The sequence below is a fragment of the Schistosoma mansoni genome, chromosome W (assembly GCF_000237925.1).
Source record: "Schistosoma mansoni strain Puerto Rico chromosome W, complete genome".
NCBI classification, from domain to species: domain Eukaryota; kingdom Metazoa; phylum Platyhelminthes; class Trematoda; order Strigeidida; family Schistosomatidae; genus Schistosoma; species Schistosoma mansoni.
The window spans coordinates 31,667,043-31,739,131 of record NC_031502.1 but is presented as its reverse complement, the minus strand read 5'-3'; the positions used below and the strand labels follow the sequence as shown (position 1 = coordinate 31,739,131).

At 34.0% G+C, this 72,089-nt stretch overlaps 4 protein-coding genes across 4 annotated transcripts; 1 reads left to right on the top strand and 3 right to left on the bottom strand.

Moving 5' to 3' along the window:
• Window positions 1–15,002: 15,002 nt before the first annotated feature.
• Smp_192570 (hypothetical protein) lies at window positions 15,003–15,330 on the top strand (the record flags this gene model as incomplete). Its single annotated transcript, XM_018789387.1, has 1 exon — window positions 15,003–15,330. A coding segment is annotated over one exon (328 nt), but the record flags the coding sequence as incomplete, so codon positions are not given.
• A 3,949-nt stretch (window positions 15,331–19,279) lies between these two features.
• Smp_169010 (putative adenylate cyclase) lies at window positions 19,280–32,721 on the bottom strand (the record flags this gene model as incomplete). Its single annotated transcript, XM_018789385.1, has 8 exons — window positions 19,280–19,560; window positions 21,655–21,811; window positions 22,130–22,213; window positions 27,810–28,055; window positions 28,725–28,985; window positions 30,213–30,406; window positions 31,422–31,484; window positions 32,654–32,721. The coding sequence occupies 8 exons, from the start codon at window positions 32,719–32,721 to the stop codon at window positions 19,416–19,418; spliced, it is 1,218 nt and encodes a 405-aa protein (XP_018654834.1). The 3' UTR covers window positions 19,280–19,415.
• A 207-nt stretch (window positions 32,722–32,928) lies between these two features.
• Smp_169000 (hypothetical protein) lies at window positions 32,929–45,062 on the bottom strand (the record flags this gene model as incomplete). The annotated part of the gene is made up of 2 exons (XM_018789384.1): window positions 32,929–33,016; window positions 44,986–45,062. 2 exons carry the CDS (start codon window positions 45,060–45,062, stop codon window positions 32,929–32,931), a joined length of 165 nt encoding a protein of 54 aa, XP_018654833.1.
• Window positions 45,063–53,256: 8,194 nt separating this feature from the next.
• Smp_168990 (hypothetical protein) lies at window positions 53,257–69,285 on the bottom strand (the record flags this gene model as incomplete). Its single annotated transcript, XM_018789383.1, has 7 exons — window positions 69,025–69,285; window positions 67,285–67,347; window positions 65,456–65,649; window positions 61,748–62,090; window positions 55,359–55,642; window positions 54,335–54,418; window positions 53,257–53,417 (listed from the first exon to the last, which is right to left on the bottom strand). Exons 1-7 carry the CDS (start codon window positions 69,159–69,161, stop codon window positions 53,257–53,259), a joined length of 1,266 nt encoding a protein of 421 aa, XP_018654832.1. The 5' UTR covers window positions 69,162–69,285.
• Between the last annotated feature and the right edge of the window lie 2,804 nt (window positions 69,286–72,089).

Here is a 72,089-nt window from a genome sequence, read left to right as displayed (position 1 = left end):
CATAGACAGAGAGGCCGTTATCTAGGGCTGCTGTCCAATCCTCTCTCGCAATAAGTTAGTCAAGCATGAACGCTTGTTATGAGACCCATGTTGCTCGGGAGTTAACAGATTGTACGAATCTATGTGACTTAGTAACTTAACCCGAATCATCTTTTCAAGTAACTTAACGACTATGCTGGTTAGGCTGACAGGCCAGTAGTTAGATATGATCCATCTCTGACTATCCTTGAATATAGGACTGACTATAGCGTCTTTCCAGTCTCTGGGGGGTTGAGCGAGTGAAAGGGACATGTTGAAGAGCGTCGTGAGCGGTCTTGAAATAATGTCCGCAAGCGATGACAGCAAACATGGATGTAACCCATCGGGGCCCGGTATCTTGTAAGGTTAGAGGTTAGTTATCAACGGAAGAACAATATCCTCGGTCACGTGTATAGGTCCTATGGCTGGTATCTCGTTGTCAATGGGACAAATAGTTGTAACACTACACGTAGAGTAGACTTGACTAAAATAGTTTGTAAATGTCTCAGCTTTCGCTAGATCAGATTGAGCTAGTAAATCTAAATTCTCGTTTAGCAGTAACGGGGGGGATACCATCACTACGTTTTGTCCGCCTTTTAACGTACGAAAACAGTCACTTCGGACAGGTACGGCTGTCGTATGCCAACTGTCGTTCGTAAGCGGTACGGGATTTAGCTATGGTCTTTTTACACATATTCCGGGTTTTTTATATTCGCAGTTAAGTAATGCTTGACCTGTTGACAAGAATAATTTCGAAGTAAGCAGGTGTGAACAAAATAATTTTTTCTTGACTCCTCTTGACGTAACAGTGCTGTCAGGCACTGATAGTCTTTTCACTGAAGTTTAGAACTTTCAGTTTATTTAAGTCATCGTGAGGTTATTGTGACTTGAGTGAAAACGAATTCATTTGCTGTAGGATATTGGAATTATCGGAATCGAAGTTACCCATTACCGTGCAAAATAGTTAGCAAGTTGTAATGTATTGGACTGTCAAGAAACTTATTGGTCACTCATTAGTCTCTCAGACAGTGTATTGGATATAGACTCTATTTGATGTAGAATGTACTCATTGGCACCGGAACTAACAACAGAAACCAGAACAAACGCACCCAATTTCTTGAAATTGTATTTCATCGACATGTCGGTTGTGTTAACCTAACTCACTGGTACTTAAAATTCAAATTATACATTTTTCAACAATCTTCACAATAATCTCCTTGATAGTCAGAGATCATCCACTCTTTGATAATTACCCCCAGCAGGTTCCAGACACCTATTATTATTATGAAGCACCCTTCCTTTTAATAACATTGGTGAGTGTCATTCGTTGTAGAATGTTTATCATTTTTACATCGCAGTAGAAATGTATCTACTCCCGTCTCCAATTATCAAATGTTGAAGCAGAAAATGAGTAATAACAGTACTTGATGTCCTGACAAAATTTTCTGCCTGATCATTAGAACCAAGCTTTCTGAGGATTGTGGAGATATGTTTACACCTCTTAATATTCAGCTGCGTCGTACCTGCGTGAACCTGCACGAAATGAAGGTTATAAGAAGTTACTAATACCACCGAAACCCCTTCCAGACCGAAAACGTTTCTTATTGCTTGGGTTGTGAAGTTACAATTCGGTGAATCCAGGGCGATTAGTATTTCCAATATCTTTGTCACAAGTTTATGAATAGTGACTGACTTCTTCATGCTCTTGTAGAAATATGGTCTTGTAGCTGTAAATAATTCCCCAAAATCAATAGCTCATAAAGTGTTCGACATTGGATGTTGACCACGTTGTCTAAGTGGACTTGTTTAACTGAAGGCTTTCGGTCATGCATCCGTACCAGATCACGTTTCGACCCAGCGTGGGACACTGCTCCTACGTTCACTAGCCAGCTTAGAATAAACGCTTCGAGATATATTGACAACGTATCAAATATATCTTTCCTGCCTCTTCTCGTCTGACTTCTGATTTCCATTGATCGGGGGAAAGCTTCGTATACAGAAGGTGCTACTGGTAGCAGGTTGTGAAATCAGAATACTAGTCGTATCTTCAGTCTACTTCGTTATTAGTACTGCTCTAATAATAGACCTAATCCTAAATTTGTGGATTTCTCATGATGTAACTGCCTAGTCTATAAGATCTTACGTGGAATTCACATCATTGTCTACACTGACTCATTGTATAGTAACAGTCACCATTATATGATGGAGAACACATTTAGGTTGAAGATATAACAATATACGTAATATAAAAATGGTGATATATGAGAATTACCATGCCTGCAAAGCCGAGCCTTGTCATTCGATGAATTGTATCATTGTTTCAGCGTTCTCCATTGTTAACCTTTACTGAATACAAACCATATCAGTAAATATATGCCCAGCTTCAAAGGTCGTGTGGTTAGGGTTCAATGCCACTATAGACTCTTCTTGCTGTCCCAGTAAGGCTCTAAGGAAATAGATGACAGGATTCTGCATTAATCCTCTGTCAGGTCTCAGACTGTACTGAATATAAAGTCCATCTCGAAAGATGACTTTCGACTTATCATGCTCTTCTCAGTTAACTGTCATGCAAGGTATCTCTGCATTTATCTCTCGTCGCCAAAATTCGAGCCTCCACAACGATTTTATATTTTGAACACCCGAATATCCTCAATGTGATGAAGGTATGATAATAAAATCATTTACACACAAAATACTATCAGAGCTAGTGAATAATTCATCTCGCTTTCTAAAATAGAAAGGAAACGTACGCTTAGGACATGAATTTCAACTTGATCAAAGTTTCTTTACAACTCTACACTTTGGAAGGCCATTAATTCTTGCACCCGATGTATGAAACTGACAAATCTCCAAGGGTATTACGTTGTCGTAATGAAACTAATGAGTAGCTTGACACTTGGAAGTAGCACTGAAACAAATAACCTCCCATCTATTTTGATTAAGGGCATATGAAGATGAAACGATATTCCATTTCTTATCCAAAACGACACAACCTATAATTACCTTACGAATATGTCCGAAAAATTTTATTATTCTTTCACTAACATTTTGGAAGGGAAACTTACCGAACTCAAAAATATGAAACTTACATCCTGTGGGTGTGTAAATGTTTATTTCAGTGCTCAAAGTACATCTGAAGCTGTAAAAGGTTTTAAGGGCACAACAAATATAGGGGCTGAAAGTATCCTTACTATATTCCTCAAAAGGTGTGGTGGTAACATGCCACCATTTCATTTTATACAGGCGTATATATTAACAACTTTAGGACCAGCTACATTACCCCGTAATATAATTATAATTACTTCACAAATCACCAAGAAATTTGCGAAACCTTTCATCTCACACTGCATACTAACTCAAAATCTAGTACATACGTCACAACATGGTTCGCAACAGGCAGTTCATGCACGCCTTGCCTCTTTTAGTTCGATGACCACATGATATAATGCTGTCAATAATAAACTAGCCATAACCCATTATTTTGACATATAATAATAATATATTCTGAAAATAATATTTACAGAATTCACACCAGTTTACAGGCATGATCAGATTGATATAAAAATCAACATTTAATGTAGAGAGCAAACATGAAATATAAGAAAGTTTTATGTTTGCTGGTTCAGTAATTGTTAAGTAGTTTATTTATGACATGTATCACGGCAAGCCAATGCAATACCAGGGAACTTGTCATTTTTTCTTAAGTGGATAGCCTGATGATTAGTCAACGTTGTTCTGTAAGGTTATTTCCAGTGCCAGAGCGAGTTATTGATAATTATCTACAACTAGAGAAAGTAAGATTAAAGCAAAGAGCACGGAACAACAAAACAATGATAGCAAGTAAGAGGTTAAACACTTAAAGTTCCGATAATCTCACTTGTGGAGTAAGATACACTTGCAGGCGCTAGAGCATTTAATGCATTTTCAGAGGAGCAAAAGGCATTAATTGAGCGAACAAACAATGGGAGAGAGTTTAACATACGGATAGTTTGAGGTAGATTATTCCAGAGCCTAGAAAACTTACAGGTAAAGTAATTCATATAGAGAGAAGATCTAGAATATGTTTGTTTCGCTAAAGACAAGGAGTTACGAATGTCGTAATGTGAGGCTTTAGCATATTGAATCGCCTGGTTGGATGTGAAGGAGAGTTTGTTAAGTATTTTGAAAAAGAAGATAAGGTTAAGTTTGAGTCTCCTCTTCCATAAAGGGTCAAGCCCTAGTTTACTACACCTCGAATTATATGTCAAGACACTATCAGTTCCAAGAGTACGAAGTGTAAATCGTCTCTGAACTGATTCCAGTCTTAATTTATCCTTTATGCGCGTGCTACTAAGGAGAAACGCGCAGTATTCGAGGAGTGGTCGAACACAGACTTTGTACATTAGAATACGAGACTCGCTGTTATGAAAATTTCGAGTTATGTAACCTATAAGGCGTTGAGACTTGGAAGTTTGTTTCATTATCTGTTCAGTAAACGACAAGTCGTCGGAGTACCTAAGTCCTAGATCTACTACTGTGTGTAACCTAGATAACACTTCACCATTTATGGTAAGATCGAGGTTGAGTGATGTATCACCGAAGCATAACCATCCACATTTAGCTGTATTAAGCTCCAGTTGCCATTTCGAGCACCACTGAGCTACCTTGTTAAGCTCCGTGCTGATACAATTTTGAATATTGCTCAACTCATGTGGAGAAAATGAGTACACCATCTTAAGATCGTCTGCATACAAAAGGGACTTACCCTCGCTAAAACACTCATAAATATCATTAATGAAAACTAAAAAGAGCAAAGGACCTAAGACACTACCCTGAATTACCCCACTTCTAACAGGGACGGCATTCGACAATGAAGAGTTCATTTTAACTATTTGATGTCGATTGCTGAGGAAGGAATCAAACCAGGCTAGTAACGGGTTTTGGACCCCATAAGATGCGAGTTTACCTATGAGAAGTTGGTGGTTGACCATGTCAAAGGCCTTAGAAATGTCCAGGTATAGTACTAATACTAGATATCCTTGGCTACGAAGAGAATAGACTAAATTAAAGTCAAAATGACATGTCATACAGGATCGATTTTTAAGAAATCCATGTTGCGAATCATCAATAAATTGTTCAGTCAATAAATAGTTGGATAGTTCGTCACTAATAATTTTTTCCATAATCCTAGAGATAACTGGAGTAATATTTATTGGCCGATAGTTGTTCATGTCAGTCTTATCTCCGGATTTGTAACGTGGTATGATGTACGCGGTTTTCCAACGGTCAGGATAAGAGCCTGATTCCACAGAGTAAACAGCTTAAGGAGAAGAAGTGGAATATCTGGACCACCATATTTGTAGAGAAATGATGAAATCCCGTCTGCTCCGTGACCTTTCGAAACCTTGAGGTTATTTATAACCTTACTAATTTTCAGACATGTGAAGGAGATAGATTTAATTGAGTTACTAGTCATACATATAAATCTAGAAACAGAGCCATTTATGGATTCTTTGCCATTTGCAAAATTACCACTGAAAAGGTCTGCTATAGTTTTTCGGTCATATATAAAACTATTATTATGCACGATGCGTGGTATATCAACCTTTTGAGTTGATTTAGCACGTTTATTGTAAAGGTGGATTAGGTTTTGCATTTTTGAGCTAGTACTTAGTGCTAATAGCTCTTCATTGATGGCTTTTAACCTATGTTTCTCTTTAATTTGGTTAAAAATTACTGTTATTTGTGTGACTGCCGTGAAGTCGTTGGGTTTCAAATAACGTTTCTTTAGGCGTCTAAGTTTATTACGATATTTAGCTGGTATATATAATTCGTAATGTTTACTAATCCTGTAAGTCTTAATTGGTGCACAGGAGTCTAGACAAGAGTTAACAATCAAATAGAATATGTTGATGGCATCTGTCAGACTATTACACGAGAAGAATTCATAACAGTCTGAGAGTTTGATCAGTGAGCGCAAGAGGTCCCAGTCTGCATGCTTATAATCTCTATAATTGCAGGTTCTTTGAATTGGTCGGTTGTAGGAGGGATAGATGGGGAGAGCACAAGCTACTATCTTATGATCACTGCTTTCAAACTCGTTGTATACTTGTACAGATAGGGGAATGATATCTCTACTAAATATTAGATCAAGTGTATTATCACCCCTTGTTGGGGTACGAACCCACTGTGACCAACAGTACAGATTAAGGATTGATAAAAATTCATCATTGCTTGACTGACAACTACCGGTACTCCAGTTAATCCCAGGATAATTGAAATCGCCAGTGATAATCTTAGCACTGAAGTTTAGAGTAGATGCGTGTATAAATGCATTGATAATAAGATCATTCAAATTATCAGTACTATCAGGAGCTCTATATATACAACCTAGGAGTAGATTATGATTTAGGGTATTGATTGATATCCAGATCGATTCTGGTAAACTATTCAAGATACTATCTTCAACTTTGTTAGTTGTTAAGGTATCCAAAGCAAATATAAGACAACCGCCTCCTCGCTTAGTTTCTCTGTCACAGCGATAGAGTCGATAGTTTTGGATATTTAATTCGGAATCGGCCACTGCTGAATAACACCACGTTTCAGTGATAAGTATAAAAGAAGGCTTGGCTAGAAAGGCTAAGGTTCTCAAGGCTGAAATTTTGTTCAGAAGTGAACGTGCGTTAATAAGTAATAAGTTTAAAAAAAGGAGTGTGTAGTGTAAAAAAACCGAGAGCATCCTTATCGATGGTATGAGTTCTAGCTATGCCTGGACTATGGTTTAATGTGTTTGCCGGATCGCATGGGCTATAGCATAAGCGAATTGTAGTGCTAGTGGAACAAGGGATCTCCGGAGGCCGAAAAAAAATCCTTATTTTGGTAAGGTTGAATAATTTGTTGTACTTGTTTTGGTGGACAATTAAGACAGGTGCCTGCATGTTGGGGTTGCGTTGATGGTGCATAACCTAGTATACCATCTTCCCCACTACGAGAGTGATGAAAAGAGTTACATCTTGCAGGTTTATTATTTATAACATTTGGGGGAAACCATGGGGCACGTTGGTTCATTGCTGTCTGTCTAATAGTAGGCCTGCTAACATGATGGTTGTAGTGGCCGTCTCGTGTAACGTTTGAACGAAATGTGTCCTTATAACCTCCCTTACGATGAGTAGGGTTAAGCATGGTTTCATAAATTATACTTTTGTTTGGTAAGGCCGTTGAAATATTTTTGGTATTCGGTCTAGAACCAGGTTTTTTATTTTCTTTCTTCTTAGTTGGTATATTCTTTTTAGGTTAAGCAGTGTTTTTGTGAGCCTTCACAATAGAATCAGGTGTTTGATTGTGGGCTTCCGATATTACACTGGAAAGAATGACATTAGTGTCTCCATCAGATATGTCCTGGTTATCTAGGGCCACTAGGGGTATGAGAGGCAAACTAGCACACTGTATTGGTATATCAGTACACTGACTAACATGAGATAGATTAGCTGCACCAGTGGGTTCAGCTGCTGGCGCGATCACATTTGTTGTGACCTCAACAATGTTATTTTCGTTCATGGTACGCTTTTGCGTTAGTCTTTGATTGGTGGTTTTGTCTGAGACTGTACGAGCGTTTTTAAACTTCATATGCGCACAGACTAGCTGTTCAGATTCTTTCAAACGTTCCGCTAATAAATGGGAATCGAATCTAAACAGGATAGGGCACGAGTATTTTTGATGCTTTTTGTTAAGTCGGATACATTGGCATGGACTGTCCTGGAGATTAGCTGCCTTTAGTATCGAGTTTCTTACAGTTTTAATGGCAACTTTGTCAGGTATATTACATATAATCACATTATTTCGAGAGATTATTCGCTTGGTGACTTCACTAGCTATCAAGTCGATAACGGATTCTACTTTGATCCTGTCTTCGAGTTCAGAAGTAACTATATCCTTTGACAATAGCAGTCGAAGGGGTGACAGTGTCTTTAGTTCTAGTTTAAGATCATCATGCTTTAATAAAGAGCCCGCAAGTGACTCCACTTTAGAACGCATTTCACTTAATTGCTTATAGACAGCGGCTAATTCGCTCTTAATAAGATCGATACCATCTGTTCGTGAGTTAGAACTCATTATTAAGTTAGACATAGAGTCATCCAGCAACATGTGTGGAATAAGTTCACTCCCACTATTATCTGGTGCAACAGGAGTTTCAGAGCATGGGGTATAGGTAAGACCAAAGTTGTTGACATCTAAAGAAATAAGACTTTTTCGAGCTCGTTTTTGTGTCAGTCGAATCATTTTTTTTCAAGGGTTAATTGAATGTTATTATTGATTTATAAACTAGGGTTTAACGATATATAAGCACTTTGTAATAAATACCGTGTCAGCGTAACGCAAACTTCAAACTTACCGCAAAATTAAATATCTAAGGTAATGCAAAAAATATTTCACAATATAGTGTGAATTAAACTAAATTCTATTGGAATCTGCCACCTTTCACGCATCTGGCTTAAATTTCTTTTGAATGATTGATAGCAAATCATCAGTCTTAAAAATCAATAGTTCTGTAAGTCTTCGGCAATGGATACTGACCGCATTACTTTTAACGGACTCACCTAGCTGACATAAGAAAAAAGCGCGACAAAAATTCTTCCTATTTGAGTTTTCCGTCATTTGGAATAGGCTACCAGTTAGATTACTTGAGGAAAACAAAACAGCACTTATTCACAAGTTAAATAGACTTACAAATGACTCCAAAATCCTTAGTGAACTGGTAGTGTACTGGAATCCTGGAGCTTCTAAAAACATATTTAGCCTAATCACGTTAACAAAATCCTCTTACAAAATTGACTCGTACGTTGCCCATAAACTATCTGAACAAACACAATATATAACTTAGATTATTAGTTGAATAATATTGGAATGGCAGACCAGGTAAATAAGTAATTACTTTATAGGCAAATGAATCAGAAGAGTGCGATAAAACTTTGTTGTATTTCATGGGACATATTCGAACCTATTTGGCCACCTGTTCTGTCTGTTTTGTTTTTTTGCTGTAAAAGATAAATGTTATGAAAAATAGACTTTAAAATACAACGCATTATTCGCATTACCACTCTAGGGTATTCATAGTACAGTATTGTAGATCATCAACGATGATGATTTCTGTGGAGTAATTGTAGGCCTACCAGAGTTAGACAGGAATGGTGTGATGAACCAACTAACGTCGAAGCCACACCTCACAGTCATCACCTCACGTGGATTGCCCCATCGACGGATCAAGAGACTATGGCTGCTCTGAAGACTGTGCAACACTGTTAGGTCGGCTTACAATAAACTCTAGAGAGGCTCATAAAGAGCCCAACCAATCAGCGATTAGTTAGAAGCTATGCTACTAAAATGCTACTAAAATAACAAGGTCCTGATTGGCTGTTAACATACTGTTACTATGGAATCTCAAGGTCTTTTAGTTACTATAAAACCCCTGTTTTTCTGTACATAAATGAACCTTGTAGTAAAGTGCTTCTCTGATACTCGTGTCTTCTCTCTGGTCTTTCAAGTCGCTGAGTAGTGCTAGCCTGGGGTTATCCGAATAGCTAGGATCTGAATAAAGCGTCCACCCTACAAGACATATCAAACACAAAGGACGTTATTATAGAAATATATTAGCTGAAGTAGATACAAGCGAAAGTCATGTGTCCCAACATGCATAAAGCATCTGCCATGACGAAAGACACACGAGTTATACAAGTGAAATTTACCACAGAACATTTATCGAAGCCGTGCACACCTCTGTGACCTGCTCTGCGATTCTTTGTTGAATCACTTTACATTTTCCACGAGAATAAGAACAGTTATTAAACAAACGCGAGCTTGAGCGACCCTGGAAGTGTAGTTCATCACGACGACTAAGCAAAGTATTAGAAGCTTTCACTGACTGGAAATCAAGCTCATTCACTGCCTCACAGGCAATAAATGCTGTTTTAGTTTCTCGGAATGAACTCTTGTGTTTCTGAAATAATCCTCTTCCTAAACTCGGAATATTTATCCCAGCAATCAAACGATCACCAAATTCAGTTTCCAATTGGTCCCTAAAATTGCACTTCCTGGCCTGCCTCTGTAATTCAAATGTGAAGTATTTGACTTGCTGATCATTTTGTCACATCACTTTACGAAATTTTGATTTTTCCCTGCATTCAAAGCTGGCTCACTGCAAATGACTAAATAGTAATTCATTGAAATTAAATTACAAATAATTTCAAATGAAAGTTATGCCAATGGCTAAAAGAATAAACAAAACCTCTTGATTAACAGAATGAGACTGTCACATAAATCAAATGTCAGGAACTTAAGATTATGAATTGACTGAACTAATTATCCCTAAAAATTGACTCTCATAATTCGTAATTTCTTCATCTATATTCTTCTTCTCATCACCAAACATTTCAGAAACTAACTCCCCATTAATTTATATTCAGTTCTTACGCAATAATAATTCAAATACATAATTGAAATGACCTACTAAATAGAGTTCATTCAGTTTATTCATAAAACATATTATCCATGTCTCAGAGTATATAACGTGATCACACAAATCACACGTGAATAACTGATAAGCTTGTAGATGGCATCGAGTCGCGATTGACTATGATCACCACTACATGAAGATTACGTGCCAGGTATCGAATTGGATCCCTCGGTAAGCCCAGAACCGGAAGGCTGTTGACGATTGAAATAAGATATATTTGTTGACGATCTCGTGGTATCGAAAAAATACCCAGACGTGCCAAAGTTTACAGGCGGGACTGCCGAGCGTGAGCGAGTTCGTGCAGGGTCAAAGGCATGGAAGGAAAAGTGTCTTTTGTACATTTAAACAAACAAGTACAGTAGAACAATCAATGGTACAATCGGTCATAATAATAATTGCTTCCATTATACCAATCGCGTACTCGTCACAAATGTAGGTCACGACAAGCTATTTGTTTTGATAAACTTGGTACTCCTCAAGAACTAGCATAGACTGCTCACCAGGATTCTACAATTAGCTCTCATAGTCAAGAAAGGTGACGTATATGACGAGTTACATTCAGTTGATTATTCAACGATGATCCATGGCATCACGATTAGGTCTGTGACAGACGGATCCTCATGGAATCCAACCTATTGATCTCGAAGCTGAAAGTCTACTGAATCTTTCATCCCATTAAGCAACATTCTGTTGAAAACGTTCCTTAATATTCAGTGCTCAGTGAGTTCAGTGGGACTGGTCTCTTCATGAGTTCCTGAAAGTGTTCTACCCACCTGTTCCTCTATTCTTGAAACTCAGTGATTATCCAGCTTTGTTTATCCTTGACATTTCATTCTGGTTCATTACATTTCAACTCTAGTTTCTTCGTGATATAATATAGCTGTTTCATATTTCCTCTTGTTGCAGCTTTTTCCTACGACTTTATATACTATTAGTGAAATTTATTTGTGCACAGACTAGAAACTAATGTAATCCTAAAATATGCGATCCATCTAAATTTTGATCAAGACATTTAGGGGACATTTATGTTATTATTAGGTGTTATGGATTAGATGTATCTGAATAGGTAGGTAACATAAAGGTCTGAATTAGAGTGATCAATGAAACCGAATATACTGACCATAAACTATCAAGTTACTATTGTTTGTTTCAAAGAAGACAATAATAATACGAAAAATTTCAATTTCCAGGAAATCAGTATATTCTGAGTGACATTCATTTTCCGAGTCTACATATACTCGTTCTCTGGAGTTTATTGTTGATAGAAATTTTTTCTTGACAGGTATAATACTAATACTATAGAGATAGAATATAAACAGACTGAACTAAATTTAATCTTGCCTACACCTTCTATGAAAAGTCAACATATAGAGTTTTTGAAGAAGGATCAAATCAACAAAAGATTCTTACTATCACTCAATACACGGAACCTGGGACTATGATTGAGTTACATCACAACCTGAATGCAGTAGGTAATGTGACGTATTAGAGTCGAACTCAATGCATTGAAAACATAGAACTGGGACTTAGAATTGGAGACACAGATTTTCATCTCAAGTGTTGTTGAGTGCATTCACCTCTGTGAAGTCACATACTACAACGACAAAGTATTCCATTGTTCACACACCTTCATTTCCTTTTCCGGATGATGTCAATTTCCATGAAAAATTAGTTTAACCAAACTTGAGAAAAGCGAAAACTGTTACATAATTCGTCACACGTCACTAATCGTTCCGTGATATAATGCTGGAATGAACATTTCATATTGACAAGACAACCGACTAGATAGTTGTATTAGCACACAATCTCACGGCGTGTGCTGTAGATTGATAATAACTGTAACAGTAATTGCAATTAAAATAAACGTCGTAATAACTTCTCAAAACTATTTTCAAATGTTTCTGTGTCAGTAATGTCATATCATGCAAAACTGATGACCATGAGTTGCATAATAAATCGGAAATTTCATGACCTTTCATCTTAATCTGTTTATCAATTAATTACTGAATCAACAAAATCATTTGAAGCATGTAAACAGAAACCAGATAAGTTACCATCATCTGATAAAGGTCAATGGATTTCAAAGGAAAAATCATGTCTGTTTTGAACATAAACATCTAGTAACATTTTCATCGGAAATCAATTTATAATGACAATCTCACTTATCTGCATATGAAAAATATGTAATCAATCATTCTATATCACACATTCACCAAATACTAAACTTATCTAAATCACTAGTCGACACGGGATACATGATCTCACAAGAACAATCAGTCTTACAATTTCAAACCTTGTTTATTTTTCAGCGTGTGAAAACTTTAGATCCTGTCGTGACTATGATTTTGTCAATGGTCCTACTTGGTTCAGTGTCAGCTTTGGCGGACTTACAGTATGTTGCTGTTTATTTAATGGGTCCCCCATTCTTGTGGAGTCCGGAAACAGTTGGACTATATTCGTAAGTATTTCACTTCAAATTCAAATCGTATGATATATTTTATCATTTTATTTCAGCGGTTTTACAATACTTTCTTCCTCCGAAAGCAAACACTTCTCAGTCAAATATGAAATTATTTAAACAATTGTTTTTCAGCAGTAACCGAAAACCTAAATACATTTAGTCATATCGATTGATCCATATGTCTCAAACTCCCAAATCAATTTAGTTTCACTAGGTATTATAATAAAACTGTTTATTTTATTATAATACGCAAATTTTCATGGTTGAAATCATGAGTCAATTGAAGCTAGACCACCATGGACAACCTGGAAGCACTGGACGGCCGTTTCGTCCTATTATGGGACTCCTCAGCAGTGCTCATCTACGATCTCGCCTCGAGAGATTCAAACCCAGGACCTAGCAATCTCGCGCCAGAGCACTTACCCGAATACAATACACAAATTTGCAACTAGTAGTCAGACATAATAATTGCATGAAATTTCCATTGTTGTGAGAATTAACTGGTCGTTTATTTCTATCTCCTACACTCCCAATTGTATATGGGCTTGACAAGAGTAATACTACTTATTAAGTATCTGACACTGTTGTCAGGCTACGATATTTTGAATGGAATATTTGTTTATTTGATTTTGCCACTTCACTAGAAATCGCTTCAAACTACACAGCGTAATACAAGAACAGTTGCATGAACAACATACGTCTATCCAAACTTGAAAATTCACATTTCAAGGGGGTAATCAATACTGGTTTATCTGATGTCTGTGAAATATATCTCCTACACACTTTCAGCAGTCACATGATAAGAATTCATCAAAAATTAAAGCAAACTAGATAACCATTGTTCTATAACTCTGGAATATTCCACACTGTATTTAGTGCACGAATTTCCAGTCAACTGATATGTTATGCTACGAAGCTTCAACAATTCATGCATTTCTCATACCGAGTTTCACACACATTCGTCAAACATCTCAATGTTAATTTCAAACAAATTGTTTGATATAGGATGAATGATAGAAACACCTCTGAAATGTTGATTATCAGAAACACCTCTGAAATGTTCCAGACTGTATTTAGTGCACGAATTTCTAATCAACTGATATAATACGCTACGCAGCTTGAACAATTCATGCATTTCTCATACTCAATAACAAGTACATTCGTCTATGTTCTCAATGTTCATTCAAATCATAGTGTGTGATATGAGAACAAGTCGTCCTACACAATCCACTAAAGGTGATTATGTGTAACCGAATATCTATCCTCTCACCGATTCGATGACATTTCAAATTATTCTATCACTAAACAACCACAATCAAGCTTCAGCTTTCACTCTGTGTAGGATTTAATTTGGCCTACGAATATACTACTAGAACTTCAAACGCGATACTGGCGATCACAGAGTCTATGTGAAAGCTTTCGTCAGAACAAGGACAACTTGGCTTTAAACTTCATCTGTTTCCAAACATAAATTCAATTAGATTAGTACAATAATTATAAGAGAATTACAGTGATTAAGTGAAATGCACAAACATACCGACAACTATTGCATGTCTTGTCGAAATGAATAAATAATATGAGTCACACTAATATAATGGGATAATAACATCTTCGAATTGGTAGGTCACATGCAACAGTGATAATTCAATTACACATCAGATCAGATTATAGTGGCAGGAGCTTAAGCAACGATTTGATTAGTTAGTAATGGACATAAATAACACTGTGAAATAGTATGATTGATCATGCTACTAATTTCCATTTGGACTAAACATCATTCAGGCTCTCTCCAATACACATATCACTGTCATATGCTGTGGTGCCATCTTACATGTATCAAAAGCACTAACAGACCAGATATTTGTATGTTAGGTGTACATGGATTCTTAGGAGAAAAGATGCTTTCCATTGGATTGAACCACACATCATCAAGTATCACAAAAGCAGAAATATCACACTACAAGTGAGCAGCTGAAGCATCAGACATGCCTTCAGATAATAATAATAATAATAATAATAGTAATAATAATAATAATTTCGTCCTCATATTTCAATCTTTTCCATTTCTTCAATACTCTGTAGTGGCGTAACTGATGTGACAGCAGCTCTTCTCTCAGTCATCTGTACTGTTTTGATCATCAAATGTGACGAAAGGCGAAAAGCAAAAGCTCTCACAGATCAAAATGCCACAAAACACAGTCAAGCAAATCTTTATACACGTCAAATGAATTTACTTATTACAGTTTTCGCTGTATCAATCATAATGTTAATGGTGAATCGTTCAGTGGTCGGAGTAGCTTATCGATTTCAACTACCAACTGCGAATATTCTAATTTATATCGGTAAATGTTTGGTGCTTTGAATTTTATCATGAATAAATACATCTATCAATCACTCAAACCCAATTAAACACATGACTGAAATGATGAGAGTTGTTATTGTTTTACTAATGAATTGGATATAATTAAAATTAAATCAGTCATATTAATTTATGTATCTACTGTTCTTACATTGCAAACTCAGTCACAAACTAATTGTGTCAATTGTGTTTAATGTATGTTGAACTGATGTAGTATTTATGGCTTTACACGTGAGATTGAGTGTGCAATACTTCTCACGAATTCCTTGTACAGGCCGTTCATATGCTTGAAATAATATAAATACTAAGATGAATTTACAACCATCTGATAAATCGACATGAAAGACTAGACACGAGTCTTCCTCCATTATTCGTGATAAGTTCATAATTTTGTATAGAGTGATAGATGAAGTTATTTAGAGAGTTGGAAATCCACGAAACCCATGCTTCATCTATTCATTTCTTTCACAGTTTATCTGTTCATACGAATGCAAGATATACATTCGTATATATCCATCTTCACTATGCATTCAGCTGTTCAATACAAATTTGTTAGTCGGAATGTAATTTATCTAGTCATTAAAATTCATATTTCGTTCATCACTCTCACTATAAATAATGCATTTCGATAGCCACCATATCCTCCATGAATCACATTACACTTCAAGTATGGTCTCATCAGCGTGCACTTAACATTCTAAATAAACCACAACACTGCACATCGGTTTCCGGTGACTAATATCAGTTGTTGATTGATCTGTTGTTCATCTAGATAGTTTTGGAAGAAATATCAGAATCTAAGTAAGTATTTACACTGAAACAAAATCATCCACCATCATTTCTAGCATCAATCATGTCCTCATCTGAATAATGCAGGTCGCACCAATATAACAGTAGACAAATTAATTAGCGTAATGATTTCCAGATTTACACTAGATAATGTGAACACACACATTCAGATGAATTGCTCCAAGATGTTTGGATCGTTTATCTAAATTAAGAATACGTTATATTTGCTAGGATGATTGTTAGAAATATGTTGACTGTCTTGACAGTTTCTAAAATTACAATTACAGGATATCGCATTGAGATAAAATGGTCAATACACAATCCAGATTAGTACAGGAATTAACGGTCTAATGATGGTAGAGATAAAAAGTTTGATTTCAAGTGCAGGAATGAACATACGGAATAAAAAATATAAAGTAGTTTTCAAACCCGGGATCTAAGAGAAGACAAAAATTGTATGTATATCTACAGTTGTGACCGATTATGACCCATGACCATCAATATCTTAAACTTTTGATTAAGATAACCATACGGACCCAAACCAGATGGTCAGTACCTACCAGAAAGAAACAGTCGGAATATCAGTGACTTCATGAACAAATTCCATGTTTTTGTTTGACATCTTAACTAATCCTAAACCAGCAAACATCGTCCATCGAACTATGTAGCCGCCAGACAAACGCAATACATATCCTAACCACCTCAGTCGATGGGGATTCAATGATTTACTAACAGATTTCTCATCCTTTCTCTAGTACCTTATGCTTATTCTCAGTACTGTCCACTCCGTGATTTGAACACCTGTCAGTGATGCTTCAAAGGTACCCACTGTAGAGTACTAGTGACTCATAAAAAATGCTCTACTTTCATATGTGATTTTTCACAACCACAATGAAGAACATAATAAACTTCCGGACAGTAGTACCGTCCTTTGGGTGCCAGACGGACATCTCGCCAACACCACTATTGATGTGAAGTGGAAAAGCTAGTCCAGGTTTCTGATCTCATGTTAAGATTTCTTCAGACATCAACCCATCAAGAATGACTTGGATTCTGAGATAAGTGATGTGGTTGACACGCCTTACTACTTCATTCTTTGTTATTTCTTCAGGCGCTGGTGTAGACCAGCTCTGAATAAATACTTTACATATATAGGAAGAAGCACGTTCCAGATATGGTTTCATTGTTGCTCGGGATGTCCGGAAGACTCTGAATTCTTTCAGCGTCTTCGCCAAACAGGACTATATCACCTATGTATTTTAAGTCAACAGTGGATCTCCTGGTATAACATCAAGTTCTGAACGTCAGGTGATGAAAGTGTTATCCTTAGAAGAATGTCTATGACAAAGTTGAACAAAACTACTGAAAGTGGACAGCCCCTATAAGCACCACTTGGTATGATCAATCCTGATGACAATTCATCATGAGACATGACTTGACCAGTAGTATTAGAGTAGAGAACCTGCACAAAGTTAATTCGCTTCCTCAGTACGCCTTTCAATGACAAACACGACCATAAAACCTATAGATGGACTGGGTTTAATGCTGCCTTCAGGTTGGGAAATAGTATCATTGTTGAGTGTCGATAGAGAGGTTTATTTTTGAGGCCGTCAGTCAGTCACAACGTAGAACTTCGTACGCACTTCAGTTCGAGTTGCCATACCAAATTAACACAGAGATGTAGTTGTCGATTCAAATCTCATAGTGGCTGAAGTAGTAAGAGTATAAGTAGTAATCCAAAAGATTGGGGTTCGAAGATGTTATTCAAGGAGTATAATCCCGTGAAATAAACTTGGAAACAGAAAAAAGATAGAGACATGAAGAATTCAGAAGATTAGAGTTTGGGAGAACACAAAGAGTGGATGCACCTTCGCCATTGCAAACGATGTTGAGCCATGCCATTCAAGGTCTCTAACCATCGATTGCTATCATCTCGCGAATCCCAACCAAGTAGTCTACACCTACCAACATGGCTCAGTCAACGTTTTAATGACTTCATGGATTTGTGCCACATTTTGGTCTGGCCGCCCCTAGCTTTCTTCCGACCTACTCCTACATCATAAAACATTGCACGTCGGGGCAGTCGGTGGTTGGGCATACGTAACACGTATCCAAGCCATCTCAACTGATGAAGTTCCATGACTTCATCAATCAATTTGCCATCCTTACCTAGTATCCGTTTCCTAACAACTGCATTACTTACTCGGTGGTCCCAGGATATACGAGCAATGCTTCGAAGACACCTATGATGGAATACTAGCAGCCTACGAATATCCTCTACTCTTATCAGCCATGTTTCATTACCGTAAAGTAGAACGGAACGAACTGCTGCGCAGTAAACCCGTCCATTGATTTCGTTATGAAAGATGGATATTTGGCCAGTGAGCATCTGGTGTTCTTCATACACGCTATCATTTAAATAATGGCGGCTGAATATTTTACAGGATTAAGTGTTTTTATTGACTGTCGCTAATGACAAAAGAATTCTCATATCTGTCCAAGACATTCTCCCACATCTGCCAACAAACAAGCATGTAAATACATAAGAATAGGAGTAAATGGCCTCCACTGAACATAAACAAAATGCCAAGAATCATGTTCCAAACAATTATCAGTAACTACACACAGCACAGAAAAGCTGCATCGTTTTCATTGGGTTAGTTGACTGGTATAAGAAGACTAGGAGCATCTTAATCAACGAGTTTAAATCTCCAGTTATGAAATATCGACTCATGACAAACTAAGTATGGGTTCAAATGAAATATGAATTCACAAGAACAACTTGTTAAGTAACTTAATAAGAGAAAACGGCATTGTATAGCACTTCAATCTTTAGATAGTCAAAGTGAAATCAATATGTAGGAAAGCTATTTTTTAACTTAAAATAACATTACATCGACTTTCACATGAATTATGGTTTTCATAAGCTTTTTGACAAGAGGCTTCGAATATTTTATTGATGAATTACAATATTGAAAGCTTGATTCATAAAAACTATTTATCACCAAGACAACCTGTAATGATTATTTCATTGAAATGGTTACATTTCAATGTCTTATGACAAAATCAATATCATATCTTCATAGTAAACTGACAAACATTTCAACTATTTGACAATCATATTTACAACATCAAACACATTTTTCACTTTTAGAAAGATAAAATCATAGAAAAAAAATTTTTTATTACAATTTTTGTAGGTGATTCAGTAGAATGATCTTTTCTTTTGGAAATAATACTTAAGGTAAGTTTTCTGTTATACACTTTTTTTTGAAATGAATAGATGAGATAAGAAACGATTAAAACGTATCTCCGAAATAATTAGGAATATTATCTGATTTTGTCTCTTCACCTTCTTCTACTTCTTTTACATTATGAATATTGTTTAATTCATCATCATCTTTCAATTTGGAATTTTGTTTCTTCATCACCAATGGTAATACTCTATTTGTATAAGAATGTAATAAAATTAATACTCATACATGTCAGAAGGGGTTTTTGTGGAGATTTTAATATTTTCATAGTTGAAAGCATGAATCAAGTGAAGCCAGACGACCAAGAAAAACCTAGAAGCACTGGATGGCGCGAGACTGGTAGGTCTTGGGTTCGGATCTCGCGAGGCGAGGTCGTGGATGCGCACTTCTGAAGAGTCTCACAATGGGACGAAACGGCCGTCCAGTGCTTCCAGATTTTCCTTGATGGTCTAGCTTCAATTGATTCATGCTTTCAACTCATATTTGTATTGAATATTTAGTTAACAAGGTAATAATGATATTAACGAACATTCTGTTACAATAATGGTCATTATCTTACTGGTGATGACTAAGTTTGAAGTGAATTCATCAAGTTCCAGTGGCAAAAAGTAATTTAAAGAAATTAACTATATTCAGAGTGAAGGATATTGGTATACTCGACAGCAATGGATGATGGTTAGCTAGTGTCACTAGCTAGCTGAAGTTGAAAGTAAGAACTAATAGATATAAAATGTATGATCTCAAACTAACTCACTTGTTGCTGGCTTTTGAGTTAGTGGTTCCGGTTCCTGGTGAGTTGATCGGTGCACACGGTTGAATGGCTTTAAAACTAGTATAAATGTTCATTGACCACTGGTTACCGATGGATGTCTTGCTAATTTCATTCGATTATGAGAACCATCTTAAAAGACTATATTTTTCTAACTTTATGATAATACTACTAATGAACATAAGTGTTTGGTGAAGGCCTACAAGTGGTACTAGATGACTTGTCTGTTCACAAACAAATATACACGTCATTTCATCTTAAAATGTGCATCGTCTAAGTGTGCCAGGTTAATTTATGTTCAAGGTTGAACGTTTTCTTTTTAGACCAGCTAAGCTACTACCACTCGTCGCTTTGTCAACTCTGAGTAGATTGTCAATGTTACTACCACTTAGGACAAATTATTTAATAATTACGTAATTGAAAGTTCCTTCCATTGAAAACTTTATGTGACATTTAAGCATCTGTCGATAAAGATGGAAACTTCATACAATCAGATCCCTTGATTAATTTAAACAGTAAAAACAACAAGGTTTACAGAATAAAGTGAATTCACTATATTTCACAGTTTCTCATCAGTTGCATACAATCTCAAATTACAATTACTCGTATAAATATAATTATTGACAAATGTTTAGTATACTTTAGTTTGTGAACTTTAGCTAAATGTTCGAAACGTAATCAAAATTATAATAATCAGAAGAATGGGTATACAAAGTGTATTATATGATATTATAATGATATCTATGTTAGGAATTGTAATTTGAGGTTGTATGCAACAGATGAGAAACTGTGATATAGAGTGAATTCATTTTATTCTGTTAACCTTGTTGTTCTTGACTTGTTTCAAGATTGAACCATTTCCAAAAATCCTACGTCATTTTATTAACTACTAGGACTACTGAATGATGAGATTGTTTCATCTGATTGTTGGGTTCGATAACATGAAGTATTTTAATCAGTCTTTGATTCACATTCTGAACAGAGATTCTATTACGTCTCGTATTCTCTTCTTATGCTTTTCCAACATCTTAATTCTTTGGAAGCATTTATGTCAGATGGTCTACCGATGAATAGTTTTATCTAGCGATTTTTCTGTATCAGCTACTGAAAACGAGCCACCACACGATGGTCGTTTCTTCGTAATAGCAGTTCCCGAAGTTGGCACCAATTAAAACACACAAAATTGAGTAGATAATCTTGATCTCATGTGATAAACTACGTATCATCCAACCATTAAGTTTAAATCTAGTTGTCGCCATTTTCAAACTTTAAATGATGGTAAGAAAGCTGATTTTCCCAAATGAATGTATGTGCATTAATAAATGGTTTATTTCGTATTGAACAATAAACGTACCCTGAACGTTCTACACAACAAACTTTTATACTTTGGAAACATTTTAATCCCATTAGTTTATATATTATGGCAAATATTGTTTACTCTTCAATTGTGTGAGTGTTTCTTACACTAATTCTTATTTTATAGAGGGAAATTCACATTTTTTTCAAACTACTTACAAGTCAATAATGAGTGTTATTAACATTATTATGACAACAATGATGAATACTGTTCCTGGAAACGTCAGTACGGTTCCAGCATATATTGCAGGCAGTGCTGTAAAACTGATGAGAAGACCGATTCGAGAAACAAATGCGGCAATCGATTGCATAAAACCTGAAATGTAAGATAAGTGAATGTATTTTATCATATAAAAATTATATTCAATAGCTCAATGAAAGAATTTCTGTGCACCTAGTTATCTTCCATAAATTCTATATATAATGAACAACTATTCATGAGCATCTATCATATTCTGTCTTCATATTTTAAGTTTGAAATCAATCATCAACTTTGGTTCATATTTCACAGGTGAAAATTTACTGTGTGGATCAACTTCTGCTGTTTAATCTCATTTCACTAAAATCACTCTCAATAATTAATTTTCTACTTGAACTATGTAAATAAATCAAAATAGTTGGAATAAATTTTTACCTTGTTTACTTGAGTGGATACTAATGGAAAGCATTGTTCGAATTATTGGAACAAGAAAGCTTTTCGTCAATCTTGGAATGGAAGCTAAAATTTTTGAAAAATATTAAATTCTAATAACAGTTTATACATTTTAAATTTTATAATTTACGTGCAAGACTGATGTTCAACACATTTGACTTTAGACAATAAAATAACAGGATGCTAAGCCAGTGGTCTAGAGGTTAAGCACATGAAGGACATTGGATACATATTTAGAAGTGATGTGAATGTGCACAGTTGATGTTTCCTATAATCGGATGATGCAGAAATCTAGTGATTGCTGGTTTCAACGATTGTTTATTCAAGATAAGTCTCAGGAATTAACTGAATTATTCGACTCACATTTATGGGTAATGCTCGACGACAAACCTCTAATGTCTACTGACAATATATAATAAATATATATTTCCATCGAGTGTGTAAAATAGTGTTTACAACAGAGTCATGTAAAACATCAATCGATTCATCAATTCGACTCACGATTATCCGTTCAATCTCAGCAAATCAGTAGAATTGGGAATCAAGAGTTCTGTGTTGGTTGAGTACAAAACATAAAACACTAACACTCAGAGTTTTGTAATGAAGTGAAGTTTGATTCGACTACTGTGTGAGAGTTCCTAAAACCTACTTAATCAACCTAGAGAGACGACAAGACTGCTCATGAAACTGGAGTACCGAGGATTAGAAATAAATATTGGCAACTCATTTGTACTTATACATTGTCAGATTGGTTGTGAGAAGATCATATAATAGTTGTTGATTGAAGAATCACGTTGAAAATAAAGATTATTAGAGTTTGACCTAGCTGATCAGTGATATTCTGTTCTACAAAAAATTTGAAATCCCCACGTCTCGTACAGACTGTCTTCGAGAGTGCACCATGGTTAATGCTCTAAAACACTGAATGGAACAGTTGTTTAATGGTCGAGTGTTTTCAGTGGTTGTGTGTTATTATAACCAATGTAAGAAAATGTCAAGACAGTCAACATATTTCTAACAATCATCCTAGCAAATATAACGTATTCTTAATTTAGATAAACGATCCAAACATCTTGGAGCAATTCATCTGAATGTGTGTGTTCACATTATCTAGTGTAAATCTGGAAATCATTACGCTAATTAATTTGTCTACTGTTATATTGGTGCGACCTGCATTATTCAGATGAGGACATGATTGATGCTAGAAATGATGGTGGATGATTTTGTTTCAGTGTAAATACTTACTTAGATTCTGATATTTCTTCCAAAACTAACTAGATGAACAACAGATCAATCAACAACTAATATCAGTCTGATAACTAATATCCGACTAACCAAATTTATATTGAACAGCTGAATGCATAGTGAAGATGGATATATACGAATGTATATCTTGCATTCGTATGAACAGATAAACTGTGAAAGAAATGAATAGATGAAGCATGGGTTTCGTGGATTTCCAACTCTCTAAATAACTTCATCTATCACTCTATACAAAATTATGAACTTATCACGAATAATGGAGGAAGACTCGTGTCTAGTCTTTCATGTCGATTTATCAGATGGTTGTAAATTCATCTTAGTATTTATATTATTTCAAGCATATGAACGGCCTGTACAAGGAATTCGTGAGAAGTATTGCACACTCAATCTCACGTGTAAAGCCATAAATACTACATCAGTTCAACATACATTAAACACAATTGACACAATTAGTTTGTGACTGAGTTTGCAATGTAAGAACAGTAGATACATAAATTAATATGACTGATTTAATTTTAATTATATCCAATTCATTAGTAAAACAATAACAACTCTCATCATTTCAGTCATGTGTTTAATTGGGTTTGAGTGATTGATAGATGTATTTATTCATGATAAAATTCAAAGCACCAAACATTTACCGATATAAATTAGAATATTCGCAGTTGGTAGTTGAAATCGATAAGCTACTCCGACCACTGAACGATTCACCATTAACATTATGATTGATACAGCGAAAACTGTAATAAGTAAATTCATTTGACGTGTATAAAGATTTGCTTGACTGTGTTTTGTGGCATTTTGATCTGTGAGAGCTTTTGCTTTTCGCCTTTCGTCACATTTGATGATCAAAACAGTACAGATGACTGAGAGAAGAGCTGCTGTCACATCAGTTACGCCACTACAGAGTATTGAAGAAATGGAAAAGATTGAAGTATGAGGACGAAATTATTATTATTATTACTATTATTATTATTATTATTATTATTATTATTATCTGAAGGCATGTCTGATGCTTCAGCTGCTCACTTGTAGTGTGATATTTCTGCTTTTGTGATACTTGATGATGTGTGGTTCAATCCAATGGAAAGCATCTTTTCTCCTAAGAATCCATGTACACCTAACATACAAATATCTGGTCTGTTAGTGCTTTTGATACATGTAAGATGGCACCACAGCATATGACAGTGATATGTGTATTGGAGAGAGCCTGAATGATGTTTAGTCCAAATGGAAATTAGTAGCATGATCAATCATACTATTTCACAGTGTTATTTATGTCCATTACTAACTAATCAAATCGTTGCTTAAGCTCCTGCCACTATAATCTGATCTGATGTGTAATTGAATTATCACTGTTGCATGTGACCTACCAATTCGAAGATGTTATTATCCCATTATATTAGTGTGACTCATATTATTTATTCATTTCGACAAGACATGCAATAGTTGTCGGTATGTTTGTGCATTTCACTTAATCACTGTAATTCTCTTATAATTATTGTACTAATCTAATTGAATTTATGTTTGGAAACAGATGAAGTTTAAAGCCAAGTTGTCCTTGTTCTGACGAAAGCTTTCACATAGACTCTGTGATCGCCAGTATCGCGTTTGAAGTTCTAGTAGTATATTCGTAGGCCAAATTAAATCCTACACAGAGTGAAAGCTGAAGCTTGATTGTGGTTGTTTATTGATAGAATAATTTGAAATTCATCGAATCGGTTACACATAATCACGTTTAGTGGATTGTGTAGGACGACTTGTTCTCATATACACACTATGATTTGATGCTGAGAACATAACCATGTACTTGTTATTGAGTTGAAATGTTGTTCAATGGACGTATTATTAGTTATTAGAATGCAAATAATCAACATTTCAGAGGTGTTTCTCATCATTCATCCTATATCAAACAATTTGTTTGAAATTAACATTGAGATGTTTGACGAATGTGTGTGAAACTCGGTATGAGAAATGCATGAATTGTTGAAGCTTCGTAGCATAACATATCAGTTGACTGGAAATTCGTGCACTAAATACAGTGTGGAATATTCCAGAGTTATAGAAGAATGGTTATCTAGTTTGCTTTAATTTTTGATGAACTCTAATCATGTGATAGGCAGATGACTTAGCTTCTATGTGACGAACTAAACATAGAAATAATGAATGCAAATAAATCATCTTACATTTGTTCTGCAGCGCATTTATCAGGTTAACACAGAAACAAATGTCTTTGCATGATATTTCAAATGTGTAACTACATATTATCTAACTAGTCGGATTGTCAATAATTTTGTGAAGTATTATGATAACAACGTGATGAGATTTTGGCTTCTAAACGTGTGTATAGGAGATATATTTCACAGACATCAGATAAACCAGTATTGATTACCCCCTTGAAATGTGAATTTTCAAGTTTGGATAGACGTATGTTGTTCATGCAACTGTTCTTGTATTACGCTGTGTAGTTTGAAGCGATTTCTAGTGAAGTGGCAAAATCAAATAAACAAATATTCCATTCAAAATATCGTAGCCTGACAACAGTGTCAGATACTTAATAAGTAGTATTACTCTTGTCAAGCCCATATACAATTGGGAGTGTAGGAGATAGAAATAAACGACCAGTTAATTCTCACAACAATGGAAATTTCATACAATTATTATGTCTGACTACTAGTTGCAAATTTGTGTATTATATTAATATAAACAGTTTTCTTATAATACCTAGTGAAACTAAATTGATTTGGGAGTTTGAGACATATGGATCAATCGATATGACTAAATGTATTTAGGTTTTCGGTTACTGCTGAAAAACAATTGTTTAAATAATTTCATATTTGACTGAGAAGTGTTTGCTTTCGGAGGAAGAAAGTATTGTAAAACCGCTGAAATAAAATGATAAAATATATCATACGATTTGAATTTGAAGTGAAATACTTACGAATATAGTCCAACTGTTTCCGGACTCCACAAGAATGGGGGACCCATTAAATAAACAGCAACATACTGTAAGTCCGCCAAAGCTGACACTGAACCAAGTAGGACCATTGACAAAATCATAGTCACGACAGGATCTAAAGTTTTCACACGCTGAAAAATAAACAAGGTTTGAAATTGTAAGACTGATTGTTCTTGTGAGATCATGTATCCCGTGTCGACTAGTGATTTAGATAAGTTTAGTATTTGGTGAATGTGTGATATAGAATGATTGATTACATATTTTTCATATGCAGATAAGTGAGATTGTCATTATAAATTGATTTCCGATGAAAATGTTACTAGATGTTTATGTTCAAAACAGACATGATTTTTCTTTTGAAATCCATTGACCTTTATCAGATGATGGTAACTTATCTGGTTTCTGTTTACATGCTTCAAATGATTTTGTTGATTCAGTAATTAATTGATAAACAGATTAAGATGAAAGGTCATGAAATTTCCGATTTATTATGCAACTCATGGTCATCAGTTTTGCATGATATGACATTACTGACACAGAAACATTTGAAAATAGTTTTGAGAAGTTATTACGACGTTTATTTTAATTGCAATTACTGTTACAGTTATTATCAATCTACAGCACACGCCGTGAGATTGTGTGCTAATACAACTATCTAGTCGGTTGTCTTGTCAATATGAAATGTTCATTCTTGCATTATATCACGGAACGATTAGTGACGTGTGACGAATTATGTAACAGTTTTCGCTTTTCTCAAGTTTGGTTAAACTAATTTTTCATGGAAATTGACATCATCCGGAAAAAGAAATGAAGGTGTGTGAACAATGGAATACTTTGTCGTTGTAGTATGTGACTTCACAGAGGTGAATGCACTCAACAACACTTGAGATGAAAATCTGTGTCTCCAATTCTAAGTCCCAGTTCTATGTTTTCAATGCATTGAGTTCGACTCTAATACGTCACATTACCTACTGCATTCAGGTTGTGATGTAACTCAATCATAGTCCCAGGTTCCGTGTATCGAGTGATATTGATTATCCTTTGTTAATTGGAATGAAATGAAGACGAATGTGATGATCATTATCGCTCAGTTTGTAGAGATATCCCTCCATCTATCAGACCACGGTGAATTCGGTCTTCCACTTGAACTAATTTAAAGCCATTGATGAGAGTCCACTTTTATTGGAAAATCGCAAACACTATTCCACAAAACATCTAATGAGTTCACTAGTGGATTTGGATCTTAATAAAATAAATTGTGGACATGCTCATGGTGTTGTATATGGATAGTTTGCTAACCCATATCATCAGAAATATATTACGTGACCATTTCTGAATTTTCATACATTTTATCTTTAAAACATCATAGGAATATAATTGTAGCGATACTTTAACAAGAGAAAAGAAACATTATAGGTAAAAAAATAAATGTCAATCTACTAACTTGAAATGCTTCTGTAACTCTGCTTGTCAACGTCTTTTCAAATTCCATTTGAATGCTACGAGTATCATCATTTGGATCATCATTCTTTTCTTCATCAATAGGCTGTTTGTCCGGTACAGCCATTATTTTCCTTCTGTTTTTATGCGTCTCGGGTAAACAGAATATTAAAATTAAGCTTGGAACGAGTAAACCTAATGATGTGAACATGGCTACTTGAAATCCATAGTGGTAGATTAAAGCTCCTAGTAAGTGGAATGAAAAAAAAACACTTTATTTCAGGCGATTTAAATTGATAATTACACATACATAAACTGTACACTGTTTACGATGTACTTTAGTTACTTTGAAAGATAATGGATTTCAGTCGAACGAAAGTGAACGCGCAATAATTGAAGTTATGCATGTTTAATTGGAAAATGATTTCCACCAGAGATAATATTAGTAATTTTGTATATGAACTGGTGGATAGAATGTCAAGTACTTGAGTCGTCTTTTCATGTGAATCTGTTTGAAAAGACTTTAAGGTGTTTTTACTAGGAAAATCCTTATTGTATGGGAACAAAATCAATTGAAATCCGTTCAGCTAATGTTTAGAACAGAAGATGAATCACACTAGAAATAATGTCCGAGATATTGTCAGTGTTTATAAAGTATCTCATTGAAATAAAGGCGAAAATCTCTTATTCAGACAAGTGCTAATGTTCATGTAGTGTTCACATATCCATGAAGTAAGAGTTGATAATTTTGTCTAGAATGATATTGAAATCTTCTTAATGAAACCATTCAGATGAGACGATATAATGCGGCCAAGATACTTTAAAGTTTTGCTAAGATCTAATTTATCTTTAAAGATATACAACCTTTTATTAAATTATGAATATAAAATTTTTAAAACATATTTATCAATTAACCTCCAATCGGTGATCCTGCTGATACACATAATGCAGCTATTCCGTCAAAAATTGTAAATAATATCCACATTTGTTTATCAGAGGACTTTACATTTTTTCCATCTGTTTTTTCCTTTGAATGCATCTTGGATAGATGACAAACGTCTACTTGGATAGTGGCAACCTGAGCAAAGAGTGACAAAAGACCACCACCAAAAATCGCTTCCAAAAGTCCGGGGATTAAAATCAGCCACAAATTCAGCTTCAACAACACAATAAGACCTGAATCAATAAAAAATTGAAAGCTTGAATTACTTCATGGTAATTGAATATAGATTGAGGTCGTTTACATTACAATTGATTCGAAACAAGATTAATTTCAGTGTATTTTAAACTTTATTAAAATGTTATATGAAATGAGTGATTCGTAAATAATTTTATGTCATATCTTAGTGTGTGGTGTGTGCGATTGATGTCGACAGATATAAATATTATGTATCACCAACCGGAAGTGCAATGCCTGATGGCAGAAGGTTAGGAAGATCGAAGAGTAGATATTTAGAATAAAGAGTCATTAGCGTGGAAACGAAGGAACAATCAATTCTGAGACAATTGATTCATATAATGCAAATGAAATATCGACTGCATGGATCTTAAATTTTACCAAAATACTTTATATAGCGCTGAAATACGTTTGGTTGTCCTCGCCTATGTTCTCATTCACAATATTGGGTTCTCACTTACATAATATGGAAATCCAAGGGTCAGTATAAGTTTCATGATAAAACACTGTGAATCGGTAACAAATTATTGTCGTTGCGTTCAACTGATTACAATGGAAGTTGACAAATATCTCATATAACAATGAACAAGTATTATCATGCCAGTATGTTGATAAAGTATACTAGTGGGATGCCTATGCTCTTCCACGAGGAGTAACAGGCGTAAATAAGTATGTTGACCAAATGAAAGCTATTATTTGTAAAAGGAAATATATATCAATCTTATTTCAAGTCTTCCAATTAGCTACAAATAGACTTAAATTAGAAACAATATTGTTATTAGGAAAAAGAAGAATTAACATAAACTTGTTTGATGAATTCAAGGTGTATGTTTGAAACAGGTGAGTAAAGTGTGATTGCATGAACATGACATAATCTAATATTGAACACTTTATAAATATGTTTTTGCTTATGTTTTCTTTAAATTTAATAGATAGATCTAATGTACAAAACAAATAAACTTACTTTATTAAAACTCAAAATGGATTTAGCAGTAGGATTATTCAAAACAAACTGAGTATATCACCACAAAACAATTGTGATTTCAGACCTTAGTAATTTGAGTATGCGTTTACTATATTAAACAAGAGTGAGATTGATTTGTCACATAAATTTAGACCTGATCAAATAAGAGACGTCATTCCTAACATTCTGTACGATTTTTTCTATTTAAATACTCTGATGTAAGGCAGATAATTACGTAGTATAAAAGGTGTATATTACTTACCAGTTATACCAACATGCAAAATTTCACCGATTAATAAAATTCCAAACGCTGCTCGACGACCATATCGATCAGACAAATAACCCACTAATAAAGTGGTAATCAATCCAATTGTTATGCGAACTGAGTTTGAAGCCGCTTCAAGAGTTGCGGCTTTTTTCTGAGCCAACTTCAATTTATGTTTATCCAAATCTGATCTGTATTGAAACGCATTGACATAAATGAAATAGATTTCAGTGAAATCTAATTGTATCACAAGGGTATATTTAAATTTAGCATATGGTTGTGTTGATTGAATTACAATATTACCAAACAATTTTTAACAAGTTTTCATTCCGAATTGCTGTATCTGTGAATGTGTCGTAATGGGTTTCAATAAAGATATAGGTTATTGAGAAATACTAATGATAATTTGTATGAAACTCATTGGGACAATAAGATTGATTAACTTGCATTCAATGTTTGGATGAGGCCAAAAGACTGAATACTTCACACTAATGATACTTATGAGAACATGTGTTGTGATTACACCGTATTACGCTTTTTTAGTGACCTTATATCTGACTTCAGGTAGAAGGTCAAAATATGAATAAATTGGCCCATTCCGAAGCTACAACAAGCTATTTGGGCGAGCCCTTACATTTTGACTAAATTATATTCTTTGTTTATAGAGAGTAGAAACAGTAATAATTCTGTAATGCAATTTATACAAGACAGTATTGAAATTAGCTGACTGACCACACATAATCCAGCTTTATTATGACGCATGCGACATACTTATACAAGAACTTAACGATTCTGCAAGTAGTTAACATGTGTGACTCAGAGAAACTTCGATACAGCATTTAATATCATTTTCATCAGAATACTAAAGAATTCACACTAGAAATAAAGTTTATTACACTGATTTGTTCAGTATGAACTAACAAACAGTATTGAACTAGTCTTCATTCAGAGTTTGGTGGTTCAAAGCATCAAACATCCTGTACACTCACGATAATTGTTGTATCTTTCACTAGCTTCGTTAAGCCTAAAGTTTATTTTGCCATTATGCAATCGTGAACCAGTCTCAATAAGATCCTAATCATTTCAAGCCTCAATCTCTTTACTTGCTATGTTGGTGAATCGATAGTTCTCAAAGCAATGAGTAGCTGTGTATGGCGTCAACATTTGTCAATAATATGGCACATTTCTCAAAAAATGTCAACTCACATATTTTTATATCGTTGTCTTTCCTTCTTTGTATAATAGGGAAGACCTTGTTCCGTGACAGCGCTGAAAATGTGAAAGAAGATTAAGTTGTTATACAATACACTTCTTTTAATCATTGTTGAAAATTCTATTTCATTCATATTCCATGGATGATGTGTGTCGTTCATGTTTTCTATAATATATTTAACTGGAGTGCATGTAACAAAACATTATATGAAGAAAATAGGCATTCCATGGCTATACGTTTTTAAATTTATCAGATGGATTGTCTTGATTACTGCCCAGTTGGGTTTTATTACTGGCTGACAAATGTCGGAGCAGAACTCGAGATTGTTGTGCAATTAAACCTCATAAGATGCTTTTCAGTTAACTTGGTAAATTGTGAAACAACACTACATACCGAGAGGAACACGGTGTAGTGTTATCTGTGCATAAAGTCTTGTGAGATACGACCTGATAATCTGATCGGTTTTCACGAAAATTTAATTGTTTCGGGTTAGACACACACCTACAGCTAAAATGTAGCCAAGATTTCTTTTGACAAGACGAAGTAATAAAGCATCTTAAAGCCACTATAAACTTTTTAATAAAGATAAATAAATTTTTGAATAACTAATCAGAGAAAGCTGATTAAAAATTGTCATGGCCGTTCATCTGGAGTGAAATATTATTGGTGGAATTACTTCTTTCAGAAAACGGTGCTGGCAAATGTAAATCCACTACATATCATATAAAGTAGAATAAAATAATCATCTAACCTTCTTGAATTACTATTGTGCTACTGGGTTCTGTTAATTTGATGAGCTAGATTTCGATTGTTGGAATGAAAGAGAAAGTGATGACCAGTAAATAATCATCAATGATATGAGTTGTGGCTGACTTATAACTGGTCATAAGATTATATCACTGTCTTAAACCCTCAACTACTTTGAAATCAAGTAAAAAAAACTACTAACAAGAGGAACAGGTTTCTTATGCTATGAAATAACATGCTTATATACAAGATATTAACACAAAATGAGCATGATAGAATGTCATGGACGGTACGATATTGTTCATTCTTAGGTAACTCATTTGTCAACCGCATAAGGTTTGACTGCTTGTCATGATACTAGAATGACGTATCAAGTATATTGTGGTAATTGCTAATGTACTATGTGAAATTCTACTTCACTTAATATAGGTGTTATAAAATCAATAACATTTAGAATCATAATAATGATTATACTTACCTGTAAAACACATACTGATCAGAGATAAACAAATTTAACTCAACAGCAAGATATAAAGTCACTGTCATAATTACAAGTAAACCGATCACCCTAACTTTCAGTGAATGATGTTTGGAGTCAGTCATGATCACAAGTAAATTGTTGAGTTGGTTTATCAGAATATGTCTATTGAAATTGGGCTGAAGCTTTTCATATATTCACTTGATAATTTCTTCAATAGACCTTCCTATTTCATGTGTTTGATTAAACTACATGAAATATGTTTTTGTACAAATTTATTTTATGATGGTTGACTTCGTATTCTTAATATTTTGATTAGCAGCTGATGAAGATGGATGTTTGTAAACGCACAATGTTAATTGGCTATGCAAAATGAAATTGAAAACATTGAGCGACAAATCAAAACAAATAGCTAATCATTTATTCACGTGTGATTTGTGTGATCACGTTATATACTCTGAGACATGGATAATATGTTTTATGAATAAACTGAATGAACTCTATTTAGTAGGTCATTTCAATTATGTATTTGAATTATTATTGCGTAAGAACTGAATATAAATTAATGGGGAGTTAGTTTCTGAAATGTTTGGTGATGAGAAGACGAATATAGATGGAGAAATTACAAATTATGAGAGCCATTTTTTTGGGATAATTAGTTCATATAGTTGAAATCATTAGTGAATTGAAGCCAGACCACCATGGAAAACCTGAAAGGATGGTGCTTGGACTACGGCGTGTACGACTTCTGGACCTTCCTCTACACTTGCAGTGGCGGGCATTCGAAAGTTGTAGCTGAGCTATCTGTTTAGTGAGGGCGTCGACTGTCTGTCGTAACTCGGCGATCTCGTCGGTTGAGTTTGTTTGTACGTGTGATACCGAGTGAGTCCTGGTCCGCTCGTAAATTCGATCGGCTATGTCTGCTAACTTGTCAAAATCGACATCCTCGTCTCCAATTGCGAGTATCTGCTGTATGTTTTGTGGGAGGCGTCTGAGCCACAATTGATATAATAGACGTTTATCAACTATACGATTCCCTAAAACACTTGTCATATGGCGTTTTAATTGGGAAGGTGTGTTATCACCTAGCTCTACATTGGCTAAAAGTTGATCGATAGTCTGCTGGTCAGAGAGAGATGTAACACATATGACCTCTCTTTTTAGGCAATCATATGGTGAGTCAGGATCCGGTTTAAAAATGACGTCAGGCACTTGCTCAATAACGTCATCCGGCAGCAAGAATTTGCGTAACTAAATTTCGTGTTCTGGTTTGTGATTCTGTTTGTAACAAAAAAGCTTTCTAAGCGTGCAAACCAGAGTTCTGTCTTTCGAGGATTAAAAACAGGTAAAGGTACAGAGATGGCACCCACGGAAATAGACTTAGATGAAAGGCCAAGCGAATTATCGAGTGACATGATACAAAGAAATAATATCTGCAGTAATAATAATAAGCTGTGGATTGAGATATACAATATGAAGAAATAACCAATAACAACAAGAAATATATGAGAGACTCACCGAATAAAAAAACTGTCACTTTGGGTACAAATATGAGAATATATCGATATAATTCCAAAGGGACAATGTTATGAATAAATGGATTATGACTGTTAATGAATTGTTGATAATTGTAACAGTAATTCCAATGTGAAGTTTTTTATGATATGAATAGAGAATATGTAGCAGACTTGTAGAGAGATGGTGTGCGTTCAAAAAGCGGATCACAAACTTTGTGGAATAATGGTGGGTGTTCAAAATGCGGCTCACCAACTTTGTTGAGGATTAATTCCTCTATATCTGACTCCAATAAATAAATAATATCCCGCTAACTGATTATTTACTGCAGGCTAAATCTCCTAGTAGAATTACGGGTTTACTCGAGATTATTCAAAAGTCTGAACACCAGTTATAGAGATAGTTTATTGTTGAAGCTCGGTAAAAATCCACAAGCGTACAGATAGCAAGCACACCGGGAAAACAAGCGTGTGTGTGTGAGAGTGGTAAAAATCCATATATATTTATGAGTGTTAATGGATTGTGGATAAATTATTGATTGTCCTTGTTTACAACCAATGAGAGAACAGATTAAGGTTGATGTGCAGACATATGCGCTCAATCAGACTCACACATAATTTACAAAGTGGATTAATGTTAGGATTTTTTTTATTTTTTATTTTATTTTTATTATTATTAGCTTTATTCAATATTATATTTTTGGTACAATATGGAATTCTCAGCACAAAGTACTTCAACAAGTTTCCGTTTCTTACTTCTTCGTCCTTCCTGACGATAAATATTGAGTGATCGCCGGTTAGAAGATAGCAGCCCAGTCAATCGACATTTGGATAATGTACATTCTTCTCGCTGCGTATTGCCAGCAACCACGATATCTCTAATTAGGCCTTCTATAACCTTTACAGCGAAAAGTCTTACACTTTTCAGAAACGCACCTGAATAGTTTGTGCGATTAATAGGCATAGTGATGTATTAAAACAAACAAAATTAGATAACTTGTTGAAATATCTAGATGACAGGAACAGGTAGCCCAGATGTTTAAACAGGCCACCAATGTTCAAACAGAGGGCACACAAATAATACAGTAGTTGAATGGGCTTGCTACAAATCAAGTGAAAAAAAACTACTAACAAGAGGAACAGGTTTCTTATGCTATGAAATAACATGCTTATATACAAGATATTAACACAAAATGAGCATGATAGAATGTCATGGACGGTACGATATTGTTCATTCTTAGGTAACTCATTTGTCAACCGCATAAGGTTTGACTGCTTGTCATGATACTAGAATGACGTATCAAGTATATTGTGGTAATTGCTAATGTACTATGTGAAATTCTACTTCACTTAATATAGGTGTTATAAAATCAATAACATTTAGAATCATAATAATGATTATACTTACCTGTAAAACACATACTGATCAGAGATAAACAAATTTAACTCAACAGCAAGATATAAAGTCACTGTCATAATTACAAGTAAACCGATCACCCTAACTTTCAGTGAATGATGTTTGGAGTCAGTCATGATCACAAGTAAATTGTTGAGTTGGTTTATCAGAATATGTCTATTGAAATTGGGCTGAAGCTTTTCATATATTCACTTGATAATTTCTTCAATAGACCTTCCTATTTCATGTGTTTGATTAAACTACATGAAATATGTTTTTGTACAAATTTATTTTATGATGGTTGACTTCGTATTCTTAATATTTTGATTAGCAGCTGATGAAGATGGATGTTTGTAAACGCACAATGTTAATTGGCTATGCAAAATGAAATTGAAAACATTGAGCGACAAATCAAAACAAATAGCTAATCATTTATTCACGTGTGATTTGTGTGATCACGTTATATACTCTGAGACATGGATAATATGTTTTATGAATAAACTGAATGAACTCTATTTAGTAGGTCATTTCAATTATATATTTCACTACGGAAATTTTTAGCCAGCAAAGGTTATGATTCCTAATGTCCCAGCATTTGTTTTGAAAGAGATTAGAATGATTTATTCTTCCACAATTACCCATTATCTTGATTATAGCTGATTTACAAAGAAAATTCATTCCATAGCATTAGAAAAGAGGACGAACGTAGGGATTTCTTCAATTTCAAAATATGTTACAATCAGAATTATGCAGGTAACACAGATATGATGCCCTTGAACAAACCTCCGTCGTCCTCACTTATGTTCCAGTGATAATGATGGAGGTGGCATGACAAAATAAACAAAATATTTGTGTAGAAACATCACAAAGAGATTGCTTTCATTATCATAGACTGCATCTCGGTGAAATATATACTCAATTTTTAAGCGAAAATAATGGATAGTTATTATATCAAGGTCATCTATAAGGTAATTTATTAATTAGCAATAAACACACATGCTATCTGTTATTTCATAACACATTATAACAAGCCCTAAAAACTTTTAGAATCTTTCACAACTGGTCACGTTCCTATTTGAAGATTGGCAATAACTTTACTTTTAAGAAATTGAAAGCAATTAGTCCCTTTGATAAATTTCGATAGTGTAATAAGAAGACGAAGATTGTCAGAACTATGTGATATATTAGCGCAATATATTTCGAAGAATCTGATCACACATATACTTGTTAAGAACGTTTATATATAAAAATAAAAGGTCAACTAGACTAGTTACTATTGTTATTGCCCTAAGCAATACAAACGGGGTTTGATAAGGTGCCTATTTAACAGGCTTGATCGTATTTGCACAAACGACGCTATTGATGATGATAATGTTAAGTTGTTAAACAAGACAATAATGGGGAATGGTTATCCAATTAAACTTATAAATAGATGGAAAGTTCATGGTACAATGAGACCTATTATAGCCTTGGCGGAAAAAAAGCCTGTCTACATCACCTTGCCATTTAGAGGTGATTCAAATAGCCTTTTATTGAAACAAAAGCTTAAATCAGTCATCAACAAAATGTATTGTGCAGCGAAGGTCATTATCAAAGAAAGAACGAAGTCCATGATTCATTCAAAACCTAAAAGACATGAAAGCGATTGTGTCATATCTCACTGCGTTTACCAATTTAAATTTGTGTGTGGTCACACATATATAGGGAGGAGCAATCGTAATCTGAAAATTAGAGTGTGTGAACATGTACCAAAATGATTGCAGAAACAAATAGAACCAAATGACCCAATAAGAGTAGAGGATAAACATCCATCATCCTCTATTGCCAAATACATAAACGAAACAGGTCATAAGCTTGATCTTAACTCAGCTTTTGTGGTGTCGTATAAAAGTGTAAAAGGGCGTATACTGAGGTTTATTGAAGCCTTGGCCATACGAAAATTCAAACCCCCTTTGTGTATTCAAAAATAGTTAGTTCTCACCTTAAACCTACCCTGGTAATATATGCTTATTATCCAGAGTGATTAGGTTTCAAATTGTTTTCACATTATTATTATTATTACTATTATTGAATTCATTCAGTATTGTTTGTTTGAATCTTCCCATCGATTTGTTGGGACTGCAATTGGTCAGTCTCTAATTGGCATATGTGCATACTGTGCGTATTGCCTCGATATAGCCTTAATTCACAAGCATGGTAAGCATTATTATTATTATTATTATTAGCCTTGTCTCCCCTCACCCTCCATTTATAGTCTAGTTGACCTTTTATTTTTATATATAAACGTTCTTAACAAGTATATGTGTGATCAGATTGTTTGAAATGTATTGCGCTAATATATCACATAGTTCTGATAATCTTCGTCTTCTTATTATATTATCAAAAAATAGATTTACTGTTTTAATTTGTTAGCACAATGTCGGAATAATTATTAGTAAACCCATTACTGTGAACGTTTTTAACAAGGCATGGCAACATCATAGACAGAATCATTTCCAAACACCATGATTCATTGATTAACAATATAACAGCTTATTTTCACTGCATAAACAAAAAAAATTGTGAAAGAATAATGAAAAATGGGTATATCCCTTTACTTTAAGATTTAATAAATACACATCTTGATGTTCGAAAGCATATATAAATTATATAATATGTGAGGAATGCGCAATCGGTAAGTGACTTTCATCATAGATAGTGGAATTAACTGAAAAACTCTTATAAAACAACCCGCAGTAAATGGTTGTATCATTGAACCTTGGGTCACCTGAACTAGTACAAACCCCAAAACACATGGGATGAAATTCAGATCATTCAGATCTGTGGTGAGCATACTGTATGATATTGATTCTCTATTATCTAGTTTTATTGGTTGATGCCCTCCTCATTAATGAAACAACTAACCCTACATAAGAAAGATTACCACTAGAATGTCAGTCATTTCATCTTAATGCAGTTTATTTACGTTTTAAGCTAATCAATATATACACTTTTGTCACTGTCTGACAATAGTTTGGAAATCAAAAGGTATGTCATGTTCTTTAACTGTTAATCTGAAGTTAAGAATAGAAATGGATACATAGTCAACATTTGTTGTATAGATTACTGTTACATTTGACATAATTCATTCTGAAAATAGGGTATCACTTCGCTATCTTCAACTTTATAGCTTCAGTTGATTGATTATGTCATATTGATGAACTCTTTGATGAGTTATCAAAAAATAATTTCTTCAGTGAGTTTTAACTTTATTGAAACTTATAGAGAAATAATATTCCATAACTTCTTCATCTTAACTTATTATTGATTTACTTATTTGGAGACTAATTAGTTACTGTGTACATGAGTTTTTTTTAAATTTAAAAACAATCAATCACTTTTGTGGTGTCTGAATTTTGATGTAAGAATGAATCTAAATTGAAATTAATTTTAAATGTACTTCTGTAATACAACAAATCATTACTCATAAATCAACTAAAGTGAATGTTTAATAACTTAACAACGCACTACATTTTCATTTATGAATAATTTTATTATGTAGATTTTTCATTATGCATAATTAAATATGAAAACAAAAATCGTTATCTAAAGTCTTTTTCTAAAAAAGAATTTAAAGTTATTTTTAATGTTCAATGTGGGATTGTGGAGATTTTTAAGTTTTTGATTGAGATTATGAATCGATTGATGTTAGATCACTATTGAAAACCTGAAAGCACTGGATAATTGTTTCGTCCCCATATAGGACTCTTCAGCATTACACATCCACGATCCCGCTTGTGGGATTCAAAATCAAGATGATGTGAGAAGTGAATTTTTTTCAACTTAATGTTAATTAATGTATTGATGAACTCATTTTATAGATTTATTTAATAAAGCTACTATTATAATGACTCAATTAATATAATAGAATAACTAAAGTGAATGAAGTAATTTAAGTAATTATTTATCTCACCAAAACTTTCTAAATCATAAGTAAATCAACTTTAAATGATTAAACTATTGAATAGATAACTAAATATATTTCTATATAGAATAAATTTTTTATGTAAAAATAAAATATTAAACTAATGCCTTATGAATATGAGTTACTTTGTCGGTTTTCAAATGATTAATCAAAGTTAAGAAGATTATAGTTATGAAACAATCAGTGATTACTTGTTTTTAATTTTGTTATAGAATCTATTTTTTGAACAGTAAACATTATGCTAACTGGTAAAGGTTTGTAATTTTCTCGTCATGGATTAGCTTCGGGATAATTCTTGAGGCTTCCTATATCAATCGTAATTGAATCGTTATTGAATAAATCCCAACGGTGTATGAATTCAGAAAACATAATGAAGCCCCGACTATAGTTTATCATTGAATAGCACAGATCACTTAGTCATAAACACATTAAGAGAATTAGAGTAGAAAAGCTAATGTGCTCAAGGAAGCGAGAGAATACAGAGGAAAATTAGAGGTCAAATTAGGAATGAAACGAACAATCGAATCAATCGATAAGATTCAAGAGCATGTACATTTATACATGAAAAAGAGAATGATTCATGAAGCAATTTAAGCAATAACATTTAGGATAGAGAGAACGGTGATCAAGCATACCTGTTCATGCAGACATGATAATTAATACCAAGGTCAAGATATACAAACTGTTACTATTCAAATAACTCTGTCAAAAAAGTTAATTGAACAGCTTGACATATTTAAACGCAAATCAACTTAAGTGTAGGAGAAGTGCTGTATTTCCACTGTTGATACTTAGGTCTGAATTTTCCTTAACAACTGTGTATGCTAACTCCGCCTGTAGCTCTTCTAGAGTTACTGCCTGTCCTAAGACTGGGTAAAGTAGGAGGGTTGGGCATGGGTTCGGCAACCACATCCCGTAGAAAATCTCTTGTTAAAAAACGCCAACCAGATCAAACAAATTAAGACATTTAAACTCTACCCTCCCATTTGATAGAAGGATTATGACGCCCCAGAATGAAATTCCAGGTTCTTCGGAAGTCATGAGGTCGATGACCCTTCTAACAACCATAACAACAACTTATAGGTACATAGAACGTTCGGAAACTTTGGGAGACTGGAAGGAAAAGTCAAATGGCAACGGAAATGAGAAGATACACATTGACAGTACTCAGAATCAGAGAAACCCATTGAACCCAAGCTGGACAGCAAAGGCTAGATACGGGAGAGATGCTGCTGTACTCCGGTCATGAAGAGGAAAATGCTCAACACACTCAGGGATTTTCTGCGATGCTGTCCAGAGGAACACCAAATGCAAATGAAAATGTATATGTCATAGATCCGGTATCATCAAAGCATACTTTAAAACAAAAAAGAGAGAAAATCACAATGAATGTTATCCAATGTTATGCACCCACCAATGATAACAATGACGACGATAAAGATCAGTTCTGTGAGAGGCTGAAATCAATCATAGCGAAGTACCCAAGGAAGGATCTGACCATTCTGATGTTAGACCTAAACGCCAAAGTTGGAGTGGACAACACTGGATATGAAGATATCGTGGGACAACATGAAGTGACTGGGAGAGAGAAATGAAAATGATGAAAGATTTGCAGATCTAACTACGTTCAACGAATTGGTAATAGGTGGCAAAATATCACACCTTAAACGCATACACGAAGCTGCATAAGTCTCACCGGGCCACACCACATAGAACCAGATAGATCATATTTGTATCACCAAAAATTTCAGAAGATCAATGGAAGATGTGAGAACCAGGAGAGGAGCTGACATAGCTGCAGATCACCATAATCTGGTTGTTGCCAAGATGAAACCGGAGATAAAGAAGCATTGGACAACTGGGGAAACAGCATTTTAAAAGCTCAATACAGCCTTCCTTCCAGATAATGACAATGACAGGTTTCAAGCCTTACAGGATCTACTGAATGAAGACGAAAATACTATAGAGGATAACTATAAAGGGACTAGAGAAGCACTAACCTCAACGTGTCAGAAAGTGCTCGGTCGCAATAAGCATTGACATAATGAATGGATCTCTACCGAAACTCTCTCCAAGATTCAAGAAAGGAAGAAGTAAACAGCAATTAACAACAGACAAACAAGGACAAAGAAAGTCAAGGTAGAAGCTGAGTCAACTGAATCAAACAAGCAAGTGAAGAGGAGCATTAAATCTGACAAGCAAAAATACATGGAAGGGCTAGCAGCGACAGAGGAAAAAGCTGAAACAGGAGGATATATGAAACAGCTATATGACACAACGAGGAAACTGTTAGGGAAATATAGTAAACTAGATAGACCGGTCAAGGACGAAGAAGGCAAGATAATCACTGGAACTCAAGAACAGAGGAATAGGTGGGTAGAACACTTTGAGGAACTCTTCAATAGACCAGATCCATTGAATCCACCGGACATCGAAGCAGCACACACAGACCTAACTGTAGATGTCACTCCACCAACGATTGAAGAAATCAAGATGTCCATCTGACCAATCAAGAGTGGGAAAGCAGCAGGACCTGACAATATACCAGCCGAAGCACTAAAGTGAGAAATAGAAGTAACTACGAACATGTTTCACGTTCTATTCAAGGAGATTGGGGAGGAAGAACAAGTACTACTGGCAAAAAAGGACACCTCATCAAGATACGGAAGAAAGTAGATCAGAGCAAATGTGGGAACTACAGAGGCATCACACTACTGTCAGTACCAGGCAAGGTTTTGAACAGAGTTTTGCTGAACCGTATGAAGGATTCGGTAGACGCTCAACTTCGAGATCGATCGTGCAATGGCAACACGGATCATCGCTGAATAATCCGTTGAATGGAACTCTTCACTGTACATCAACTTTATTGACTATGAGGAAGCGTTGGATAGCGTGAATAGGAGAAACTCATGAAAGCTACTTCGAAACTAAGAAGTTCTTGAAAAGATTGTCAACAGCATGTGGAATTCATACGACGGACTACAGTGCAATGTCATGTATGGAGGTCAGCTGATTAACTTATGCCAAGTGAGGACAAGTGTCCTACACTCCATCTTTCTCTTTCTTCTAGTGGTTGACTGGATTATGAAGACCTCCATATCTGAGAAGAAACACGGAATACAATGGACAGTTCAGAATCAATTAAAAGATTTGGACATTGCTGATGACCTCTTCTTTCTATCCTATACACACGAACAAATGCAGATAAAGAGAAATAGTGTTGCAGCTGCCCCCATATCAGTAGGTCCTGGAATACAACACACTTGATGGAGACACTCTGGAAGAGGTGGAAAATTTGACGTACCATGGTAGTATCATCAATGAACAAGGATGATCCGATGCAGTCGTAAATGAGAGGATTGGCAAAGCAAGGACAATATTTCTACAATTAAAGAATATACGAAACTATAAACAACTATCTGTCAACCAACACCAAATTCAGAGTACTCCATACGAACATCGAGACAGTTCTACTGTACGGAGCTGAAACTTCGAAGACTACTACTATCATCTTCGAAAAGGTATAATAATTTATAAACAATTGTCTACGCAAGATACTCACTGTTCGTTGGCCGGATACCATCAGAAATAGCCTACCGCGGGAGAGAACAAACCAACTTCCATCTGAAGAGGGAATTCGGAAAAGACATTGGAAGTGGATAGGACATACACTCAGGAAACAATCAAACTGCATCACGAATTGAGCACTAATATGGAATCGTTAATGGAAATGGGAGACTAAAGAACATACTGAGTCGGAAATCGGAAGCAGACATGAAAAGGATGAACAGCAACTGGAAAGAACTGGAAAGGATTGCTTGGCTCAGAGTTGGTTGGAGACTCCTAGTCGGAGGTCAGTTTTTCTCTGCGAGGGGTCACAAGCATCAGTGTGTATGTAAATGAGAACATCCTTCCCCGATTTTCCACATGAATAGTTCTTATATTGATTGTTACCATAAGAAGCAATCAATTAAATGATGAGCATTTAAATCCATCTTATTGATAAATTCACTAATTCCAGTTGGCGAAAATGGCCGATTTACGTTGCTCAATAACAACATAAAATTATCACACCTATTTTCAACTGTAATCTACACGTAAACAAGATATTTAGTTATATAACTGTTTTAAAAAATGAATAGAACAGTATAGGTATCATATTTCATTAATAAATGAGTGAAATATCTTAAACAAATAAAATGTTTAAAAACAAGGAACTGAATTCTGTTACTTACAAGTAACCATGGTTGTTTAAACAAATAAAACTAGCCAATAGTGACTAAATTCATGTAACTTCAGAGGCAAAAATTGACAAAAGCTACTAACATATCGCGACAAACAGTTTCGTTATGGAATTATTTGTGAGGAACTAAAATTATCTGATCAATAATTGGAAAGCGGATTGGAAGGGTGCAAATATTGGATAGTGATTTGATCGGTAACGAGTGTGAAAGTTGAAAACGGACATCTCGTCCTACATTTAAATGAAAGTGAGTAGGTTCCATGATGAACTTCTGCGAATTGAAAAATATAACTGAAATTTACTGGACAATGTACAGAATGAAATTCCAAAGATAATTAGAAAATGTTTGTTTAAACTAACGTTCCTTTGAGTGATTTGTTTACTTCGATAAACTGAGAATCATACTGAGTATTCAAAAGCAAAGAATATTTTTAAAAGAACAGTTGTTTTCAATGAATGATATTAAATGCCTGTGGTTTCAATGTAATATTTTCATTTAACACAGTATAAATAAACAGTTTTCTTTACATTATCCCCTCTACGCCGCTCAAATACGTTGCTTAATATTTGTTAATAATGGTGGAAATAAACTATATCTACGCACTTGAAACAAATAGAGTCAACCATTTGGAATGAAAATAGAGATAGTTGAATAATTGAGCAATTTTTAGAACGGAATCACGAATAGCCTGCTACCGACTGATACTCTTTTTTGACGATATTTCACGCTTTCGCTAATTTAGTTAATGATAATATAGTGCATCACCCACATAATGTTCGGCTATTGAGAAAAAAGATCTTATCTAGCTATGATCAGCCATTAAGAATCAGAGAAGGCACAGATTTCAGGAATGTGATCGTTTCGAATGTATTATGGTTAGTATCAGGGTCAGGATTATTAAAGTTATATATGTTAGGAATTTGAATATTAAAGTCTAGAGTGTGAGGTTTAGGATGTTTAAAGTTAGCAGTACTGCGTTTTCGATAATAAAAATCAGAAATCAGCATCCCAAAACTTTATATTCTTTATAATTTTACCGTTTTTTCGCAGTATTCGTTTCACTCACAAAGACTGTGTTTTAATTGGATAATATTTGGTTAGTTAATCTTAAGATCGCTTTTAGGATCTTTCAAAGGTGTCAGTATGGTTTTTTGTTAAAATGGATATAAAAGCCAACAATTTACGAAAAGATTATTTTTTAACAAATAACGAACCCTGGTAATAACAATGTTCCTGGTTTAGATTTAATTTCGACACTATTTAAAACCAGTGATAATTTGTTTCTTAGCATGCTATATCTTAAAATATTTGGGCGGAAATAGTTAGAAGTGAAGAAAACACCACATTAATTTCAATGTCAGCCGATTTCAAGCTGTCACCAGAATCTGCAATTATAAACCCATAACTCTTGTATTACAATGGTCAAGATAGATCATGTCAAGTCCACATCTCTGCCTGATTCATTCTTAATTTGTATATCTATCTTTAAAAGACTAATATCTTTGTCAACTTCACATGACTTTTTACAGTATTTACCCTGGCAACATTCTTCTGATTACATTCTGTATTCAAACAATAGAATGTATGTCAAGAGAGATGCCATGATAAGTTAACTGTGATAATAATAATAATAATAATAATAATAATAATAATAATAATAATATAGTTTTGTAATCAAAGAAAAGTTATAGTGAAAAATCAGAAAACTATCTGAGCTGTGAAAAATCCATTCTCAGACTAAGAATGGGTTAGGCAGATATTGTTACTGACGTACTCCCTACAGTGAAGGTGATAGGGAGTCAAAACATTAACTTAATATTCCTTTAATGTTTTTAAACAGTTACCTATTTGATAGCTTTTCTCATTATCTCACCATGTGAACCAAACTAATGCGACCACTACATCCTCCTAATATCTACCCTTTTTATTGCAATCTGATTCATTACGGTCTAGTTAATTGGATGGTATGTTTTATAGTTTTGTATTTTAAATTTATTTGATTACAAAAGTTATCATGTAAGTCTTCATAAGTGATGAGAATTTACATATACATGAGTAAGACAAAACTGGTAAGTTCATTCTCAGAAGACGTAGGTTTGTCATTATTGTAGTATATAGGTTCGCTGAAAACCAACTAACTGCATCAGCAAAAAGTGAATATTACCTACCAAATTAGGTATTTCGAAGATGTAATTCATACCTCATCTAACTAATGGATTCAAGCTAGTAACCATTAAACAATATAAAAAGAATGTAGATGCTTCAATGAGATGCAGAAACTGGTGATTATTACTTATTGACTATCTAGATACTAAGTATAAGTCCTCACTAGTCGAACAATGAATACAATGTCCGCCACACGAAATATCTTAAATACCCGCTTCCCTCACTACTCATTTGTACAAACTTCTCATCAATTGAAAAAGTACTTTTAGACAACCAATGAAACATCTATTGTCAGAACTGTAAGATAAATAATTCGGGTTTATCAGTAGTAAATTCTACTGACTTTCATTTTTCTTGCCTATTGTGTACATTTTAAATGGTGAAGCTGATATAATTTTTCAGTGATGTTTGCTAAAGTAGAATTTTTGATGGAGGCAAAATTTCTGAGGCAATTAAAAACCAATAAGAATGAGACCTGCCGTTCTATAATACGAGACAGCTTTCCAAATGCAAATGATTTATATGTGAAACATTTATACAGAATGAAGGGTCAAACACAATGACTAAAAACTCAAGCAACACGAAGGTTGATCTGATGATAAATTCTTTATTTAATGGTACAGACAGCTCGTTAGTTGTATGTGTAAATCCTATGCATTTGTTAGACAGATAAAGGCTTATACGCAATATCTGGATAATTAGTGGGTAATAATAACTAGTTGTTGTGTTCCACTTATGGAATAAACCTTCGCTTTAATTGTTTGGCAGCTGTTTGGAAGAATATGATTTCCTCATTATTGGTTTATAAAGATGCAGTCTTTATCTCCCGCGATTTTATGTATGCAAAAAAACGGAAAGAATATAGTTGCTTAAAGCGTTTTTGCCATGTGGTAATGCTTATTTATACACTCGAGACTTCCAGTTCACTATAATGAATATTATAAACTTTAGTCTGTAGGTGATTTCTGAACGTAGGCTGTAGCCTGTCGATCGCCGGATAAAGTCAGTAGTGATATAACCTACAGGTGCAAAAAGGATGGTCTGTAGACATACAAGATAGTGACCTTTGATGCCCCCATGAAAACAGTTATACCGGCCTTCGTCCAATACAGGGTCTTGACAAAGATACTAATGGGATTTCCCCTCAGCGACGACAGCCATCCAATCAGTAATGGTGTATCTACTAACTTTCAGGAAGATCATAATTATATCGAGTCCATGCAATACACTATGTTCTCCAGAGGGCACGTTTACTGCTTTGAGCTCATGCGTTGCGTGTAATACATCTCATCGGAAACTTTTCAATTCTTTCTTCATTGAATGACAAATTTTGAACAATTAATGTAAAACTACTCTGGTCACATCAATTTGAGAAGATTGAATTTCTCCTTGACTTCAACTGAAGAAGACAGTCCAAATTTTGCAATTATCTCCAAAATAACTTTCCGTTTTCCATTTTATTAGTTAGTCATCCTTATGACAACTCTAACGACATTATCCGAGAATCACCAAATAGAAGAGGTCAATAACAACAGAAATGACTTTTTATGTAGTATAGACCTGGATGAAACGAAATCTACTAGTGATGGTGAAAAATGCAGCTGTAGCTAAAGTGAGTATTCAGTCACACAGTGGAATTCCTGAATCTAGTAAGGAATTTGAAGATAATATTCGCGTTCTGTAAGATGTTGCTTGTTCCGACAGTAGATTATGGAAAAGGGTTTTGGCGAATGCGTTTTGGTGTTCGAGATTCAGTGCATCCAGTCATTTTTTCTGTCCTGAAAGTACTGCTTATAGTGATCGCCTGCTTATGAAATGTTCCAGTCGTGGTATATAGTCATAGACTCTATTAGTAGGTGAGATACTTTAAAATGCCATGACTTCTATTTAATGCATTATCGTAGATTTCAAACAACCTGAACAAGATGAGATCACTCGCTACAAAAAAATGGATTGATATATTAAAAGAGAATTAATATAAGCAGTTTGACTTATAACAAAGTTAAAAACAGATCCATCATATGCAATACACTTTATTAGGTACAGGCAGCTTCTCTCTCGATCGATATTTCCGCCCAGCTCTGACTGTTTGAATCCAGAACACATCTTCAAAAGTATGAATCACGTATTTTAGACATACTTGGTTTATATATAAACAAACCAGACCTCAACACACCATGAAATGGAAAACAGAAATTTTACAAGATCATGCTCAAAAGTGGCTCTGATCGTGAGATACTATAACTAATAAATTAAGTAAAACTTAAGAATAGTGGTGGTGCTACACTAGCTGTCTTCGTCTATATTTGATGTTTTGGATGATATACCAGGGACAAGTTATATGGAAAGCTTAAATTATCCAACTGAGACTAAGTTGTCTACTATGTTTCACGCTTTCTGTGAGATGTAACGGTCCCATAATACATTCAGCTGTTGACAAACAGAGAATAGGCGTAAGTAGACAGTCTTTTCTGAAACTAGTCTTCACCTGGAATGCATCAACGAGCTGCTATGGATCCATGAATTCGCAATTCACTCCCTCATCGGGTTCGTATAAAGGCAACGATATTTTGAGATATTGTGTAGTTTCTAAAATGATTCTACAAGATTTTCCTGTGTACGCTTTTGATAAAAGTAGAAACAAAATCATAGAAGGAACCATATATTAAATACTTCACATATATGTGAGGAATGTATTGTTAAATAATACTAGATATATATCAGAATAAATATTCCAGAAGATTGACTCATTTACTTTGATAGTCCTAACTGAATCACTCTACTTGTAACGAAAATAAACATACGCAAATAAACGAACCCACCAATATACATGAACAAACACATTGCAAATACACACTTGACTGAAATGTTCTGTTATCAAGAAATAAGACATCTGATGCCTTGTTCCAATACAACGAAATGAAATACTAATGTTCAGCTTGTAATATAATAGAACATCCTGACTATATTGTTTGAGTGAACACATAGTCTATTATACTATTCATCGAACTCCTCTACATATCTAGAATATGCTAACTGAAACTATCCAGTAAACAACTCATATTTAGTACCCAAGTAAGCATAGCTTCGGTACATTTGGAAAATAATTGCCAATCATAAATTCATCACATTACTAATCATATTTCTAAAGACGATTTTAGATACACTCACGTAAATACACACATAAGCAATCTTAGATCTCATCTCACCCATTAGCTAACCTGTCAGTGATTACCGAAATAATTTGAATAGAGTGGTATACGGACAACGTGCATTCGATGGAACAAAGTGAAGCGTAAATTATTGTCTTTTCATGCATACATACATACCTGCATACAAACTTACATACACATAAATATATTTACATATGTAGGCAAATGAATTGTTTGGGTTGAACTGGTTGACATCAGGTGTGAGCACATGTTTGCTCTGAAAGACAACTTCCACGAGCTTGGTCGAATGCATGCAGTCAGAAACAATTTGACAGCAAACGACAATGCAAATCTTCACTGTATTTTGAAGTAGTGTTGTGTGTAATAATATATGCCTGATCGGTGTTTTTATTTCAGCTCATCTTATTTGTACTTGTTGTGTCATTCGAATGTCGTAACTCAGGTGAATCTTACTCGATCGCATAACATGAAGTTGCCACTTACTGACATGTAATTTCAAAAGTATCTCATCTGTTGACTTATTCAGTCATCAGTTAAACACAACAGTGTTGTGTCATGTGTTCAAGTGAAGCAAAGTGAAGTGATGCCAAGTCAAGAGGACTGAAATGAATAGTAATGCGCTGTGTTGTCGATTCGTGGAACAAGATGTAGTGAAGTGACGAGAGTTGAAGTGGGCTGAATAGAGGTGTAGGCACATGATTTTTTTGTTTTGCTCTGTCACACTCAATATGAATCATATGTGTTATTTCGTTTTCAGTGAATGCAGAACAAGCACCAACACTGGACGAGCAGAGTGGTTATTGTGCTGGTGCATGCTCTCAATGACCTAGATCCTGTGAATGCCATGGATGCCGCGGTGGAGATTGCTCTGGAGGATGCTACAAAAACTGTTACCGTAATTAACAACACTGACAGCCATATCCATTCAGTATACAATGAAGAAAACCCACTACCGAGTATGTAGTTTCTAATCTGTCTACGAAATATACGAAACCAATAATGTCCCTCTTTTCCCTTCAAATTGTCCATTGGCCTATTTATTGACCAATTCTCCGTCTGCAACTAGTCTGATTTGTGTGTATAAGTCGTTAAGCTGATTAGTCAATATTTCATTACAATAAAAGACACCACAAATCCACTTATAGTCATCATTACTCACTCCAGAATGAATAAATCTATGCATGAACGCACATACCATCATCAGCACACACATAAAAACTAACACACGTTATCACAAATTCTTGAGCTATGACATGAGACTTCCGAGGTCTTGACACGTAGTCAATGCAAATTCACGTAATGCTCATTGTCAGAATAACTGCATTACCGTTTCATCCAAAGAATACGTGTATTCTATCGACCTATTTTTCGAATATAACTGACCTAAATTGTTTTGATTTGCCAAGATTTTTTCAGTATCAACAGACATCGTTATAAGACTTTATGGAAATTTCTCAGTTTCATAGTTGACTAAGTTCATTCAATGATATTAACAATAAAATCACCGGATATATTACCAATACATATCTGTGGGGATTTAGCAAAGATAAATAAATAAATATAGAACCCCAGCTTACAGGAAAATTCAAAAGAACTTTCTCAAAACTCTCTCTCAATATCCAGCACCAATACACACAACACACATCCAAAGCTTAGTTGAACAAATCCAAATTACCTGACTATTTGGAAATTTATTTCGGTGTGTATTAACTTCCATATGGAGTGATCTCTACTCTGATTCACCAGCGCGTTCATAAATTTTTTAACGTCGCACACACGTATATCTCTATTTGGGGTAAGTGCTTGGGAATATTTTGTTGATGTAGCAGGATTAGTGTCAACGAACAACCATAACAATCATCAAGGTGACTTGAATCCTTATTCTACACCTATTTGTCAAAAGTAATTAGAAGACAGATAATTTAAAAGTCTTACATAAACGGACTCTGTAACGTACACTGACACATGGGACAACCAATTTTTGAGCATTTATCCCACTAACCTTTTCCTCTCTTTGTTCGCCAATGAAGTGCAACTTTCTTTTCTTTCTCAAACAACGTAGTATCCGAATCATATAAGATTAATTAAATAACCCACTGAAGGTGTTTACAAATTAACATAACATTAGTGAAAACAATGGTTTCCACTGATTAATTATATTAAAGAATGGTATATACTCATGATTTCAGCAATGAAAATACTGAAATCTCCACAAAACCCCTTCTGATTATAATCATATGCTCACTAGTGACTGACTTCAAGATACATATCCTGGAGTTCTAATGGAAAGCAGTGACTAGTGGAGTTCAACCACGTCTGTTTTGAGATAACAACTCACTGAAGACAATTGGTGAACGGTTGCTCAAACTTCGTGGATTGGTTGAAGTTAGGCATTAACACCGTTGGATGATAGCTCAGTGGTCTATTAGTTAAGTGCTCTGGCGCGAGATTCGTCGGTCCTGGGTTCGAATCTCCCGAGTGTGGGATCGTGGATGCGCACTACTGAGGAGTCCCATAATAGGACGAAACGCGCGTCCAGGATTCCACTGCTAGCCACTATCCATCTTTGCTTATCACAGGTTAGTTACAATTATGATCATTATAAATGCTTGAAAAAAATGTATCCAAATCGCATAACTTCGTTTTCATAAAGGTAAAGTATATATTTGATCAAACAGGACTGAAGTACTTATAAATAAGAACAAGACAGAAGATTCATGAAAATATTTATAATACAGTTTTGTCTTCATTATCGAATATATATATATATATATATATATATATATATATATATATATATCAAGGTAACATTTCTGGATGTGCTTGCAAAATCTAGGTTAAACAAAATCGGTTCGATTTTATATACAAACAATATTCGTTAGCTCTCAGTACGTTAACTGGATATTTCTACCGTCTTACTGATGAAGTTTACTTGATCTGAGAAGTGGTAGCAGAGACCTTTAAAAGATGAAAAGTAAATATAATGTACTGGAATGAGTATAATTTACAGTTTTTAGTCACTTGTTAAGATAGAAAGCAATAAGTTAGATTTAGTAAGTACTTTTTTCAACAAAAAGTTTTCAATGACTATAACACATGTATTTCATTTACAGACTCAGATAATGACGTTGATTTTATTGTTTCCATGCTTCTATTTCTTATCGCTTGAATTGTTGTTAGTAGTACATAAACACATATCATCATACAAATTATATAATGATTATGATATACTGAACGAAGCGGACTTTTTCTTGTTGTATTATATCAGCCGATTGTATGATTAATGCCTTAGGTCATGTTGTTGGCCTGATACACATATCCGTAGAAGGTATGTGTTGCAAATATTTTATTGCACTGTATTCCGCCCTTTTATCTTTTCTGAGTCTGTTGTATTCATTCAAATATGCTAAGTATATGTATGATGTTTTCTCATCCTCACTTAATCACTTCAAGATTCCAGTAATTTGTGAAGTGGATCAAAAAAACGAGGAAATCACATCAATGAATTTTGCTGGCACCGAAAAACATACAGAAAAACGGTAATTTAAGGGAGACTAACTGTGGTGTTTGTATGAACTAATGATTTCTTTTGTACTTGATGACTGCCTAATTTCGAATTTTAAATACAATGGATCATTTGCACTCATCCAGTTCTACTTACTGTAAATTGCAGTATTTCGAGAATTCCTAGTTAGTATAATAATTCAAATACTCCTAATAATTACACTACAAGCTGAACACATTCACGAAGAAAAGTACTAACATATATAAGTTGACATTAAGTATATTTTTCTACATCTTTCAAATCTCAGTCAGATTGTATTGATTTCCAACAATAGACGTTAAAGTGAGACACATTTTGTAAACAAGCGGTTGTCACTCATCTGACATCACATAACTTTTCCATAAGAATCGAAAGATACAAAACAATAAACATTACAAAACACAAATTCGTATGTGGGGGGGGATGAAAACTCGATTGCTATAACAGTTCCTTTGTTTATTCTTCTGGGGTTAAATTTCTAAACAAATAGCGAATATTTAGATAGCGGTACACGTTATTCGAAAAAGTGAAGAAGTGAAAAATTAACAAAATCCCGACTGCTTCTGACTAAACATACACAAATTATAGTTTATCGTAATTACTCACAGATCAACTATGATTGTTAGAACCAAGATTCCACTAACAACAAAAAATACAGTCGGAGGAAATATAGTAACAGTGGCTGCATATAAAGCTGGTAAGGTGGTGAAAGTAATGACGAATCCAATACGAGCAACGAATCCTCCAAATGATTGAATCATTCCTGTGTAAAAACAAAATTCAATTTTTTATTATCACAATTTTCGGATTGGGTCTAAACATAGAAATACAATTCTCAGTCAAACGTTTATTGTTCATATTAAGAAGTCAAAATTAACTTATTGTTTGATATAAAGTGCAAAGCATATTTGCTAATATCAATGTATAACTGTAGTACGAATTCTAGTGTCAGAGACACGTCTATGAAAATAAAATCTGAATAATATGAATCAATGTTGTGAGAGTTTTAAGATAATATGCTCACATTAAGTGATTTTAATGGATAGTGCTTAAATTAGCAACTGCAATTTACGGTTTTATATACGGAAGATAGCATTTTGTAAATGAAACAATGTTCATCATACAATACTACTTGGTATTTTGAGTACCGTTTCCGTTTTGGCTGGAATAAAAATTCGAATACAACATCTCAAAAGTTGTTAAGAATTCGGGCTGAATGCAAATGAAAGTAGACTGAGTTATGTGAATATTTGAATTGTTTGTGGTAATTTACGTACAAGACAGTATTAAAATAATAGACATCATATGATCATTAATAATCGGGTAAATTAATCTTGATAATAAAACTGTTTCCATGTGTTATTTAGGCGGTAACTAAATCGGTAAAACTCTTTTATCTATCCGATCAGCAGATGTCAAAAAAATATGCAATAGAATATTGTATTAACACAACTAACTACTAGAAGATGAGAGGAAAATTCACCACCGATTTTGTACACCTTTTATGAAGAAATTAGGCGATAATATATGAAAGTCAGTAAATATAAACCGTACTATCATTCAAAACTCACATTGTTTTGAGCAGGTAGTTTTGTGTAGATCTTATAAACATGTACGATACAAAACAGGAAAAAGCCTTCCTGTTCGTCTAATTTAACTAAAACACTGATTGTAACTTACCTTGATTGTCTGGTGGTGTGCATAGTGAAAACATTGAGCGTGCAATTGGTGTGATGAAACTTTTTGATAGTCGAGGAATGGCAGCTGTTAAAAAAATAAAAGATAATGACTAATTCTCATTGAAGACCGAGAAAATCTGTATTGTTGTTAGGTCCTAATACGGAACTCCACTGGAGTGCTCATCTACAGTCCTAACATCCTTAGAACCCGTTGCTTTCAGGTTTCGTAGTAAAAGCTTGACTTCTAGACCACTTAAACGTCATACAATGGCATACATGTCTGACTACATGCGTTTCGCAACATTACGTGATAATAATTTTAAATAACTAATTATTTTAGCCATCATAAGGCTGAACAGTTAACAACCAATTATCGAGTTCTAAAATTATTGTCAATTTTGCACTCTCAGATTTTAGTTAACTGACCGTAAAAATCAGGAAACATTGGACGGGTGTTCTGTCCCATTTTGAGACTCCTCAACAGTGAATCCACGACTCAATAGAAGATCACACTCATAATATTTAGAAGAGCATTACTATTTTCAAATGAAGTCCAATTTGTTTGACTATCATTCCGAAGATAGCAAATTTCGACTTGATATTATGGATTAAACCTAGTCGAGAGCTCGCTCGTCAGAACTACAATTTATTAAAGAATATTTAAAAACTAGATAATCCGAGTCCATCGCAGCAACAACAGACTATATTTCAACATACTCATCAAAATAATCTCCATGTCTTGTTTTCTTGTCATGACATGTCGTTTATCTAAGTTGACAGTAATTGTAAAGTGATTAATATACTCCAAAGATATAATTATAAGTTAACTTCCCAAAACTATTCAACCGTCAATTAATTATTAACATGCTTGTATATTCTCTCCCAAAATATGTAATAATGTCTTGCTTACCAATAATTTGCAGATATCATAATGTCCAATATGGTGGAGAGAATGTCCAATTAATAATCTTAATTATAATTTATTTTGAAAACTTTTTAAAAACAATAAAAATTTTTCCACCTACCCATATAAGCAATAGTACTTGCTGTTTCTTGTGTAAATTGATGTGCAAGACCCATCATTATCTTGTTTATTGTCATTAATAATAAAGTAACTGCTAATGTAAATATCATCATTCTCATATTCCGTAAGAAAACTTTTCGTGATTTATCATTTATACATTCTTGTTGAGATATATGATTATCATTTGTTACTGATTTTTGTTTCATACTTTTTCTTTCACGAATTTTAACAACAATAATGATATATGTAACCCCGACAACAGATGATATGAAATCACTGATACCACTGAAAAACATATTCAATGAATTCAGGATGGATAGAGTTAAAACATTGTACATGTTAATTTAAAATAATGTAAAAGTTTTATTCATATAAGCTATTTTAAAATACATATTTACAGCTAATGGACAAACTAATTTCCGAATTTGCTTTGTCTTCGTGTGATTCTTCAAATAAAGTAGATATGGTAGTAAACCAATTAGCTGATCTAGACAATGATACAAGAGTTTGCCCTCTTCTCAGGAAATCAGGAACAAATGGACACGTCAAATATACACATTTTATACTACTGAAATTGTCTAGAGATGTTAATTTTGAAGACACAGTTAGTATCCTTCGATAGAGTTTTGATGAACAGTTATCTCTATTCAGCATCTGTTACAAATGCTTAAAAGTATCCAAATAACCTACTTGTGATTTCCTCACGTATGCTGGTAAACTGAATCGCACATGCGGATGTTTTAATCTGGGTTTATTAATCTAAAACCAATTCAAGTGTTTGATTTTTGCCTATGGATTGCAGTCATCATCTGATTTTGAAACCAGTACTCTCATTTTAGCATTCATGGACCAGTATTCATCTATAAACCTCTGAGATGTGATGGCGAAGTATCAGTGCATTCTGAACCTAAAACACGACACGAAACTAGTTGAAAGCAGATGAGATACACATGAAGTGAATGTATTTACTCTGAAATCAAAGCATCAACAGAAATTTTGGTCAGTTACAAATGTCGAAAGTAGCTTTTCGGTTTTGTGATGGTCAAAGTTGTGGTAAAATATGCTGATACAAAACTAATAAATGCAGCAAATCTCAGCGATTTGATCACAAAGACGGGTTTTGTCGCAGTTATAGTACTTTATTTTCTCGTGTAAAGAGATCCAAATCAGTCTCACGTAAGAACGTTCATAGCCTTTTTGGTTTTTCGAGTGTTCATCTGTCTGGAAACGTCGCGAGATCATGATAAATAGTATATCTATCAGAATTCCGATTGACATTGGGTCACATATTTCTTGTGGTATATGCTACTTATGTCGACAGACACAAGTAGTATATAATACCAATCGAAAGTGAAAAACCTGGAAACAAGGTTGGGATGATAGAATTGGAGAGAACGGTAACGGAGAGTAAGTGTTATGGCAATGAGGAAACGATGAAGCTTGTGACAATTGATGTAGGATTTGCAAATTAAGTGCTGGACGTATATTTTTCATATTTGATGAAAGAGCTCGTTAATTTTGTATTGAAATCAATTGGTTGTTCCAACCTGTGTCTTCATTCACTACATAATCTGGTTTTCATGATACTTGGAGAACATTTGGGTCACGAGATGTCTTCCACGGAGTCTATCGAAAGCGATACAGTAACTTACAAACTAACATATTACCTTCGTTGTGGCTGACCTCAGAGGACCTGAAGCTGTTCTGAAGAAAGAGAGGCTCCCTTGCAATCATTGATAATTGCATCCTGTTTTGTGATCGGGTTGTCATTCCTAATCATCTTCAGAAGTCGGTACTGAAGCCCATAGACTTATCGCATTCTGTCATAAGTAGCGTGAAGCCAATATCCCGTGATTGCGTATACTGGCCAAATATCGATAAAGATATTGAAGAGATGGCAAGGCGGTGCTACAATTGTGCACAGTCATCTAAACTACCCATTAAAGACGAACCTCGAACATGATCAGAACCCATAGAACATTGGTCGCTCCTTCATGCATATTTAGCTGGACCTTTTCAAAGAAAATAATTCCTAACTATCTTCTATGCATTTTCAAAATGGCCGGAAGTCCTCGTAATGGCCAACGTGTCTACCAGTGCAAAACTTACAGAAGTGTTTAGTCGTTTCGTACAACCAAGTGCTATTGTTTCAGACAATGGAACACAGTCCACTACAGCCCAGTTTGATAATTTCTGAAGAGCAAACAATTTTAATCATTTCAGGTCTCTTCCAAACCCCCTTCAACCGAATGATCAGGGGGAGCGTTTTGTTGATTCATTAAAAAGGACTATTCAAGAAGAATAAGGATAAGGAACTGTAGAAGAAATAGTAGAAATAACTACTGTTCTGCAGATTCTATAAAAATTTGAGCAATCACACGTAGTATCGAAATGTTTATTGTTGGGTTGTCTGATATCATACAGATGATAGATACCACATAAATCATCACTAGTCATTAATCATATAACACATTTTACACCAGCGAATTTCCAATATACATAATTAGTAAGAATGATAAAAACTGAACATTCTCTTCTTCGACGAACATTTTGATTTGAACATTTTTGTCAAATTAAAAGCTTCCTGATTGTCCACTCAGTTATTTACTCATAAATAGCACTTCATCTATGCAATTGACATTTTTGTGGGAAATACAATTCATTTTTTTGACGCTTAAGAGGTCTTAGAATATCTATTTGTCAAAGATGTGTACTGCATAATTTTAGACTTATTTTGCATAAGATCAAATTTGATGATAGTATCAGAGATGTTGATACTTTTGGGAAACTCATGTCCTCGCCTAATGTCAGTTCACTACTCATCATTGTACAATTAGCTGAAAATATGTTCCAAATATTGGACTATGTTGATGATAATAACATAGATGTAGATTGGTTTAAACTCAAATTTATGTCAAACATAATTTACGAGACTGTCATCCAGCTGCAGAATAACTTCAAGACTCAAAGTGATTCACAAAGTTCTATTTAAAAATAGCATCCCAGTATCATATTTCCAGATTTATAAGTTGTAATAAATGGCTTGTGTATTTTACTAAGAAAAATATTACAAATCTACTTACATGTATATTCCCACTTGTTGAGGATTCCACAAGAATGGTGAACCCATGAGATAGATAACCATATAATGAAGATCTGCCATGGCACCGATCGCTAGGAGTACGATAATTATTATAAGTACAATCAGGACTGGTACAGTATTTATTGGAGATTAATGGAAAAAGAGATAAACGAGAAGTAGACTAAAAGTATTATGTATATTTTGATCGGATATATATATATATATGTATATATATATATATTTATCGAAATCGATTAAGATCCATGAATATCGAAAGCATAGTGTGACAGGCTGTTTAAACGTCTCCGCTGATTATTTTCTAGTTGTTTAGGGAGCCAAACTAACTTTTTTAAAACTGGAATGGGACTCACCAACAGTGCTCATCAACAAACCGTCACGCCAGACTCGAACCCAAGACCTTTAGTCTTGTGCGTGAGTGCTTAAACTCTAGACCGCTGAACCAGTATCCAACAGTGTTATTGTCTAACTTCAACCACTATCGATGAGTCCTATACTAGGATGAAACGGCGGGCCAGTGCTTCCAGGTTTTAAATTGTGATCTAACATTGGTCAGATCATAGCTTCAATTCCAACTCAACAATCTCCACAATCCTTTACGGAGAATTTGTTTTATTGGTAAAGATTCACAATTTGTGGTTGTTGTTCAAGATAGATACTAACCACTCTCTGTAGTTGTTTTTTGCACCTCTAAAGAATTGACTTTTATTATGTAGCTAACATAGGAATAAATGAAACTTACTATAGTGTACTATAGCAGCACACATACGACTGAGTTTGTTCATATCTAATTTGGTTAAGCCCTTTTGTTAACTTATTTAACGGACAGAGTCATTCGTACAATAACAACCTATCTATACTATTGTACCTTTATTATTATTATTATTGTTATTATTATTATGTACTCTTGAGCATTGTTTACTGCCTACGCATATGTACATATTAATCCTGTTCATTGACCCGTCAACTCTCTTACTCGTTTGCTCGTTGACTCGATCACTTGATCGCTCATTTGACTTGTACTCTCACTCGCTTGCTTTACGGCACTACTCTTTCATGCTTTCTTAACATGGATGTAATTTTGGCAATCTGTTCATGGTGCAATAATAAACGTAATCAACACTTTTTGTTCGCCTTCTGATTTATACAACGTTGGGGTGTTATCGAGTAACGGTTATCAGGACGAACAAATTACGAAGTTTAAGGATAATTGCGAATATCGACCACCACAGTACCTGTATTTTACTGATGTTTACAGCTGATATCACACTATCAAACTATCTATTAGTAACATACATTTAGAAACAATTGTAATTAGATAAATAGTATCATTTATTAGTGAAGTAAGTCTTATATTACAGTATTTTGTTGACATGTAATTAGTTATACATATTGATATCTATCAAAATGGCTGTAATATGAAGCGTTATGTTCAAGTTGAAATCGTCACATGCACTATATAAAATAAAAATTTGTATGATATCACTTTGACAATACATCATTTTTAACTACAGATAAAATTTCGCGAGTCATTTCAGTTTTATTGATCAAAATTGCTTTATGTTGTTGTCATGTACTTTAAGTTTTATTATTATTAAGAAATTTTATATAGTTGAAATCATGAGTCAATTGAAGCTAGACCACCATGGGAAACCTGGAAGCACTGGATGGCCGTTTCGTCCTATTGTGGACTCCTCAGTAGTGCATATCCACGATCTCACCGTGAGAGAATCGAACCCAGGACCTATCAGTCTTGCGCGCGAGCACTTAACCGATAGACCACTGAGCCGGCATCCAACGGTGTTGATTTCCAACTTCAACCAATCCACAAAATTGAGCAACCATTCACCAATGTCTTCAGTGAGTTGATATCTTCCAACAGACCTTCAAATGACTCATGATTTCAACTATATAAAATTACTAAAATCTCCACAAAACCCCCTTCTCATAATAAAAAATCATTGAAATATTCTTGTTATCTTTTAGTAATGTTCACGGTATATGAACTTACTTTTATTCGCATAATTAGTTTTTCTTTCCATTCAGGATGGATTTCAAAATTTTGAACTTCATTAGAATCATTGTATTTATCATTATGAGTAGGATTTTCTTGTTTATTATCATCAACATTAATAGGTGATCCATATGCATTATTGGTTTCCGGGAAAATGAATAAAATGATTAAACTTGGTACAAATAAAATTGCATCAGTGATAACCACAGCTTTGAAACCAAATTGATAGATCAATGTTCCTAATAATAAGTATAAATTTATGTATGGTAGCAAGTAAGAGGATAAACATTTTAATTGGTCAGTTATGAAAATGAGTAGGGGAATTTTCGAAAACATTGATTTATTTGTTGAGTTTGTATGGCTTATGACCATTGACTTATATATACATTCATTTCTCATTTTAGTTTCAATTGCTAATCATCACCAAAACATATTCCTATTTCTGAAACGAACTGTGGTCATACTTGTATAATTTATCTCTTCAAATTCTAACTCAAGATTTAAAATTAACTACGTTATATGTAATAGAAAACTAAGAAATAAACTAGCATTCAATAGGAATAATATATATTTGTAAAATCTCAGCGAATGAATTTGTAGTAAATCCAACGTTTCGCCTGGCAATCTGGTCCAAGCTTTTTCAAATACTGTGAAACTATTCGCTCTAATTTAGACGAGAGTTCTTATATAAACTAGCATTCAGTTTCTTATTAGGCTAATGTCGTTTCTAATCTAAGCGTTTTATTTTTTATCGTTACAACTCAATAAAATATAAAGAAGTACTATCCTAGGAGATACAAGTGTTTATTAACAGTTGTCTACGCAAAATACTTTGGATCCGTTGGCCAGACACTATCAGCAACAACCTACTATGGGAGAGAAATAACCAGATTCCCGCGGAGGAAGAAATCAGGAGAAGCGCTGGGAGTGGATAGGACACTCATTGAAGATATCACCCATCTGCGTCACAACGCAAGCTCTCATCTCGTATCCTGAAGGCCAAAGGAAAAGAGGAAGACCAAAGAACACATTACGTCGAGAAACGGTAACAGATATGAGAAGAGTTAACAACGACTGGATAGATCTACAAAGGAAGGCCCAGGACAGAGTGGGTTGGAGAATGCTGATCGGTGGCCTATGTTTCATTGGGAGTAACAGGCGTTAATAAGAAAATAGGTAATTCACATCTAATAAATGAAGGTGTTAAAATCTTGCTATTTAGGGCAGTTTTATTTTCATTGTTCTTTTTTAAACCAAATTTATGTATTCAACAGACCGTAGACTAAAAAGATTCGAAATATTAAATAAACAAAGAAATTTAACATTTTGTGAAATATAAACAAGTTGAGTATACAAACCTCCAATTGGGCCGCCACTTGATGAACATAGTAAAGCTATAGATTCAAACACAGTAAACCAAATCCATGTATCGTGGTTAATCTTTTCTGCTGTAACAGTCTGACCTCTCTCAGCTTTTTTAGCGTGTGAAATACGCATTATATCAACTACAATTGCTGCTACTTGAGAATAAATTGATAAAAGACCACCACCGAAGAAAGCCTCAAAAAAGCCAGCAAGGAGTAATAGCCAAACATTCAAATTATTTGTTACTATTAGAGCTTTAATTCGAAAAATAGAAAGTCATTGGGATTAAACTAGATGTTGACACTGAAATAAATGAAGCATTAAAGGTATAATTATTTGGAAATTTTAAATACTAACACCATCTACTAGCATGGGATGCATGCATAATTGTAATTTAAAAGTGGTAATAAAATGGAATTATTCAAATAACACATTATGTAATGTCCTAAAGGTTTTAATAAAATGCTGTGATTAGTTTTCTAGCAAAAATGTCGATCAGGGCACTGTTAAAAATTGATTATACACCAAATTACGACTTTCACATTGCCCAATAAACCTTCATATATGATTATAAAGCTTCAAACTCGGTCATTTTGTTTACAGAATTAATGTCTTGAAATCCTTATTGTCAACCTGTTTGGTCTTCATGAGGCATTGGCCACAAACCAAGGATATCCAGTCAAGTTCGTTTTGAACACTTCTTTCTATTTGATCCTACTGGTACTCATCTTCCTTATATCTTCCTCCGATTCCAGGCTCCATATGTTCTTTTGTATACCCTTTTTCCAAGTTAGTATTTGTCTTGTAATACAGTCTAACAGTTCCCTCATTGTCTGAGGGACAGCCTATCTACGAAGTGCGAATCATCCAATGCAGTTCACGTTTTCCACTGTGTCGTGCTTTCCATGAGATATGAAGGTCTCATAATCCATACAACAGTTGACAGGAAAAGATGAGAGTAGACAGCATTTTCTGATACTAGTCTTTACTTGGAATACATCAACCAGTTGCTGAAAAATTATGACTATGCAATCCAGCCACTCATGGGTGTTGAACAAGAGTCCACGAGACTTTCCTGTTCACTCCGTCAAATTTTTTCTCATTATAAATGAAGTTGATACGTAGCGATGATTTTCATTCGATTGAATGTATAACAATGATAATCTGTATTGCAATTTGGTTAGAATATGACCTATCTGCACTAAAGCTAACTTGTTGATAGCAAAGCCAAGTGTATGCTGAATCTTTTATTATGTTTAGCAAGAGTCTACTGTACACTTCTCTTGGTATTGATACCAGTGTGATTCTTAAGTGGTTTACACATCTGCTAAAAGTATTTTACTTTAATAACTTGATGAGAAATCCCTCTTTTCGGTTTGTTTTGTTTTAGCTCCTAAATATTTTTGAAGAAAACATGGAACAAGTTTTTGAAGTAGCCTCCATATCCGACTTTAATTTCTCAGTAGGTATAGTGATCATATGTATTTATACGCAAATTACAGACTATGTCACTAAATTCTGATAACCATACAATGAACAGTTAATTTGCAAAATAACCATCAATTGTCTCAATCTTCACTGTTCCTTCTGTAAATATTAGTTCATCTTCTCTGATTTCATTGTTTGTGCATTTTCCTGCCAATTGCGCTTCATTTCAGTTCTTTTTTTATCGGTCTTTTGCCAAAATACATTCTATGGCCAACCATCACCATATACTACTTATATGTATATAAGTAGATCACACCACAGTGCTAACGCTTGTATCATTGTTGTTAAAAACACACCAATTTACTACTCTTTCTCCATTCTTCTTTCTTTCTCTTAGTTGACGTCATCTCATCATGTATTTACAACCGGTGTTGCCCATACCATCTATGACGTTCAAGTTTCTTATTAGGATTACTAGGCCTTTCCCTAAGCACCTATCTAGCACGGTACTGCTTTTTACTTATTTTACTTTATGATTTGTGCCATCACTGTGATTCTTTATCACTAAGCTACACCCATAGAAATCCGTGTCTTATTGTTTTAAAGTTTGTTTTTATGATCCTGAAGCCCTGAGTTTCTGATCCTATATACAGGTTTCGTGCTTTTTTGTATAGTATTAGTGAACTTCCTTGTGTGTGTAGGATATTTTCTTCTTCGTGACTGGAATATAATAACAGCTCTCCTGAGTTTAATCTTTTTTACACAGATTTTATACAATGAATTTCATTTATTCTCTATTTGAAGAACTATTTGAACAACACTGTCCTGAAATTTTATGTATCTTCATCAATCGTGGCTCCAGTTGTCAGAATTGGCATCGACTTAAATGGCTTCTTAAGAATCTAGGTTTTTCTTATGAACCGCTATAACTCCATTTGCAGAGTTTAATTAGTTTAAAAGATTTTTTCTGCTTAGCATTTTTGCACTGAGGTTCATTTTTACGAGGTTAGGTTGCTAATCCTCGTTCAAACCGTTCTCCTTTACCTAGACTTGGGACAGGCACTAACCACAGAGAGCATCAAGACATAGTTGTATCTGGATACAGGCCCCTGATAACATGAATTAATATTCTATGCTGTATGAAAGAAACTAAAAATGTTATCCATTGTATGTACTGCGGAAATCTCAAGATGTTTTTATTGAACGGGATAGGCGATGAAATACACGTCATCACCGAATAATATTGTCAACACTAGTAATACATAAATACATTAAAATAATAGTTAGATGTAAAGTATTTTTATGGATTTGAGTGTGCACTAGGTATATAACTTATCCCTTCATGTGTTTAAATTCAAATATCATGCTAGCACGTCAGTATTTCGCATGATGGTATAAGTGGTGAAGTGGACAGAGATAGAATAAAGACATTATTTTCATTTATCATAATGCTTTGAAACAGAAGAATCTCATCATGTAACAATATTATCGTCTTTGTTTAAGTATCACTAGATTTTGCTGGAACAATATAACTTCTATAGCTTCAAGAAGGCAGAAGAGAAAAATATATTTTCAGAATAAACAAAATTAGAATTTGAAACATTTCTTAAGATTTCACTTTTCATTCTCTCTTACATATAGATATTATGTAATCATAGAGTCCCTTCTACATTCATTCACATCACATTAGGATAATTTCCAATTCTTTTAGTGTAAATCATTTACTTAAAAGACAAACGTCCTTACTATCACGACAAGACGTTGGCTATTTGATAAACTAACTTGCAATTATAGCATTCAGTTGAAAACGTCCAGTAAAGACAGTATATGATCCTATTTTAATTTAAAATTTATTCCACAGAAGAACATTTACATAACAGTATGTTCTTATTAGTTCAGTGGTAAATGTTTATAAGAATAGGCGTTTGTGTAGATTGCAGTGATTTTAATAGTTGATTTCATGAATCTCATACTAAGACGAAACGGCTATCCAGTGCTTCGAGGTTTTCATTAGTGGTCTAGTTTACATCGACTCATGAATTCAACTATAAATGATCATATCAACAATGGACTATTAATATCTAATATAAGTTAACAACACATATAGTAGATCTCAATCATCATCGGTCTGTCAAAAAAATTAAATCAAACACCATGATAAGAAGAAATTAAAAACAAATTAAATACTTACACATTGTTGTTATATGTAAAAATTCTCCAATGAATAGAATACCTAGAGCAACACGACGACCATGTCTATCTGATATATAACCAACTATTAACATTGATATTAAACCTAATGTTATTCTAACTGCATTTGTAGTAGATTCTAGTGTAGCAGCTTTCTTTTGTGCAGCTGTTAGTTTTATTTTATCATCAGCTGATCTGATATGGAGAAAAAATATTGATATTGGACCAGTTGTTTGATGAAATGATAGTATTCGTTTAGAAAAAACATAGTTATTTAACTCATTATTTAAGAATATTGAAGATTATTTAATAGCCAGAAAATTATATTTCCCATTATGCATTCAGGGTATACTTGGAATGAACAAAGTAAGTTCAAGGATAATTAAGGTCTCCTTAATGAAAAGGGTAGTTTGTTTTAAAACAATAATGCCTTAATTACACAATCATTTTGAAGAGGATAAACTGGGTGATCACTCTTAACATGATTTGGATATTGATTGATATGTTTAAGAGGAATATTTTTTTATTACCCTGACATATAGAGTAATCTACTTTATCATTTTTTCAGGTAATGAAAAAACAGTATGGTGCTTTTTATTTACTTACTGCGATAAGTGTTTTTGATATGTGGTCTACGTGGCACATTGGACCTTATGAATCCAAAATTATGATAAAGATTTCACCTCTAATGAATAAATGTTTGGTATGTGTTTAATGATATAAAATGGACTGTATAATACACAGAGTAGTATGATATAATATAATGAATGTCACTATAATCAGTCCTATGAATTTCGTTCATCAACTTCCTATTGATTCTGGAGCATGAATAGCAGAGTTTGTATTTGAATACGTGAATACAAAGAAATGCTTATTTAAGAGATTTCTTAACTGAAAATTTCCTATCAACTTGCAAATAAGACATTTACTGACAATAGTCATACAGAAAATTAACATGAAACTTCTGTGTTTGACTATTTTTTCATTTTATATATTAGACGTCTGGGTCATTAAGTGATGTAACGACCTCCTTTTATACAAAAAAGTTCTATGGAGCTTCAAGAATTTTTAAATTATCAGCTTTGGTGCTAATAATCATATATTTAATACTCTAGTGATATATTAGTGTTTTATTACGACTATACATGACAGTTGTATTGACTTGCTTATATATATATACATATATATATATTGATCAACAGAGTAGAATAATTAAGGTTACTTTCCATAGAAAGAAATCCAAAACTGATTTTCTACTCTCAATGAATGGAATAACCTAACTAATACATCATAAAAAAAACTGATATAAATTAAAGCTAGACGGTGTCGCAATTCCTTGGATTGGTTGAATTTAGGCATCAACACAGTTGGATACCGGCTCAATGGTCTAGGGGTTAAGCATTCATATGCGAGATCAATACGTCCTTGGTTCGAATCCCGCGGACGAGGTCGTGGGTGAGCACTGTTGCGGAGTTCCATATTAGGACGAAATGTTCGTTTAGTACTTCCATGTTTTCCATGATGGTCTAGCCCTAATTGACCAAGGAATTCAACTATTAAATTACTATAATATGCACGAAACCCCCTTCTGATGATGTAAATTAATCCATGCCGTTTTTTTTATTTTTACTATCCATTAGATAAATTCTGTACTATTCTTAGTGTTTACAAATATGGTCCTGGCAAATAAAATCAATCAATATTTAGTGTAAAGATTCAATAAAAAACTACTAATTGGAAATTTTCATTTTTCTATACATTTTCAATAAACAAAAAAATTTCTTAATACTTAAAAAAAAACAAAAAAAAAACAAAAATTGGTTGACTTACAGATTTGCATATTTATGTCTTTCTTGACGTGTTAAATATGGTAGACCTTGTTCTGTTACCGCACTTCCATTAGAAAGAAAAATTACAAAAATAATTGATATAATTAAGTAGTATAATATATTTTTAGTAATATAGATATACTTCTATTAAAAATTTATAAAGGTATTTATTATTTTGAAATATATCAGAATAAATGAAACTATTTAATAGTTCACACATTAATCCATCTATCATTTATTCAAGTTAATTAACTGTTTATTTAACAGTGGATAAAATATATTATAATTAAATATAGGTTAAATTCACTTGGTATTGTTTGTTTTGATCTTCACATTGATGTTTAAGACTGCAAATTATCAGTTTATTATTGATATATGTGCATACTGTGTGTTGATGTTCACTCTGAGATGCAAGTACATCCAGCTGACGAGTTTCAAATAGGACGAAATGCGCGTCCTGGATTCCACTGCTAGCCATTATCCATCTTTACTTATGATGCTTGTGAATTAAGGCAATATAGAGGCAATAAGCACAGTATGCACATATGCCAATAAGAGACTGATCAACTGCAGTCCTAAACATCAACGGCAAGATTCAAACAAACAATACTCGGTGAATTTAAACTTCACCCCATTGCACAAGCAATTGGCTATCACGACTCAAAAGTCGAGTTGATAAAGCGATGGCGTTCGAAGCGAAAGGTACTGAGTTCGAGTCACAGAGTGAACATCAACTCTGAGATGCAAGTAGGTCCAGCTGACGAGTCCTAAATAGGACGAAACGTGCGTCCTGGATTCCACTGCTAGCCACTATTCACCTTTGCTTATAAACGTAGGTTAGTTTGCTTTTTGTTTAGCTTTTAGTTTTTATTTCTTTTTTTTCTTCTTATTTCTACATTATATTTATTTGCTTTTTAATCAAATTGTTTTGATACTCTATAAAGTTTATGAAACTGTAACCTTTTTCTATGAATTTAAGATAGATAGTATCCATATTTTAGAGCTTAGAGTGAAAAATGAACTTGTCATCAATTAACCTAAGTATTTACCAACTTTCTTGACTGTTTTCGGTTTGTTATAGATATTTCTTATACATCTAATATTGTTACTGATCTAGTTCACTTTCAGCCATTAACTTTAAGAATTTATTATTTTCTATGTCACTCCAGAATGATTGTTGTTTGAACCAACTATATATGTAAATTAAGTTATCCTTCCCTAAATCACATTTATTTATCTTAAATAGCTGGTTTTATTTTGTTCCATTTTGTCGGTCTACTGATTCATAACTCCTAACAGTATCTGATCATTCTGTACTGATTTGATTCAATAGTGGAATTTGATATTATGATGAAAACTTAAGGTCTGAAAGTTATTCATAAGCTTATCAATCATATGTAAACTAAACTTGTATTACGTTGAATGGGGTTCGGAGCTTGAGTCTATCCGACTTGGAAGATGAGTGAACAACGAATAAAAGTGCATAATCTATTTCCAGTTATATCTCAGGGATTCACCTAACAAGGAATTGCATTTAAACTTATTGCACAAAGCCAAAACAATTCAGAAGCTTAATACCAGGTAATTTTAAGTAAAAAAATGATTCAGCTACATGAATAAATCGCTGACAGTCTTATAGTGTATCATTTAAGTTGATCTAGACCTACGAATGCACGTGATACAAAGACAATAAGTGAAATATGAAAAAAAAATTGTTGGGAACAACGTGATTTTAATTTACTTGTAAAATACATATTGATCCGAAGTGAAAAGACATAGTTCAATTGATAGATATAATGTGACTGTCATAAGCATAAGAAGCGTGATATATTTGCATTTAGTTGTAATACAACCTTTACCAAGTTTTTTGTCAATCATTGCAAAGGAAAGAATATATACTGTGATACTATCAAAGTTCTTGTTAAGACGACGAAATAGATGAGTTTGTCTGCAAAATGATTAGACTTATCCCAAAATATCTTGTAATGTTCAGATTGTTTTCTACAATATAATAAACGGACTGCATAAATGTAAATAGAAGAGATAAAGGAGTGATTTGTAGTAGCTTTATTTATTTATTTATTTATCGAATTCAATGCTAATATGAATGTTTCAATCACCAAAAGTAGAGTAAAATAGAATAGAGTATACTTTTATGAGAAAGTAGTAGTTATAGTATGATTTTCCTAATTCTTAAACAATGTAGAACTATAAATGAAAACTTAAGTCTTCCTCTTTACTTCTAATGTAATAAGTTGTCTGATAAAATTATGAATGCTGAGTATAATTAACTAATTATCTTATTCTGTTTTTGTATAGCCTAGTTGGACACCATGTCAGATCAAAGTAATGACACATCATTTTGTCGTTTCATTTCGATTATAATAATGAAATCAATACATTTGAATACTCGTGAAAAGATACCATTTTCGCTTCAGAAATTATTTCAAGTCATATCAAGATGACTTTCAGAAGCTTATAAGATTGACTAATAGGATTTCAACTATACATTACATATAAAGGATCAAAAGTAATCGTCAGATCACTATTTCAAAAGTGTTATTTCTCCTCTGTAATAACTCTATTGATGTTACTAGTGATGTATTCCCCTACTCAATATTTAGTATGTAAGATAAATAGGTAAGCCCTATCGATTTATATATACATAATTAATTAATACCTTGTTCAGAGTAATTAAGTTCTGGTCAACTATGCACAGTAAACTTTTCTTTTATAATTCAGTGTTTGTATTATTCAAAGTTTTATATACCTGTACTAATTTAATGGAATTATAGAATTATATGATCTGAATTGATGTTTCTATAAATCATACCAACGACTTACCATCACTGTGTTATTAAAATTAAGTCACAATAATATATATTATATTTAGAATTTAAGTAGATGATTGGACTGAATAGTTTTTCATTGGTTTAACCGACTATTCACTTATTGGTCTTAAGTAGCTTTAACAACACAAATTGTATCAATAAATAATATTTATGAGTATAAGGGTTGTGGAGATTGTTGAGTTTAGATTGATATATCATGAGTGAAACAAATTTTAGACCACCATTAAAAAGCTGGATGCAATGGGCGGCAGTTTCACCCTAGTATAGGACTCCTCAGAAGTGCGCATCTACGATCCCGCTCGCAGGATATAGTAAATATATCGAAACTGGATTATTGAAATGAGTTGTATAGATGTCATTAGTATATCGTTTACTAAAAATTGTCATAAAATACATCAGTCAATAGCTTACTTCCTAAAATATCTTACAACACAGAATTAAACACAGTGATGGCCTGGATATACGAACAAATAGAGTATTCAGAAAGTTTTTCTAATCATATTTTTAGCCATGGAAATCTTGCGTTTTACGTCATTTCATTTTTATTAGAAAACAACAGACAACTCATTTGACAATAAACATTTCTAATAAAGAATTTACAATAATTCACTATATACCGTACTAAAACCCTATACTATTCGATACGAAACAGTCTGGTTGTTTTACAAAAGATCGAGGAAAAAAGAATAAAGGAAAATACATAGTAACAGATTCAGTATGTATGCATTGAATACTGCGAAAATCATGTAGTCTATTTTTATAAAAGTATGACAAAGCATTTTATATTTAACAAACAAAATTAAAATAAGTCAGTTACGAGATATAACAAAGTTTTTATCATGGAAACTTTAAATCACAAACACCAACTTATTCCAGCAAGATAGTTAGGTCTTTTTGACGTCTTACACTAGAATTACCATGTTGAGATTCAAAGGGATTAGGTGTTGGACCATTCAAAGTGCCCCATCGTTCAGTACGCATTAAGAACCTATTCATTGTGAAGCAGTTAGAACGACAATAATCTGGTGTACGTAAAACATGTTCGCATAATTTAAATAAGTGTCTTACTTTAGTGGAAGGCAGATCACGCAAGAAAAAAGGAATGAAAGAGATGATGAAAGAATGGCCTCTTGAGGCATACTTAATTTGGTTAACAATCTATTAAAGTACTTTCCCTTTTCGTAGCTATAAGTTCCAATCATCTTTAATACGATGTCTTTACTAAATAGTAAAATTACTTGACACGGCTTTTTTGTTAAAATAAACTCAAAGCACAAGAGTTGTTTGCCAAAAACTTCGATTGTGATAAAATAGATAGCTGTAATAATCGCGTTAGTCATCATAGGCACCTACAAATTATCTACGTTTACTACTTGTTTGTTTGAAATTAAGGAAGTTTTCATATTGTGTGTCTACTGTTGGTTCGGGCAAGATAAATCGCAAGGTATGATGTAAATTCAAGATAATATAAACCCAGCGGTCCACAGAAACCTCTAAACGTTGGCATCGTTCTATTCGATATCTAAATTTCACAGAAAATAACACATCTCGCAATTTCGGATTTCCTTGGTTGAAGAGTGCCGGATAGTATCAAAGCCAGATAAACAACCTTTTTATCTATTCGTTTCCAGTCACTAAACGCTAGACAAAATCTGTCGATAGGTAGAGTCACCGAAACAAATTATTAGATTGCGATCTGACTTATAAAATGTAAACAGCATTAAGAACCAAACAACATGGGATTGGTCACTGCTTTATGACCAATCAGTGTATAATGTTTAACACCATAATTGAGTAGTTATATCTCGTAACAGCTTTGAAGGATGTAAAAACCTTTACATATCTGGGAAGCATCATCGATGAACAAAGTAGATCTGATGCAGATGTGAAGACGCGGATCGGCAAAGCAAGAGCGGCATATCTACAATTGAAGAACATCTAGAACTCAAAACAA